Source organism: Enhydra lutris, unplaced genomic scaffold, assembly GCF_002288905.1.
Source record: "Enhydra lutris kenyoni isolate GAN:26980312 unplaced genomic scaffold, ASM228890v2 scaffoldscaffold45, whole genome shotgun sequence".
NCBI lineage: Eukaryota > Metazoa > Chordata > Mammalia > Carnivora > Mustelidae > Enhydra > Enhydra lutris.
Window position 1 is genome coordinate 8467852 of NW_019154129.1, and position 71855 is coordinate 8539706.

The 71855-nt window shown below is 46.1% G+C and overlaps 1 protein-coding gene across 2 annotated transcripts; it reads right to left on the reverse strand.

Moving 5' to 3' along the window:
• Nucleotides 1-8112: 8112 nt before the first annotated feature.
• Nucleotides 8113-37183, reverse strand: LOC111156015 (chromosome unknown C16orf72 homolog). 2 transcript variants are annotated; one of them, XM_022516546.1, is made up of 4 exons: nucleotides 36549-37178; nucleotides 35791-35871; nucleotides 24194-24469; nucleotides 8113-11264 (listed from the first exon to the last, which is right to left on the reverse strand). In XM_022516546.1, the coding sequence occupies exons 1-4, from the start codon at nucleotides 36772-36774 to the stop codon at nucleotides 11020-11022; spliced, it is 828 nt and encodes a 275-aa protein (XP_022372254.1). In that variant the 5' UTR covers nucleotides 36775-37178; the 3' UTR covers nucleotides 8113-11019. The 2 variants fall into 2 exon arrangements, with proteins under 2 accessions (XP_022372254.1, XP_022372255.1); XM_022516547.1 differs by lacking the exon at nucleotides 8113-11264 and adding an exon at nucleotides 14466-16589 and having other exon boundaries at nucleotides 36549-37183.
• Nucleotides 37184-71855: the final 34672 nt, after the last annotated feature.

The following is a 71855-nucleotide window of genomic DNA, read 5'->3' on the forward strand; positions in this document are numbered from 1 at the left end:
GGGTCCATTCCTGTCTGTCTGGTCCCCAGCTAGCTGCACACTGAGAAGCCGGAGCCTGCTTTGTCCACAGCCGCAGACAGCTTCTACCAAAGGCTAGCAGAAGAACTACAGCCACAAGAACCAAGGACGGCCAGGCCAAGGGCACTGCCCGCACCCTATGTGGTATAGCCTAGGAGTGGGAGGGAGGTGGAGGTTGGGGGAGCAGGGTCTAAGCCCTGAGGACAAGTATCTGCAAATTACAGCCCACTGATTGCCGAGTGTCCCAGATCCCAAAGCCAGAACTGGGGAGAGGGTCCATTTTACAAGTGGTCAAGGTGAGGCCCAGAGATCTGGACAGGGGCTTCTTAAGGAGCCTAGGAAAGCATCCACCCAGGCATTCTCCTGAGGTCCTGACCCAAGGAAGGCCAAGGTCAGCCCCTCCCCCAGGTGCTCTGTTGGACCAAACACATGAATTTGAGCACAGGCACTGAAGGGGACATGCGCTCTGCAATCCACTGTTGTCTCTGGGCTGCCAGCCCCACTCCTATCTGTCCCCATCAGCATCTGTGTGTGCCGTCCCCGGCAAACAGGATCTCATGAAATTTTCACCATCAGTCTGGGATATGGTTACCCAGCTTGATAGGACGTACAACAAAGGACAAGACAGGAGCTTGACAAGATCAGACAGTAAGGTGTTGGCAGTGTGGGTCCTTCCAAACTGGCGTGACAACTGGATTGGGCATGGCACAAGTGGGGCGGGGAGGTTCCTTAGGGGAAAAGGTGGGGGCTGTGGGATCAGGCAGCAGACCCCCTGGGTTCACATCCTAACTTCGGCAACATGCCACCCCCCCACTACCGGGGGACCACCCCTACCCCCACAAGGCCTGGCCTGGGACAGCTGTCCCTTTAAGGCTCTGGTGGGCAGGCCCAGCCGTTTCCATGGAGCTCTCTGAGCTCTTTCTCCGCTTCCAAATTCCTGGCCCAAACAGGAAGTGAGTCACAGCAGGAGAATGCAGGGCTCCCGGCCTTAGGGAGACATTCAAGGGCAACCACAGGTTCCCCAGTGGGGGTCGGGCCTTCGTGGGGTGCTGGGCTCCCAGGGAAGTGGGACAAGATTTCGGCATCTGCTTGTATCCCTGGCTGGTGCACAAGTGACAAAAGGTCTCTGAGTTCATCCGAGTTGACTGGGGTCAGGCAGGAGGTCCCAGAGCCATCTCTTTCGGTCACTAGCCAGAACCCCAACACCAGGGTTTGTGGAACCCATACCAAGAGCACACAAAAGGATTTATAGATGTTCACAACACTGCAAGGCGGTCACCTTTGTCATCTCTACTTTCCAGGAGAGCAAACTGAGGCTCAGGTTAAGGAACCTGCCCCACACTCCCCAGTCCTTGTGAATTTGAACCCAGTGCCTCCTACAGGACGGGGCGGGAGGGCAGGGGATACAGATCTGGATTAGGATCCTGGCTTGACCACTCCCTGACCCTTTCGGCGTAGAGGCCCTCATCCTTCCAACCACTACATACTGTCTGCTCCTGTGAGGGAGAAAGGGACAGGCTCAAGTGAATGCACACAGCCTCCAGGGAAGGCAGGTAGATGCCAAACAAAAGCTGACATGATGAGAAACAAGGAGCAGAGAGAACAGTGCAGGAGTGGAGGGTCAGAAGGGCTCTCCCAGGAGGGGACACAGATGATGAACAGAAAAGAAGGGGACAGACAGGAGCGCCTGGGTGGCTCAGTGGGTTAAAGCCTCTGCCTTCGGCTCAGGTCATGATCCCAGAGTCCTGGGATCGAACCCCACGTCGGGCTCTCTGCTCAGCGGGGAGCCTGCTTCTCCCTCTACCTCTGCCTGCCTCTCTGCCTACTTGTGATCTCTGTCAAATAAATAAACAAAATCTTAAAATAAGGGGATAGACGGCCTTTTCAAAAAGTGGGCAGAAGGGCAGTTCGGGGGCTGACGTAAATCAGAGAACTGTATCTGATAGAGCCCCTGAATCGAGTAAATTTTAAAAGGAGGGAGAGGCCTCTACGGGAGAAGGTTCCAGTGGGGTGGACACTGGGCCCTGCCAGGTCACGCCCAGGACGGGAAATCCTTGCTGCTGGTACCCACTGAGAACACCAGCAGGAATGCCAGGGCCTGTGGCCCAAACTTGGTCCCTCCTCCCTGGCCTCAGAAATGGCCAGTCAGCACCCTGGAAACAACTGACCGCCTCCCCGCCCCCCTCCTGTCTCTTTGGGGCCTCCCAGCCTCCCGGGCTAGGAACCGTGCAGGACTGCAGTCACTGGTCTGGTGACCCCGCAGGCCAGTTACCCGTGCCGTTGGAACATCTGGCAGCTCTCTGGCTTCCACCGCTGGAGTGAAACCCACGTGGTAGACGGAGGGAGGCAGCCCTGCCTGGGAGCTAACTTAACATGGGATTTCTTTGGGCTGTCAGGTCCCAGGCAGCTCCTCAGGAGCCCACCTGCTCCTGTGTTGAGGTCGAGGTCGAGGTCAAGGCCATGGCCACAGTTCCTGCCCTTGGGAGGTGGGTCCGGACTGAACCCGGGAGGGTCACCTAAACAGTTCCTTATGACACTTGCTGCACCTAACCTGTCCACTGACCTCAGTGCACCCCACTCCTCCCCCAGAGTGCTCTCCCCTCGCTGGGGACAGCTTCCAGCCCACCACTTACCAGCCTTGAGAGATCGCTTCACCTCCCCCGTGGAGGAACAGAGAGCACACTCATGGCCACAGTGCCGGGGACCCTCCCATTTTAGGCACTACCTCAGTTCATCCTCACAACCCTCTTTACAGATGGGGAAACTGAGGCAGGGGGAGCTCACGAACTAGCCAAGACGGGTGACACAGTAAGCATGAGGCTCCAGACCCCGCATGGGTCAGCGGCCACAAAGCCAGTCACCGAAGCCTCAGCTCTTGATCTGGGAAATGGGGAGAAGGGTGATGTTCCCCGAGCAACAGTCAGGGCACAACGTCAGGGCACACCTGCACGGGCTGGAAAGAGGTACCAAGTGCGGTCTGGGGCGTCTCAGAGCCCTTCCGTATACTGTTTTTCAGGTATACATATACACAGGCACACAGAGAGCCATGTTTTATAAAAGAAAAGGCGGGGAGACTTGGGGTGTGATGGGCGCACCCCACCCGGCGATCCTGGGGCAGGGACTGGTCCCTGGGACGCCAGGGACCCCAGCTCCCCACTCTACTGCAGGCCACATGCGGGCACCCAGGAAGCCACTCAGGAGAGGAAGACTCCTCACCTGGGACCTTCCTGTGTGACCTCCCCCCCCACGCACTATCAATGTCATCTTTAAAATGTAAACAGACGTAACCAGGTGGCAGGACTTAGGATCCATTTTTGTGTTCTTCTACAGATACCCTGTCCCTACTTCCAACCTTGGCATTGGCATATGTGGGTAGAGAGCCCAGGAATCTGTATTAAACCCCTCCCGAGGTGACCTATTCCTAAGCAGGTGCAGGAGAGGTGTCCTGGGGGCACACCTGCTGGGTCACTCCTGGTGAGCCATGATTCACCACACCCTGAAGGCTTGTGGGTGCAAACTTCCCCCTGCCAAGCCCAGGAAAGCACCCTGCCCCGGAGGAACCCGCTCAAGTCCAGACTTCCTCCAAGCCTGCAGGACTGAAGGTGGACGGGCAGGCAGCGCCCGAGGGGAGGGCCAGAGTGCTCCGACGGCGCCAGCTGCCCTCAGCCTCAGGGATGGCAAGTCCAATGCCACTGGCCACCTGCCCAGAAAACAGTCTGGAAAGGGCCAAAGCAACATTCCCTTCTACATTTTCTGCAGGACGCACCTAGGCGCTTACACAGGGATCCTCAGCTGGAGGAGCTTAGAAAATGCTGGCGCCTGCGGCCCACCCCAGGAAGAACCACCTAGCTTGCCTGAGCATGGCTGACTCTGACGTGCAGGCAGCCCGAGAACTGTGCAATCTGAGGGAAGAGAGGAAACGGGGGGACACAGAGGCTGCAGGCTCATGGAGAACCCCGGGGCAATCCCTCCTAGACTCTGACGAGGGAACAGAGGATGGTGACACTTAGCGGCTAACAGGCATGTGCTCACCAGCTGCCACGGGAGGCACCGTCCCTCCCACCCCACACCCCCTCCCCGCAGACCCATGGCGGGGCCGCCTCCACCTCACAGACCCCCAGGGTCGAGCTCTTCACCACCACACCCTGCTTCTCGACACACTGTGAAAGCCCAAGAGGAGAAATGAGGGACTTTTCATGAAAACCTAGGAAATTTCAAGCCACCTTTTACGCACTCGTTCCTTCAAGAACTGGCCGGGTACCCACTCTGTGCCAGCCACGGATGCCCAAGGAGCCTGGGTTTCCGATCTGGTGGTGAAATCGATGTCGCAGGACCACAAACAGCAATTTCTCTCGTGAGCAGCAAGAGACCGGAGTGGCGTGCAGACACAGAGGGAGGAACTGCTCAGCTCTTAGTACAGTGAGTACGCGTTTATCTCCGCACTCAGTCTCGGTGGCCACAGGTCATTCTTACTGTGGCTTGCAGTCCAGCACATCTGACAAACACTGAGATGGGCAAGAATCGAGCCTTAATATGCCAGATCCAAGTGTACACAAACACGATGCCCTATGTTCAGGTTCCCCTGAGCCTCAAACAGTACATCACAACTTCCTGGTAGTTACCAATTTCTAGATTCACCTTGAAACCATCTCTGCCACGGTGGTTACAAGACTGGCTTTTGGGGAGAGCTGGGGGAAGCCATCAACCTCCTCCCCCGGCACCCAGGGACCACTGGTAGGGGCTCCCCTGTCCCCCGAAGGTATCTCAGCGCTGGCATCCATACCCCTAAGGAGCTATCAACGGTCTAAGACTCTCCTCTCAAATCTCAAAGCTAGTGTGGCACATACCTTGGTGGTTTCTGGAGGACATCAGGGTGAGGCGTCCACTGGCCCAGATGGCTGAGAGCAGCCCAGAGAACGGTGGCGGCGGGCTGCCCCGAGGACCGGAGCCTTCTTTCTCTGTCAGCTGCGGGACTGCTCTCAGCCTCCTGAGCCTGCCCGCTGCGGAAGCTGGATCCAACCTAAGACTCCTTTAAGCTCTAAGAGGCAGGTCTGTACATGATCGGGAGCCCTAAACACTGCTGGCAACTCACAGTGGCACAACCCCAACCTAAAACGAAGGAAAGCCACAGCCCTCACCAACAGGTACACCCGTGGTATGCCAGAGGTCTGCACCAAAAGCCTTTGCAAAGCAAACACCCCCTCAACCTGGGTTCAAAGGGTGTGCTGCGGGCCCCAATCCCACCACCCGAGGATTCAGACCCAGTGAGGCGAGGCCTCCTGTACTTGCGGCCTGTGGCATCTCCTAGGGTAGGCACTCAAGTCTGTCTGAAAATAGGGTCACGCTCGCATGTGGACAACTTCTGCCTTGAAAACTAACCACCTCACTGCACAAAAGCTTCACTGTGTGCTGAATACCGATCCTTCTGGCTTTAAACTGTGCTGGGACACGGTGCAATCAGTCCGTCTCCAACACTGGACACTCGAAGCTCATCTCCCACAATGACTTATGTCCCCCCGCCAAGCATATTACCCCACACTAATTCATAAATACCCATCAATCAACCTGCATATTTTCTAATGGCTGTATACATGAAAGATAATTATTAGGAGGGTTGCTCTTCAAAACTATTCAGTTTTGGGGCGCCTGGGTGGCTCAGTGGGTTAAGCCTCTGCCTTCGGCTCTGGTCATGATCTCAGGGTGCTGGGATCGATCCCCATTTCGGGCTCACTGCTCAGCGGGGAGCCTGCTCCCCCCTGACCCCCGCCTGCCCCCCCCAACCCCCGCCTACCTCTCTGCCTACTTGTGATCTCTCCCTCTCTGTCAAATAAATAAAATCTTAAAAAAAAAACCAAACCATTAAGTTTTTACCTTTGAGGAGGACAAATTACACAGGCCTTCATATTAATGTCTAACATTTTTTTTTAAAGATTTTATTTATTTATTTGACCGGCAGAGATCACAAGTAGGCAGAGGCAGGCAGAGAGAGGAGGAAGCAGGCTCCCTGCTGAGCAGAGAGCCCGATGCAGGACTCGATCCCAGGACTCTGAGATCATGACCTGAGCCGAAGGCAGAGGCTTTAACCCACTGAGCCACCCAGGCGCCCATAATGTCTAACGTTTAAGTTACAAAAATGCATGTGTGTTAGTTTTTCTTAATGTGCCGTTGCAAAAATTATCAGTCACATCCCAGAGCGCTTCAAGGGCTCCCCTGACAGGGAGGCAGACTACAGATGTAGATGTAAATGCCCCCAAGGAATTCAGGTCATTGAGATTCACATCTTTATTTCCAATATACCTACTTCACAGACGATGAAACCGGCCCAAGGAGGCAAACTTACCCAGGTCCTCACACCCAGTTAAGTGGTGGAGTCAGCATTCAAATCCACAGGATTTCGAGCAAAGATTCTTCCTTCAGACAAGGGGGCAAAAAGCAAATGAAAATGGTAAGATCACCCCGCCTGCAATGGTACAGATTCCCGACACTGGCTCAGAAGTAGGGAGAACCCTGGGGATGCTTTCATTAACCGGTACGTTGCAGAAGGTCCTTTGCTTGGACCCATGAATGATTTACTTTAATATTTTAAATATTAATTCCTTTGAACAGACCACTTTTACCTGCAGAAATGGAGCCCACAGAAATGTAAAGAAACTGTATGCCACGTTCACTACTGCACCACTGCTAATTACGAGAAGCTAAAGGCCCATCCATACAAGGGAGGGCCATCCGGTCCTAAAGTACAGCATATATATTCTGATGTGGAAAAGTTACAGCCGTGTGGCCAGATTTCGGGGAATTTTCAGTGTTTCTTCAGGGCATTAATGCCATACACACACAACAGAGAGGTCCTCGGGAACGCAGAAGATCATCAGTGAGACTTCCAAGTTTTCCCCAAGGACCACCCAATCCGTGTTGCACCCTCCAAACCCATCGGGTGTCCTACCTAGGCTGCCGTCTGCCGAACTTCACAGAGAACGAGCGGTGTGTGGCAGGAAGTTAAACCCTGGATCTCAGCGCGTCACATGCATCAGTGCAAACACAGAGTGAGAGGACGGCCAGCCTCGGGGTGCAGGCCTGCTGCTCGCCCAGATGTCGAACGGCACACCCCGTAGGAACACTGCGGTGAGGAGTCTGCGCGCTGGCCGTGGTGGGGTCGAGTCACCTAACACAGTGGTAACAGCTTTCAGGGAGGGGGAGCAGGTACTGCGGACATCTGACCACAACAACCGCCTTTAACTAAATTAAACGGATGAACCTTTGGTTTCTTGTAGCTTTATAAATAAACAACGCCTTCTTTGGCAGAATCTTTCAAGTCACCTCCCCAACCCCAGAGAGTCCAGAATGTATCTATGAAGACCCCCCCCACCCTGTAAGTAGACACACGTAGGTCGTGTATCTCAGGAAGCAGCAGGCTCTAACAAGCACTACGGAATCAAAGGCAATGGGTGAGGTCAATATAGTCACCGTGCCCCTCAAAAAATCATGCTGGGGGCGCCTGGGTGGCTCAGTCGTTAGGCATCTGCCTTCAGCTCAGGTCATGATCCCAGGGCCCTGGGGTCAAGCCCCACATCGGGCCCTCTGCTGGGCAGGAAGCCTGCTTCTCCCTCTCCCAGTCCCCCTGCTTGTGTTCCCTCTCTGGCTATCTCTGTCAAATAAATTAATAAAATCTTACCCAAAAATATCATGCCAAAAAATTAATGATTCACTCATAATACTCTTCCGAAAATTAACTCTGCAGCCCGTGTTCCCAACTAGGTCCCCAGCTCCCTTCACTTCCAAACCCTCCCATGGCATCCTGCACCTTCCCTGCGCTGGGGTTGTCTCCCCCTCTCTCAGGCCTTGGCCACCCCCTTGGACTCACACAAGCAGCAGCCAGCCCCACTTTCACGACTGGAGGGAACCCCTACGGCCCAAAGACACAGTTTGGCAAGTTTAATGTGTTCCAATAGCCTGGGGCGGAGGGGGTGACGGGGGGGGGGGTACGGAAAAAATTCAGAGGGCTGGTTCTTTTATTCTAAAAGTCTGGACTTGATTACATCAAAAAAGTTCATTCAGATGTGATGACCAAAACAAAACTGCAGACAAGCCCCGTAGTTTCTCGGTTTTTTAAAATTATTTATTCATTGAATGATTTAAGGTGTGTACCACTACTCCAGTTGGGTAAAACCACATTGAAGAATTTGACTGCGGGTCTTTAGATTCAGCCAAATGCTTTCCATTAACTTTGCTCTATAAAATACTAAACATTATAATTAAGTTTTTAATGCTTCAGCCATGCTCAGAACACTGCAGTATAAGGATGAGCTCAACCCACTCATGCCAAGTCAGGGTGACGGGGACAGATCTAACGAGCCATGATGTCTAATAAAAGAATCCGAGAATCTAGCTTAAAAGATAAAGGGAGGTTCTGTTGCCCCCAAAGTAAACTGTTAAGTTTTAAGATTCAGCCTATACTGCTCTCAAGAGACAGGGGGGTGGGGGGACGGGGGACGGGACGGAATCAATGTTATTAAAAAAAAAAGTACCACACAATACGCAATCTTCCATGATTTGTTTGCATCTAAAATGGCACAATCAAAGCCTTCAAAAATCTAGCAGTCAGAACTAAGTCTTCCTATGAGAAGAAATCACTTTCCTTTCTACTCCTAGATCTTAGGGTTATCTTGTGCTCAGGGGGGCGCAGGAGAGATCAATGAGACAGAGCAGGCAAACGGGTTACGGTGAGGTTGACAAACAGCATTTGAGATTAAATGCAGTGGAAAAAAGTAACGAGTGCTAAAGTTTTTAAAAAGTTTAATGGAGCCAATAAGGCATATAAATCGTGTTCTGGCAGACATAAGACCTGCTTTCTCTTACCAAAGAAAATGGCACATGTTTTATCAAAATTTGACAATCAAGAGTAAAGGGTACTGAGATTAAGCGTCAGAGCACCAACTAAAACAAAAACAACAAAAAATTTTTTTAAAAATTGTTTTTCAACTCGGAGGGAGGAACTAGAACCAAGGCATAAGGGGGAGGTTTTACAGCTGTTCCTCAATCTCAAAATCCTTTAGGAAGAGGAGTTCCGGCCACTTGTGGGCAACGCTTCACACCACCAAACGCCAATTCCAGAGTCTAAATTGGCGACGACAGAAAAACAAAGGTAACTCCAAATGCGTTTCTGGGCATATTCCAAAGGGAAGCTTAAAAGTATTCATAATACACAGGCTTGTCTGTTTCACGTAAAATGACAGATTGCTGTAATTCTTCCTGCTATTATATTCAAACAAAAACTGATCCACTTTTGCAAAAATTTGGAAACACCGCACTTTCGTTCCTAGTTTTAGTACTGAATTGACTTTTTTTTTTTTTTAAATAAGGGCTAAATCTATAATGAGTACAGAACTTCAGCTCACACATTCCATTCACCTCCCACCCAGTCAATGAATATTATGGTTAACTCAGCAAAGTTTCTTCACAGAAAGATTATTAAATGGCTGAAGGAATTGCAAACTTTAACAAAGTGCTGTGAGTAATTACTGGAAAAAACCCTTACACTGATCTGCAATGGTCTTTTCAGGATAAAAACAGGAAGTTAACTGATACTGGACTACAAGTTTGCAAGGAAACATTTTCACTGTCCTACTTGATATATAATATAATAATATGATAGAATAAATTACAGTACCTGGCAGGCTGACATCAGTTCTTCATCTAAAAAAGACTATCATTCAGTTCAAGATATTAAAAATGAAGAGGAAACAATCAAACATGCTCTAAAACATTGTGGCTACAAGAGGTCTTATAGGGACAGAGGATCTACTCGGAACCTTTATTTAGGTCTACCTAACATCTAGAGAGCCTCCATGCGATTCCATCTCTTCCAGAATGAGATTCCAAACTGCACTTGTTAGGGGAGAGGGACCGGAGACAGCTACTTAAGTTCTGACCACATTATTAGCAGATAAAAGACCTTTATCTTCCACCATTCCAGTGGAAACTGCACACAAAGTAGGGCATTCATGAAAAATGTACTACAGGACATAAGAGACTGGAATACCTACCCTCCCCCACCATCCGTCTCCCTCTCGCTAACACTGAACCCAAAAGGAAGCCCATCCTCCAATTTCATGACCTCTCTACTTCAGGTCCCCCTTGAATGCAGTCTATGTGTTTACATTTACCATAAGGAACAGTACCCTGCATGGGAAGTAGTACTCGTCTTAGAACGGGAGTATTTTAAGCCTACGGGGTCAGTCTGGGGGCAATTTAATAGTATTGCTACTTTTAGAGCGCTAACACACACAAAGTGAATCCGTTAAAGTTCTGTGTATTGATTCAATATTAAGTATTAATTGCATGACCATCATAGCACCTCTTTACATCACACAATCACCAGAATTAGAAACTGCTTGGAAAACGAAAAACAGGGCATAGTCCAATCGTCAGAGGTTGCACACTGTGACTCGAGAGCCCAGGTGCATGACAGAGTGCTGCACAAAAAAAAAAATAATAAAATAAAAAATAATTTTTTAAAAAAATGGAAGCCTGCAGATTTGACGAGGAAGCCAAATCGTGGGTTTGAGATAATTTTAGGAACCTGGCAATACTGTTGAAGCAAAATACTCAACACAGCAGGAAATGGACCAAGGAGTGGGGGGGGAGGGTGGCAGAACATTCTATAACCGAATAAACATCTGATATTTCCTTTCCCTTTGAGAATAAATACAGTTAAGGTCACTTTTAGCCTTGGAACGGATATATGTTTGCCTATGATGATCTTGCTAATGACTACACGATATCTGATGTCCTCTGCTAGGATTATAGTTTTAAGAAAGCCATAGTTACAAGAGGCATCTACTGTAAATACCTAGAACTTCCTTTTATGGCAACCACTATAGAATTCACTTGTCTTAAACAGTGAACAAGGGAAGATGGCCTCATGTTTCCTTTGCAATAATAGTATATGTTGAGGATCAAGTGGCTTTCAAGCAGCATGGTGGGTGTGAAAATGTTTGCAGTTTAGATCATTCTGTTGCGTTTATGGGTTGGTGAGTCTGTAATGACATCGCCACACTGGGCTGAGGTACGCTTTCTAGTTCCACCATTGTCCAAGTGGAGTGCCATTTCTTCTGATATGAAAGTGTTCAAATCGACATCATGGAGTCCATTTCTCCTTCGACTAGCATTCGATCCACTGCTTACATGTGTAGGAGAGCCTGGGGTACTCGAACGCACGCTTATACTAGCCATTGCACCACTAAGACCTAGGAAGAAGAAAAAAGGTTTTAGAGTTGCTCAATTATGGAACCCTCTCGAAAGCAACCCACTTTACGTTCAATGTCTCATAGGGTCAAAGGAGGTCTCCCTGTTTTCTTAAGGGGGTCACCAGGGAGCAGTTACGTTTTCTTCTGGAAAAAACAAACCGCTGGGCTTTTGACGTAGGAGAGGTTTCATTGGTAACACTACCAATATTTACAATATTGATAATTACCAATTACTAGAAGTGTATCAGGTTGCAAGCACCATGCCAGGTGTACACATTTATCACAAAACCCTCCCATCTACTCTACCAGTATGTATGTTACTTGTAGCTTATGGCTGAGGTCAGCAGCTGCTAGCTTTTAAACAGGACCATTTAGTTATGCAGTCACCATCCCCAACAGATCCTTCCAGTGTGTGTATGTGCACACAGGGGAGCAAGCAATCATCTCCAGGCCTGAGTGGGCTTCTTCCAACTATCCCTCCAGATGAGTTGACTTTATAATTTATCATCCAAAACAGTGCACTCTCGAGCCCAAAAAAGGGGTCACTATTAAAAACTATTCTGGGACATCAAGTACAAAGTCAGTCTGCCCTTGGACAAATCAAGCTATATCGTCACCCAAGGTCTGAACTGTATTTGGTAGACACTCCTTTGGACAGCCTAACTTATTACCATATATAATCCCTCAGAGAAGGGAACACAAAGATGGTATTAAAAAATCCTGCTGCTTTCAAGGTTGAATTAAATCCAGAACAGACCCAGCACTCATCGTTGGACACTCATTCCGTAGACTCTTGAATAGCTAAGGAGGCAAACATACGTTCCACTCTGAAATATACAGGATAAACCTGTGACAAGCCTAAGGGAGGCAGGAAACGTTAACCACAGCGTTGAATTTGAAAACTTCACATCACCAACAGTGGCTGTGCCTTATGAACTTCCCTTTGTTATTCCAGCCTCATACAGGGATTTTGTTATTGCTGGACTAAATTTATAGAATAGGATCTAGCATAATCCATGTTCCCAAAGAACAGAACTTAGATTTTAGAATAAGCTTACAGGTTGGCTTGGTAGGGGCCCATTCTTTCTAATTTTATATGCCCTGTAAATGTGATTGAAATTTGAACATTAAGCTGAGAAAAAATTCTCTACTTTCTACCACATCAAATCTATTAATAAACTCCCTTCCACACTATTCTTACGCTGCAGATACTCTGAACGTGCTCAGCCCAGTGGCTTCAACAGTCTCCCTTCATTAGGTTGATCCTATTCTGCAATCCAATTCCCTGCCTGGTACCCAGAAGCCCCCTCACTGTTCTCTCTGTGGAAGATGTGTCCTCCCGCCCCAGTGGTGACCAGAGGAAGGGTGATCACAAGCCCCTCTGTAGCTCCACACCGTTCCAAGGCTGGTGTCTATTTTAAAAACATTTATATAACAAAGGCACTAATCTTGGAGCACTTCCTGTGTTGGGCACTAGGTACTTTTAAATTTCATTCTCCAAATAATCCTACAACAGCTGGATTACCAGTTTTGCAGATGAGAAACCAAGGTTAAAAGGTTAAGCAAGCCACCCAAGGTCACACAGACAGTGAGCAAGAGCAGGGACTCAAACTCAAGCCCCAGCGAAGATTTCCCCTTCACTGTGACACTGCCCCTTCTTAAAGTCAACATTTCAGTAGGAAGTGGCCACAGCGTTTAAGGTCTGGCTTGCCTTAGGCTTCACTGAACAGTTAGTTCCTCCCTTCCTGCCCTCTGCGCTCCGCCTGGAGAGCGGATGTGCGCTGCCAGAGCAAAGGACCTGCGGTTCCTTCCGAGGGTTGGGCCTGCACCTCCCTTCCAACATTTGCTCCTGCCGATGAGGCCCCTAGTTCCTTCGGCAGCTCCTCCCAGCGGAGGCTTCTTTCCTGGTTCTCCTACCTCTCTCTTGCTGGCTCCTCTTCCCTCCTGTTTGAAACTCTCCGCTCCTTCCTGATCTCCAGCCTGCCAGCTCCCTCCTCAGTCAGTGGCCTCTGCAGGCTTCTCTTCTGCCCCTGATAGGCTGAGGTCACCCACAGTGGTGCCCTTGACCCCCCAGCTGACCTAGAGGCATCGTTTTCCACAGAAGCAGGCATTTCTCCTGAGCTCAAGGACCCATCCATATTTCTAACTGCCTGCTAGACATCTCCAGTGTTAACACCAAAAGGGTACTACACTCCCTCCTCAGCCGGTTTATTAAACATAAAGGAAAAGAAGGGAAAGAAACATCCCGGGCTCATCTTAATACAGCGCACTAGGATCCTTGGTCTCTTCCTATCGACAGGGTCATTTCCTATCTAACTAATGCACATGGTGCCTGGCACAAAGCAGTCACTGAATTCTGAAAACAGCAGAGTGCTTCCAAGTCCTGCCCATTTTGAAATCCACTGAAATCCAAAGCTGCTGAGGTTCATTCACCTCTCCAATGCCTGGAAACAAACCCAGGTGGCCCTCTTCTCTTAAATCTTTGCCATCAAGTTTTAAAAAACTCAAATACTCCGAAATTGCTGGCAATTTCTTCCCAGCTCTCCACCAGTTTGAGGGAAGAGCTGTGCTTTCTTTTTTCTAACCTAGCAGCCCATAACAAACTACTAAAAGGTGTCCATGAACTTAGACAATAATCTTTTCCTAGCTGTTTCATAATGCAGGAAGTCCTGAGGTAATTACACTGTAAAATGTGGGTCTTCAGCACGAAACTGGGCTACCTCAATAATTAAACTGAGGATCCCTTTATCATTTGAAACCACCAAAAGAAGTCCAACAATCCCCGCCCTTCCCGTCCCAGAAGCCCTCTTGTTAACATGGCAACATGTTTAACACCTAAGGACAAATACCCAAGGCTCACAGAATACTCCACCAGAAGAGAACAGGCACATCAAGCAAATACTTCTATTTTGTTTCCACTGCTATTCTCCATGAAAAAGAAGAGATATTAAGTTATCAATTTAGTCAATTTGAAAATTCCCCAGTAACTGCTAGAAAATAGCAATCTTTTCTCTGTTGGGTGTACGACTCAGGGCTTAGTTTGGAAGCTGAAGTCAAGTCACAATGGGCCACATTACCTGCTTCCTATCTACTCTCAGCAGTGAAAATTCTTTTCCAATTTTAGCGATCTAAAATCTTTCCCAAAAAGACTTCTCGCAAGTGTCAAAAAAAAAAAAAATTAAGATGAACAACCAAAAAATATATTATTTTAAACAGCCCAAATTTTATTTTATAAACCAATGACAGCTACTGGAAGATGCTTCAGGAAACCTTAGCTAAGCCACATGAACAATCAGGCCTATACAAGTACAGAGTCTGAACATGCTTCAGAACTAAAAAAACTAAGTTGTACGGCCCAAGGGCATACAACTTAATTTCTACCAAAACACACTTTTTCAAAAGGGCTATGGGAATATCAATTGACAAAAGCAGCAGAACAAGTAGTATGATTAGACAGAAAAGTCTCAATTGCTTAATACAAGATTAAACTCAATCAGTTTTAAAGTTTCTGCATCCATTTTAAATGATTAGTGTAGGAGTAGGGGTAAAAAAAAAAAAAGATTAGGATGATTTCATACTTTGAAAAGAAAGCTCCCACTGGAGCTAAAACAAAGGCACAGTCCAGGTTATAGGAATCTAGGTTACATGGTCAATTGTTAAAAGTAGCACATAACTATTATTTTCATACCAAGTTCATGCTTGAGATAGTTAAGAAAATCCTGTTTTCAGAATCAATTACATGTCATTCCAGTTTCCCAGCATGGAGTCAGGTCACAGGCACAGAAAGAGCAAGTGCAGAACCGGTTCACCTCCCTTCCTCCGTCGGCAGCCCGAGGCCTGGGGGCTGCATCTACACTGTCTACTCGCTCCCCAACCTCCTTCGGCCTGTGAGAGCAGAGGGCCAGCCCAGGAGGAGAAAATGCGGCTGTCATTACGGTTGATCCACTTAGCACAGGCTCAGGACCCTGGGCAGATCTGCTCCACCAGTTCTCCCATCTCCAGTATGAAAATGGGGGGTGGGGGAGAGGCCTGAAATCCCCACCATTTGAACAGAGTGATAACTTCCTGACTGGAATACCAGGACACTGGCATTCTTGCATTTCAAATGAATCGCACTATTCAGTAGGTAGCGTTCCCTCTGCAGTGGTGTTCTGAGGTTTTAAAAGCAAGCAAGCACTGTGTGTAAAATGTTGTGTTTTTAAAATGCACCAGGGAAGAAGTTCAAATCATTAAAAAAGGAATTCTACTAAGATTTTAGTAATTTGAAGTAGATACCACTCCCCACCCCAATATGTAAATTGTAATACTGAATTTTTATTGAAGTAAAGCACACTAAATCAAACCAGTTACAAAGATACATGTGTCACACCAAGAAAACATTTTCAGTTATGCTGACAGCCCAACGCTTTCAAATTTTTCAAAGACAGTTTTAATGCCATGGGAAAAATGCTCACGACGTTAAAATGAAAAAGGCAAGATACAGTACCATATATGCAGTATGATCTCAACTATGAAATAGTTTTAATATTTATACATTGAAAAAAAGACTGAAAGAAAATGCACCAAACATTTAACTGTAGTTATCTCTATATAGTGGGATAACAAGATATTGAGATTTTTTTACTTTTCGGAAATTTTCAAACTTTCCAAGAAACTGCTATTTATAAATCAGGAAACTAGTGGAAAAATTAAACTCAAATGTTAAAGTGCTTCGTAACTACCAGTACTACTAGGTGAGTAAACGGAATGAGGCATGGCTACATGGACTCCTTTTCACGTCAATGAAAAAATGTCCAACAAAATTGTACTGCAAGTTCAAAATCAATTTCGTATCACTGACGTTGGTAGCTTTACTTAAGTCCTACCCCAGAAACTTCAGCAGCTAATATCTAATCTTAATATACAGAAAATGCCACTTTTCATCAAAAATGTTAATGCTACGTTAACTGCCTTCATTGTTCTTGTTCTCAAAAGTTGGCTTGAACTAAGGCCATCATTTAGAAATTCCAGTCTGCAGAGGAATTTTAATTAAAGAAGAATCTCTGAAGTAATCAATTTTAAGCAATTAAGTGAGGAGATTGCTTTGGTGCATTAATCTCTTACATCTTAATTTCCACATAAGTTTTTAAAATATTTTACTGTTAAGTAACTATCAATGGTGCTGGTATTCAGGAAGACGCAGACTGCAACAGGCAACTGTCAGCAGGCATCTACGGAGTCCCTACTACTGCGTTCCACACGCTGTACCAGAAGTACAGCAAGAGAAGGAAGGACTTCGAAGACGGATGGATCAAAATACCCTACAGGTCAGTTCCAGTTAGTCCTCTGCAACAGAAAGTTACAAGGAGTTTCGTGTATAGCATGCCAACAGTTTAAAAATACTTAACCTAAACATCTGTGTTAGCTATCAAACATTTATTTCTAAATATTTAGCTCTATGGATGGAAGGGGACAAGAGTGATAGGGAAAGGGGAAGAAACAGAACCAAGCACAAATAAATTCCTCTTAAATGTACTGGATCTCAGGTGTCTAGCAAATTCTATCAAGAAGCCTTGTTCTCACCAAAATCTCCTCTTCGGTATCGCTCTAGTGCACACAGGTCCAAGAATGTTTTCCGACAAATTCACAAAAGCTACAAACACCTGTGTGCTCAGAGAACAAAAACCCTATTGGTTCAGGCTGTCTGGAATCCACAGGTTTCCATAAGCACTAGGAAAAGAATGTTTCAGTTTTATACATTGAGTATGACAAACTAGGAATTTGCTTTACATTTTTTCTAGGTAAAAGTTCCTATCTGACCTTTTATGATTTTCTGAAAAAGCCCTATACCCAGTTCCTCCAGATCCAAGAATCTTTCAAGCTATTTAATGATTTAAGAGACTAAGGATCACCATGTATGTAGCCCAGAGAAGACTTTGTTAGGTAAAAAAGGAGCCAGAAACAGAGTTTATTAAACTCCTAGAGCAATGGTACTGTGCCTCAATGTGACTGCCTGTGTTTATATACTTCAAATGCTCTAACAGAATTCTAACAGGCCAGAAAGCCCTCAAGGATATTATGTAACTCATCTTTGTATCACAGGCCCCTACCCCTAGCCTGTAATCAGCTGTGCTTAGTACTTAGTGTTCAGTAAATGCTGGGCAATGGAGAGGCTACAGAATGACAATACATACTTTATTTTTAAAGGACCACCACTTCCACAGAAAGATCTGAAATGCAGAAATCAGAACTCTTAATACCACATCCACCAAAAAGGGAGGGTTTCAAACCAGAAAAGGGTTCAGATGTCAGACTTCTATACTAAGGAGCTGCTGTCTTAACTGCTTTCTTTGAAACTACAAACTTCGTTTCTTTCCTTTGTTTGAAATTCTCCAGGACTACATTAAAGGCTAGCCTGCCTAAGCCCCTTTCAGTACTTAACACCAGGGAATGGGGCAGCCCACTGCCTTTTTAAAACTCACTAACTGAAACATGAAAGGAACTTAACACTTGGCAAGGTGAGATCCTAAAGCCAAATGCCAATGGCAGCAACTCCCAACAGCGCCTACGGTGACACGGACTGTACATGCCAGGGCCTCGGATATGAATGGATGGAATTTTACAGAAGAGACAACCCAGGCCTAGTAAGGTTGGTCCCTAAAACCTCGGTCAAGAATGTCATCAAAATGACATTTGGAAATAAAAACCAAGTGTTTCTGATCTGTACAGAAGAGTCTGAACCACAGCCAGGAGCCTACAAAGACCATCTATGAGATGACATCAATGAGGCGCCTTGAATAAGAGTGAAGTCTGCCTTGGCATCCACTGCTTCTCCCAGCCTGGTCTCTTTCTTCCCTTCCATGAACGCATGCCCCATTCCTCTCTGGACCCTTTTCACCTAACCCCCTCCCCAATAATGAATAAAACTCAGAACAAGGAAACCAGATTTCAATCTAAGGCTTTCCAGACACAACACTAGCTTGGGTAAGTCAACTGAGAATCTGTCCATCCAGTAGAAAGAGAAAAAGCACCAACTTCACTGGTTTGTATCATGGGGGGGGGGGGATCCTAGCAAGTGACATAGTAATTAACAGTAGATTTTACATTATCCTTCCCCTCTGGAGTGATATGTGCAATTTAGAAGGCCACCCTTACTGAAAGGGGGGGCTCCCCTCCTCAGAAGCTGTCCAAACTCTAGGTCTACTTTTGCACTGAAATCCACCAAGAAGCAAACAGGGTGCTCACAGAACCAAGCAGAAGTCCCCCTTCTCTCAGGGTAAGAAACAGTACAGTGAAAGAGTAGGTAGGTACTTTGCTTAGTTTCTCATTCAATCTAACACCTTACGAAGAGGAGGAGAGTGCCTTGCGAAAGGTAACCATCAGGGTGCCTGGGTGGCTCAGTCCTTAAGCGTCTACCTTCAGCTCAAGTCATGGCTCCAGGGTCCTGGGATGGAGCCCCATATCGGGCTCCCTGCTCAGCAGGATGCCTGTTTCTCCCTCTCCCACTCCCCCTGCTTGTGTTCCCTCTCTCGCTGTGTCTCTATCAAATAAATAAATAAAATCTTAAAAATAAAAAGTTAACCATCTTGCCCAAGGTCATAGTGAGAATGTAGCCTACCTACAAGAAAGCGTAACTATTCTTCCTACTAAAGTGAACCAGAAATACAGGTCATGAACAATTCATCCTCAATCCTACTTAACGAGATTTACTTATGGTGAAAATGCCAAAGACAGAAAATTCAAGTATGGACTAATATCTTTAGAGAAGAAAATTCTTCTTTCCCACCCCACCCCCGGGCCCATGGGGGAGGGACCACAATATAAAAATGTGTAGGAAGCACAATGGTTAAGAGCATGCACTTTGGAGACAGGCAGATCTGGAATATCTATTCTACCACTTATGAAGCCAAATAAGCCCGCTCTCTTCAACAAAACTGCAGTAACTCAAGGCAAGTGAGAATTAAATGACAACCTCCTCAGCAGAATGCGGGCATAAAGTAAACACTAACATAGCTGTAATGGTGCATCATCTTCAAGCCCGGTTCAAAATATCAGTTGTTCTAATTTAAGTAAGGAGTTTCCTTTGTAGCTCTCCTAACATACACACCATTCCTTGTACCCTCACTGCAATCATCCTGGGATCTGTTGCTCCTCAATTCTTCCTAAAGGTTCTCTACCCCCACTGTGTTTTATCCATCCACGTAACAGACCTCTGAACTCTGTTCAACTCAGAATGCACCTATGCCAGTTTCTTCGCCAGATTCTGTTAAAGCCAGGAGCTTTAAGACAAGGCCCTGCCCTCAGGTAGTCCCAGTCTATTGGGAGGGACAGCCAGAGAAGCAAATCCAAACGAGAGAAGACTAAAAGCTCAAGGAAGGCTTCAGAAAGGAGAACTACAAGAAAGCTTAATTTTAGAAGCTTAATTTTAGAAGAGGCGCTTGATCTATCTTTAAGTATAAGCAGGCAGACAGAAAGATCTGGAAAAGGGCATGGAGATATTCCATAGATGAGGCGATATGGCTAAGATATCTGACCCAAGGTCAAGACCCACCCAAGGTCAAGACCCAATCAGAAGGACCTTATAATGCCATGCTGAGTTCTGACTTCAACCTATTAGCCATAAACAAAAGCTGTTTTTCACTGAAGTGACAAGATCAAAAACACTACTCCAGTGGCCCCAGGAAACATGGACAGGCGACTGGGTCATCTCAGGGCCGGGAAGCAAGAGCAGGAAGGAGATTATTCCAGAGCCCAGGGCTCAACTCCTCCAAAGACTCTTCTCTTAACGCACAACCAAGCCACAAAGTAAAATGTCCCTTTCTGCCTCTGGAATTTTTTTTTTTTTTTAAAGATTTTATTTATTTATTTGTCAGAGAGAGAGAGGGAGAGAGAGCGAGCACAGGCAGACAGAATGGCAGGCAGAGGCAGAGGGAGAAGCAGGCTCCCTGCCAAGCAAGGAGCCCGATGTGGGACTCGATCCCAGGACGCTGGGATCATGACCTGAGCCACCCAGGCGTCCCTGGAATATCTTTTTTTTTTTTTTTTTAAGATTTTGTTTATTTATTTGAGAGAGAGAGATCACAAGCAGGCAGAGAGAGAGAGGAGGAAGCAGGCTCCCCACTGAGCAGAGAGCCTGATGTGGGGCTCGATCCCAGTACCCTGGGATCATGACCTGAGCCGAAGGCAGAGGCTTTAACCCACTGAGCTACCCAGGTGCCCCTGCCTCTGGAATATCTTTACACATACCACATCCCTGCCATTAAATTACCCAAGTATGTGTTGGCCTCAACAGACAAGTACTCGTTCTTCATTTATACATTCCCAGAGATAGCAGAGAATCTGCCATGTGTGCATCTGAACGGCTCAATGAGGACAAGACAGGTATTTGCTAACGGGCTGGAACTACTCTATGTGAAAGAGGTCTGCAGGGATGCTGTGGTGTGGACATCCACCAGAGGACAACGGTGCACACACACCAGGCAGTCAGGAATAGGCTAAACTACAAGTACAGGGCCTTGTGGGAGGTGGTTAGGGCTTAAGATCTGGGGAGTGTAGGGGACACCTGGATGGCTCAGTCAGTTAAGCAGCTGCCTTCGAGTCAGGTCATGATCCCACGCTCCTGGGATAGAGTTCCACGATGGGCTCCTTGCTCAGTGGGGAGCCTGCTTCTCCCTCTGCCTGCTCTGCCTGCTGCTCCTCCTCCTTATTTATACTGACAAATAAATAAAATCTTTAAAAAAAAAAAAAAAAAGTCGTGGGGAGTGTAAGCTAAATCAGTGGAAGAGCCTCGGGGGGAGGGGGGGGAATCGAAGCTGAAAGAACATACGAAGAAAAGGAAAAACAAAAGGAAAATTCCACATGAGAAAGAAAGGATGCCTAAGAGGTAGAATCAGAAAGGGAGATGGAGAACCACAAAACAGTCGAGAGGATTTTAGGTCCATCTGAAATTGTCTATTACATTAAAAAAAAGGTAGCAGGTATATTCAGCACCTGGTAACTTTCTGATGTTCTTATTTTAAGACAAGGATTAAAAAGGCAACGACAAAAATCAGTTTATAGCACATGCTTATGTATTCTAGATCTCATGGTACACAGGAAAAAAAGCAACCCATATTGGAGACGAGTGCCAAAATAAAGTGGATTATAGTCTTTAAACCTCAGGAACCAGAAGATTTGACTGTAACTGATAACCACTGATATATGTATGACTGAAACTGCGTTAACTCAAAATTAACTCCTAGGCTGACAAGGTACTAATCAGATCTTACTCATTACCACACCCTCAGTGTCTACAGGAAATAAATGCTCTGTAAGTATCTTACACCTTTGTCATATTTCTTCAAATAAAATGTGTAATTTAGGTGTACGTAGGTGTGTTTGGTACAGGAGAGTACTTAGGAGAGCCAATTAAGAAAAACTATGGGGGTGGGCGCCTGAGTGGCTCAGTCAGTCGGGCGGCTGCCTTCAGCTCAGGTCATGATCTCAGGGTCCTGGGATGGAGCCCCTCATCAGGCTCTCCTGCTTCTCCCTCTGCCTCTGCCTACTTGTGCTCTCTCTGTCAAAATAAATAAATAAAACCTTTAAAAAGAAAAGAAAAGAAAAACTATGGGGGAAAACTGTCCGCTCATAAAGAGGAACAGGATGATATGACCTCCTACACTCGTGTTTGCTGTTTAAAAACTTAGTAAGTATACTTCAATATGCAACTCTTTTCCTAAGTCCCCCTTCCTTGTAGGCCAAAATCTCATGAATTTAGACTCTCCTTCCAATGCAGATCCCTAAAAACTTCAATATGACTTCAACTACATTTCACAGATCTGGCTAAGCAATTATATGCAAAACTAAACTGACAAGAATGTACTCCACTGAAGATGTCTCCAAATACATTTTAGGAGATCTGGACAGCTTTCACTTCAATTTAGACTATCCAATAATTCAGATCACAAGGACACCTGGTTACAAAGTTGGTCATTAATCTGCCTTACAATTTAGTCAACAATGCCCTATCATGAGAAATCATTCAAATCACTTTAAACACTCAAACCAGACTAGCATTCTCCTCAATAGACTGATGTTCTCTAAAACCACTAAGCGCAAAACTTGGGTGTAATTTATGTTTCTGTATACTCTTCCAAGGGGCCGTATTACCTGACCACTACAGGAATTCAGTGTAGGAACCTTAGGACTAGAGTACACAGAGTCTCCAGTATATGGTACTTGAAGTCTATTAAAGGGAAAGGTTATTTTCCTACACAGCTTTATTGTTAAACTTTCTCGAACCTCACAATTTAAATGCAAGTCAAGGTCATGAAGTCTCTTCTTAAAACTACATTGTTTTAGTAAATCCAAAAATTCACAAAATGACAAATTACAAGCTGAATAGTCAAAAAAAAGGCGGGGGGAGGGGGGTGCCGGGGCAAGGGAGACCTGGCACTTTTTACAAGGTATACAACAGCACTAAGATTTTATAACAGCAGTGGCATTTGTGTGTCTTAAAACTATTTTCTCAAGTATAGTATAATACAGAAGAAAGAAACTTAAACGAGAGAGGTATGGAATGAATCATAAATACACCTGATGATAAAATCAGAATGCTTAGAGACAAACACATCCAGCCCTACTGTGTGCGGACAGGCCAGTCACCTGATACTATATACACTTCCAGTCATTTGTTCCAAACTTAATGGTAAAAGAGGTGAACTCTGGAACTGATTAAGAACAGATCGAACTCATTTTTGCCTGAGTTTGAGAAGTTCTAATGGCATGACTATTCCCCTATATTAGAAACAGCCACCAATCCTAAGTACTGCATCCACACATCAGGGACTTTCCTGCAATAAATGTTTTGTGTTTTTAACTTAAACTATCAGGAGGAAAAAACATTTCTTTCCAACCCCATGATCTGAATAGGGTTTTAGGTAAAGAATCAGGGTCCGCCAAAGAGAACAAGAAATCTGTACAAGCCTTAAAGCTTCAAGGATATAAAAACCCTCTGCATTTATATCCCACCCTTTTTAATACCAGGTTACTTAGTTTTAGATGACCTATACTATGGCCCAGAAATGTTCACTTTCAACAGGCCTCCTGACCTCACTCACTAATTACTTCTCTCCTGTAAGTTATGTGCATCACGCATGTTTCCTGTTCAGTTCCAACTAAGTCTCAATACTTCATTGTTCTTTTATTAAACGTATAAATACACTGAATGTCAAGTAAGTACCTCATCCAGGTCTACCTGCAAATCTGTATGAGAGGATCAAACAGCAGCAGCCTTGTTGACTACTCCCCCCAGGCTTCTCTCTCCAGTAATACTTAAAGCCCTTAGCCAAGAAGGCCTTCTTATGGCCTGGGGAGATGGTGATTTATTAAGACTGTCCTGACAGTCCTATCAAAGCAAGGACCTAAGGGACAACAGATGTCAAGGAAAGTCACTTATTCTTACATCTGTCCATTCCCACTTGGGTCATCAGCTCTCATCCTTTTAGGCACACTCAATAACTCAGAGGGTCAAAGGGAATTCCCACAAGAACAGCCCAACAATTACCTGCCTCATTTGCCTGCCACTGACCAGACTCTCATGGCAGTCAGAAATGTACTAGAATCTTAAGACACAAGAACTTCCTCTTTGACTCAGAATAGTAAGAAAACATGTACAACAATAAGTATAAAGCAGTAAGGTCTAATTAACGTTGCAAAAGATTCTGTTATTGTGACACTGATAAGCTCAAACTAGCTTTCTAAAAACATTTTTTAGGACAGGCTAACTAACATTCAAAAATTGCCCACGTTATGTTCTTAGCTTACATTCTACTTAAACATTTCTAGAGCACGTAGTTACTATAATAGACAAAACACAGACAATATATCTGGACCTAAACCTAAATGTGAAAATGGGTCCACAGGCACACTCTTAACCATTTTTCCAAAGAAATATGTTTAAACGGCTTTACCATGCAGAGCTATGGCTTCCCGGAAGGGTTGCAAATCAGTCTCTACAGATGAGCTAGTTTCCGTTGAAGTAGCTCGGTTAGGGGACACTACAGTCAGTCTTGGGGGAGCTCTAGAGTTTCGTGGTGGAGGAACTTTTCCACACAGGAAGCTGATCAAATCTTCTCTACGAATAGTTCTTCTGCGCTTTTTAACCCAAGCCAACACATCCTTATTGCGTCGCTGATAGCCAATCTGAATTCCAATATCAAAACTTCGCTGATGAGTATCCACGCTTTCTGTTAGAGAAAAAAAGAACAAGAAAAAAAGACACATAATGATCAGTAGAGCCAGGATCCATTCTTTTCTAAAACAAAACCACATGACAAGTTAAACAAAATGAGTATCATGAAGTATATGGGGTTCTCAAATCTTAACGGTAATCCATTAAACCAAACTGTATTTCATCCCTGTTTGAAGTGTTACACATGGTTATTTAATCTCAATGGTCAAAATTCAGAGTTAAAACACCATGAAGTCCTACAGCTTCTGCCTTATTCTTTAAAAAACAAATAAAAATTAACTTTTTAAGGTTTATTTAAGTGATCACTACACCCAATATGGGATTTCAACTTACAACCCCGAGATCAAAAGTGGCATGCTCTTCTGACTGAGCCAGCCAGGTGCCCCCCAAAAACATTGATTTTAAATAGAAAGGAGGGCTATTTCTTGTTAGCCGAGTTACCATTTTTAAAATGCTATTCCCTTTAAAATCTTGCTAAGCTTAATCGAATTAAGCTAGCTTGTTTAATAATACTAATGATGGGCAAATGATTAAATGTCTATTAGTACTATATGCTGCTTCACCTGAGAAAAAAGGTAGTAAGAAGACCTGGAGGGGGACACCTAGATGGCTCAGCAGTAGAGCATGCAGCTGTTTACTTTGGGGTCATGAGTTCGAGATTGACACTGGGTGTAAAGACTGCTCAAATTAAAAAAACAAACAAACAAACAAACAAACAACTTTGAAAGTGGTACAAGGGTTCCCCTATTGCAAAAATTGCAAAAAAGGAACAGCTACTGAGCAACTCTAGCAAGGTCAAAGAATATACACAAGACCTAAAATTGTACTCCAGACTCTGTGGTTATTAACCACTAAGCTCTACTCGCCTGCAGAAATGAGAATTCTCACAATTAATCCTAAGGAGGAGCATCACATCATTCAACAGATGACTACATACTACATACACATCACTCAGGCCACCTGCATTTACCATATCATTTTGGGGATGATGCACTCCTACTGATAGGTTCAGCACCAAGAACTGGGAACACACTGAAGGCAGCAGCCAACATTTTAGAAATCAAAAGGAAAAATTAATTCTGACAACTCAACACCAAAAGCAAACAGCACAGTGGAAACAAGTCATTCATTTCCCTTCATATACTTTCTTTGTGCTTCCAGTTGCCAACAGTTTCCCGTAAGTCAATCACTCCTGAAAGACCTGCCTTAAAAATTTCTCAGACTGGCCTCCCAGTCTCCCTGTAAATAAATACTACCCCTGTATATATGGAACCCACATTTTCAGTAAATGATTCCTGACCTACTGGGAAATTTAAGTCACTGCCATTTATTTTTAGTTGAACTGCTAAGCTCACAGAAACTCAAAAGTATACCTTTAATGACATTAAAGACAACGGTTCTATCTATCCCTGGGCCTTTTGTAAGAGCAAGAATTTTTCTGTAGCACAAAGAATCACTCCTCTATTACTTTTCTGGGCCATGATTTTTTTTTAATTCCTTGTCTGAAACATATAACTCAGAAAGGGAAAGGAATAACCAACAGAGTTGTGTTCCAAAAGCACAATAATCCAGTACAGAGGATCCCAAGATGCATGAATTTGCATTATTAAGCAAAAGTGCAGGAGGGCAACACAAGCAGAACTTTATCAGGAGGCCTATTCCTTAGACGATCAGTCCTTATTGCTGAGAACTTTTCCAAACCAAAAAAAATGGAAAACGTTGTCTATGGGAGCACAGTTAAGATTTTTTTTTTTAATTTGAGAGAGAGAGAGAGATCACAAGCAGGCAGAGAGGCAGGCAGGCAGGCAGAGAGGGGGAAGCAGGCTCCCCACTGAGCAGAGAGCCTGATGCAGGGCTTGATCCCAGGACCCTGAGATCATGACCTGAGCCAAAGGCAGAGGCTTAACTCACTGAGCCACCCAGACGCCCCTGGGAGCACTCTTAAAAACAGTGAACTTCGTACAACTTTGAGAACTGGATTATTCTTATTCTGAAGACATAAAAGCACATGTGGAATGAAGTAATTTCTCTACTTTCTCATTACTAGCGTAATGGTCAAATTACAATGTGAACCAATGGCTTCTGATTTATCAGTTCATCATAAACAAAGCAAGCATAAACTCCATTTTAAAACAGTGGCAGCCTGAGTGGCTCAGTCATTAAGCGTGTGCCTTAGGCTTAGATCATGATCCCAGGGTCCTGTGATGGAGCCCCTCATCAGCCTCCCTGCTTAGCAGGAAGCCTGCTTCTCTCTCTCCCATTTCCCCTGCTTGTGTACCCTCTCTCAGTGTGTCTCTCCCTATCAAATAAATAAAATATTAAAAAAATCGGGAGGGGGGGGTAAATAACATTGGGGCACCTGGGTGGCTCAGTCAGTGAGGCCACCTTCTGCCTTCAGCTCAGGTCATGATGTCAGGGTCCCTGCTCAGTGGGGAGTCTACTTCTCCTTTGCCCTCTACCCCTCCCTCCCCCCAACTTGTGCTCTCCATGTCTAATAAATAATTTTTTTAAAAAAAGGTAAATAAGGGGCGCCTGGGTGGCTCAGTGGGTTCAGGCCTCTGCCTTCGGCTCCGGTCATGATCCCAGGGTCCTGGGATCGAGCCCTGCATCGGGCTCTCTGCTCAGCAGGGAGCCTGCTTCCTGCCCCCCTCTCTGCCTGCTTGTAATCTGTCAAATAAATAAATAAATCTTTTTTTAAAAAAAAAGGGTAGGGATGCCTGGGTGGCTCAGTTGGTTGAGCAGCTGCCTTCGGCTCAGGTCATGATCCTGGCGTCCTGGGATCGAGTCCCACATCGGGCTCCTTGCTCGGCGGGGAGCCTGTTTCTCCCTCTGCCTCTGCCTGCCATTCTGTCTGCCTGTGCTCGCTCGCTCTCTCTCCCTCTCTGACAAATAAATAAAATCTAAAACCCCCCCCCCAAAAAAAGGGTAAATAATATTTAAGAGTGTAATATAGCATTTTCCAATCTCTTAAAAGACTTAGATAAAGGCAACCTTAGGAGTAGATAAGCTCAACATGACCTTGGTAAAGCTGTATCTAGAAGAGTGATTTTGAAAGAGCTTGAAGCATTTGAAGAGAAATCAAAACTGTGAGCAAAACCCACAGCACCAGAGAAAGGAGAAATGTGAAGTGCGAACCCTGAAGCAACGAGGATTCAACAAAACTGCCCCACGTGAAAGAACTGTTACCCTCAAACCTGTAAGCGGAAAAGCAGGTTCCAAACAGAATGACCAAGGAAACTGTTTTTCAAGAACCGGATGGAAGGAGGCCCAGAACTGTAAGCAGAGAGGGAAACACTGGAGGTACAGAAGGACTACAAGGAACAGGTCAGAAGCAGGTCTGCGCGGTGTAACGCCAAGACGAAGCGGGCATAGAGACACACAGCTGCCAACCCAGACGACAAAACCTCCTCCCTCCACTGCGTGCAGCCCTGGAGAGCCAAAGGGAGAGGAGAGGCCGCCTGAGGCAGTTATTTAAAGAACTGACAATCCAGGGAAGAAAGTTGCTACATTTTGGTTTGAGGACAAAAGAAGTTCCAAAAAATCAGATCTGCAAGGGCCTGAGGCTTTTTTTTTTTTTAAAGCAGGCTCCACACCCCAAAGTGGGGTTTGAACTCATGACCTGAAATCAAGAGTCACATGGTCTACTGACTGAGCCAGCCAGGCACCCCAAGGGAGGGCCTGATGCTTCAATCACAGATTTGAACAAAGCTGGAAAATGCAATATTCAGTGGTTTACATGAAAGACCGTTATCTAAGTAACCTGTGATGCTCTTTTACTAAAATTTACACAACTTGGGCGCCCCGTGGCTCAGATGGTTAAGCAACTGCCTTCAGCTCAGGTCATGATCCTGGAGTCCCAGATCAGATAGAGTCCCGCATGGGGCTCCCAGCTCCATGGGGAGTCTGCTTCTCCCTCTGACCTTCTCCCCTCTCAGGCTCTCTCTCTCAAATATATAAAATCTTTAAAAAATAAAATTTACGCAACTAAAAAAAATTTATGTGACTGACCAGTCATTTCATCTCAGAAATTCTGAGCAAGTCTCAACATCAGAACCAACCAAGAACAAACTAAGGATCGGGTATTCCACAAACACTGACTTTTACAGATTAGAAAGTACAGAAGAGAAAAGCAGACAGGACATTTAAAGGTCTTCAGGTACCTACTTCGGCACTGCCTGGGCAAGATTTGGTTTTATACCATTCACAGCATATCCTGAAAGCCAAATCAATAACCTTACCACCCCCATTAATCCAATTTCAGTTACTTCCCTATAGAGAAAATCTCATGTTGACACAAAAGCATTTCAAACACAGTCCTTACATTTAGGACTTTAAACAGTTAAGTGGTTGAAAATAAAACCCTCCTATCGAACAGGAGAGATGTGAATGCGTACTGGAGAATCTTGGGCATGACTGTGCTAGATTTTAATGTAATCACAGGCTGATTAAGTGTACAGCAGCACAATAAACACAAACAAGGATGGCTTTCTCAAAGCTCTCTGCCAAAAACTACCCGGAATACATGTGAACCTTGACAAATAGACATCCAAATTCTAGACATGCAGAGCACAGAAACTGTGGGGACAGTCTTATGTCCAAAATTATTTTACTGAACCCTAAGCCATTGTGAAACAGGGCCGTAAGTTTGAAGGTTAGGCAAACCCCAAGGGCATCAAAATGTCAATCTGACCTTTAAGCACAACAGTCCCTTCCCTATTCAGGAAACAAACTGACGCAGACAAGTCACAGTAGATGTCCCATGTTTCTTGTGTTTTTAAAAAACTGTTTTTGCAGGGCACTTGGGTGGCTCAGTCGTTAAGCGTCTGCCTTTGGCTCAGGTCTTGATCCCAGGGTCCTGGGATCGAGCCCCACTCAGGGCTCCCTGCTAGGCAAGAAGTCTGTTTCTCCCTCTCTCAGTCCCTCTGTTTGTGTTCCCTCTCTCACTGTGTCTCTCTCTGTCAAATAAATAAATAAAAACCTTAAAAAAACAAACAAACAAAAAACTGTTTTTGTATAAGCAGCTGAAATGGAATTCCAGATTTTTAGAAGTCTAATCCTCTAACCACTGGCAGGGGACAACAGGCACAGAATCACCTAATTTCTGAGACGGAAACCAAATGTACAGCTTTCTTACGTGATATACAGACAAGATTAATCCAATGTCACTATTTATAGCTTCTGATACAATCCTTTTAAGCTGGCCAGAGCAGACATCCCAATTTCTTAAACAAGGAACTGGAACTGAGAGGCTCAAATGGCCTTGCCCAAAGTTAGGTAAGTGACAGAGTTCCTTCTATAAGGTAGTTCTTCCCCAAAACAAGAGAAAATATCCCCCATCCTCCTTAGAGGACCTATAAACTATAAGGGCACACTGCTAGATCAAAGCAACATTTCAAAAAAATACTAATGACAAAATATTTGAACTTAGAAATTCAATTTGCATTAACTAGTCATCCAGTCTGCCACAGGGGGAAAAAGTATTAAAAGTGTTTCATTAGAAACAAAGATTTGAAAAAAAAAAAAAAAAAAAAAAAAACAAAGATTTGAATTACAGGCAAAATAAAACCATTTTCCAACTGTTTTGAGAAACAACTCATGCATTCCCCAGCAATGAAGTATCTGAAAACAGGCACCAACTTCCTATTTAGATAATTACTTAAGAGGGCGCCAGGGTGGCTTTCCTAAAGGTACTTCCAAATTTGTTTGGATAGCTCTGGGGTGAGCTTCCTCCACATTCAAAGGGTGGAACAAATGGTTTAGTCCGAATCTAATCTGCATAGCCCCAGACAGTAGCTAGGATACTGGTTCTGAGTAAGCATGTGACCCAATTCTGGCCAAGAGACTATAGAGCAGGACAGTTTGAGGCACTGACTGAAGCTAATCCTACCCTTGGCCTTCCGTCGGGAGAAGTCAATCCATGTTCACACCAATGAAGCCTGCCTGACTTGTACTTTCTGCTTACCTGCAATCAAAACATCCTTTTACAGAAAAGTTGTGCTGAAGACAATGTCTTCTACAAAAACTTACACACCATCTACAAATGATGTTATGAATGACTGAGGCCACTGCTCCTTATATAGCAAAAGTTAAAGAATAAAACTTAAGGGATGCCTGGGTGGCACAGTGGGTTAAGTGCCTGCCTTCAGCTCAGATCATGATCCAAGGGTTTTGGGATGGACTCCCGCATTGGGCTCCCTGCTCAGTGAGGAGCCTGCTTCTCGTCTCCCTTTGGGGCTCCCCCTGCTTGTGCTCTTTCTCCTTCTATCAAATAAATAAATAAAATCTTTTTAAAAAATCAGCTTGAGATTTAGAGTTTCTAATTATAATCCATACAAAGGTATTATGAACAAAGTCTCAAAGCTCAGTATTATTTTTTCTGCAAAAAGAAGGGTCACAAACCAGATCCACAAAGTCAAATTTTAAAAGAGATGCAATTCCAGGGTACCTGGGTGGCTCAGTAAGCCTCTGCCTTAGGCTCAGGTCATGATCTCAGGGTCCTGGGATCGAGCCCCACATCTGACCCTCTCCTCAGTGGGGAGCCTGCTTCCCCCTCCCTCTCTGCCTGCCTCACTGCCTACTTGTGATCTCTGTCAAATAAATAAAATCTTTAAAAAAAAAGAAAAAAAAAAAAAAAGATGAAATTCCACTATCTCCAGGTGGAACACGCTTTCTCTGACCATTTGTTTATATATGCCAATCACTCACCACCAAGCCCACAAATTTTCAGCACGTCCTGCTCAGTTTCACTTTACCTACAGTCTAAGATGGTCACGCTGAAGTAAGACAGCACGTTATAAAGGGATGTGGCATCAAGAGGCCTCAAAAACAAGGACTTAAATAAAAGGCATCATACCATTTTTCTCACCTGGCGATTCTATTTAACCTTTAGGGAAAGACGAATAAGGAAAGCACCACACCACAAAGCTTATACCAACACAAGAAGAAATGCAAAGACAAAATGCAAAGACAAAAAAATAACCTAGAATTTCTTCCTTTCATCTTCCTTTCATGCCAGAACCAGAACTCAAACTGTAGCAGGAGATACCCTTCTAACAATGCTGGGCTTCTTCAAGCACTGCTAGAGCACAGATGTTTCCTGGGCACATGCTGGTCAGAGAACCAGCAACATCTTTCGCACACACAGTATCAACAGATACTGTTGATACTGTGTGTGTATCACTCTCTCTCTCTCTGCCTCTCTCTCCCTGCCTCTCTACTTGTGATCTGTCAAATGAATAAATAAAATCTTAAAAAAAAAGAAAGAAAGAAAGAAAGAAAGAAAGAAAGAAAGCTCTCAACATATATCATAGTACTGCTCAACATGCAATGAAGGTCTCAAATGCAGTTATTAAAAGTGGAGACAAGGGCACCTGGCTGGTTCAGTCGGTAAAGCAGGTGACTCTCGATCTCAGAGTTGTGAGTTCAAGCCCCGCAATGGATGTAGAGCTTACTTAAAAAAAAAAAAAAAAAAATTTAAAAATATTTTTTAGTTTAAGTAGTTAATTAAAAGTGGAGGCAAAGAAATGGAGCTAACCATAAAACAAAAGTCAAAGAAGAAAAAAACATCAAAAACCTGAGAGAACAGGGGCACCTGGGTGGCTCAGTCCGTTGAGCGTCTGCCTTCGGCTCACGTCATGATCCCGGGGTCCTGGGATCAAGTCCCACATCAGACTCACTGCCCAGCAGGGAGTCTGCTTCTCCCTCTCCTTTTGCCCCTTTCCCTGCTCGTTCTCTCTCTCTCAAATAAATAAACTCTTAAACAACAACAACAACAACAACAACAACAAAGAAACCCTGAGAGAACAAACCATTAGGGACCTGCTGAGAAGTGGCCTTGGGGGATGTGATCAAACACTGGGTCAAGGACGCAGGGAAAGAGGTAAGGCACCAGCACCCACCTCAGGCAGACCACTGGGGCTCCCAAGATAGCCTCGTCCCAGAGGACAACCACCAGTCCAACCTCTCTTCTGAGCAAGGAACCCCAAAGAGAAGGAAGTTAGCATTAAACAAGGAGAACAATTTCCTAATGAGGAGTCTGGAGACAGAGATTACAAGTGGCACCCAGGAAAATGTAAGGAGGGGGCTTTAAAAGGCAAACCAGTAGGTGTGGTCAAGTATTTCCCAGGTAAGCATGAATCTGGGCTAAATTAAAACCAACTCAGTAACTTTTCACTCCCCTCTTCTGTTGCAGATATCAAAAAATGTACTAGGCCAGGAACAGAACGTAACTGAAAACTAAACAATCACCCTTTTTAGATCTACCAAATCAAGGCAGAAACAAGAACCAGCAACAAGACTTTTTCCTCCCCTTTCCAAAAGGGGATACCAAAGTCTTGCCCTCCAACACGAGTAGCAAGAACCACACACTCCATATTTTGCTGAATTCTGTCCACACTGAGAGACAACTCACTCTCCTCCACATCCTCCCAGCCAAACCAAAATGACTGAGCCTTAGACTTTTCAAAAGCACAAGAGCAATCAAAAGGGGCCCTCAGCTAGGCTTTTACCTCCAATCTGAACTATCAAAAACCTGGTAGAAGTGCCAACCTCTCCCCAGTCTGCAGAACAAGCCATTTTTAGCTTGCCGGTTAAGTGTATAATCAGACAAAAATACAGAAGCACTGCCCTTTAAAGAGATCCCATCCCCTCCGAATCTCCCCCCTTGTAAATTCTATCTAAATATTCAATCGGAGCTATGAACAATTACTTCGATTTACCACTACACGTAGTGCGGCACGCACTGGTGACACTACCTTGCTAACTACACCGGTTCTATTTAAGGTATCTAATTAATCCTACAGCTGCAGTCCTGTTCTCCAAAGACTTCACCCTGAAAAAGAGGAAGGTGAGTATCTCCACAGAAAATTACCTCTTTTCTTTCAATCAGGTAAGAATATGTTGCTACACTACCAAATTCCACAAACCACAACTCACCTTTCCTACCAGTAAAAAAGGATGCATTTACTTTAACAAAAACAGGATATAAAACAAAACCAGTTCTAACAGTCTAACACATTTGCAGTAACAAGAACATTTATTTCCATTTTTTAAAAAATGAATGTCTCAGGGTGTCTGGGTAGCTCAGTTGTTGGGCGTCTGCCTTAGGCTCTGGTCATGACCCCCCAGGGTCCTGGGTTAGAACCCAAGATCATCCTGCTCAGCGGGAGGCCTGTTTCTCCCTCTCCCACTTCCCCTGCCTGTGTTCCCTCTCGTGCTGTGTCTCCCTCTGTCAAATGAATGGACAGAATCTTTAAATAAAAAAACATTGAATGTCTCTCCCATTAAATCTTCTGAACAAAAGAAAACTAATAAATTATAAAAAGCAATTTCAAATCAAGCAATCCATTTTGGGAATTATTTCAGAGTTCAGCTTCTAAACCCATCTTCTATTTTGAAGCACTGTCAGCTTTAGTCCTAAAAAGATAACATAAAACAGCACACAACAGCACCAAAATTAAACAGAAAATCTAAAGGATGTTCATGTTTTTGTATGGCCTAGGCAAAGAGAGGCATACAAAAGCCACCAAAAATGGTGCCATCCCCACCTTCAAGAAAAATCAATTGCAACAAACAAATGGATAAACTGTAGCACCACACACAGAACAGAATGCTACTCAGACCAAACACACAAACAAACAAACAACGCTGGGGTCGGGGAGAGGGCCAAAATGGACACTGAACTACTTATTAACACCTGCAGCATGAACTCCATGGATCAATCTCAGAAACTCGGGAAGTTCATGAAGCCAGGCACAAAAGACTGTGCCATAAGGCTCTATTCATGACTTGATGGAAACAGGAAACCATACATACAACAGTCACATCAGTAGTGCCAGGGGCTTGGGTTGGAGATGGATGCTCTATGCCGTCACACTATATGTTGTCTGTCAAATTCAAGCTATGATTCTTAAAAGGGTGATCATACGGTATCCAAATTATACTCCAAGAAATGAGTCCCTAAAACAAGTTTTAAGTATTGCTCCAAATTCTCTGGATGAAACCAAGAGACAATCCAGACAATGCTGAAGACCCTCTAGAACTGATGGATGTTAATTTACTCAAGAGTCAAAATTTAAGGAACTCAGCTACATAAAATCAAAGTTGACCACTGGGGCACCATCTGTGTTTCCTGTTTCTCGCAGGCCTAGACTATGAGTTCCTCCTTCCCTAAAATCAACATTCTATTCACCAGTTTCACTTTATGTTTTCAAATTACTAACCCAAAAAACTGCAAATTCCACCCACGATGTCTCACAATAATGTATTTTTCCTATAGAATGCCGCCATTATTTGCACACTCTTGGGCAAAATTAAGAATATGAGAAGGTGCTCCACAGCTTGTTTTAACCTGTTTTGATCATTTTGAAATGCATTAAGTCCATTACTGTTATATGCAGCTTCTCCCAAGTTTGAAAGCATTTAATTACATTTTTACTAAGATTAACAGTCAAATTCAAATCCTTTACCGACACCCTGTCCCGAAGAAGCATCAGATCCAAATTTCCAAATCTTCAAAATCATTTGAGACACAAAATCTAAAGCCATGGTTACCGAGAGCACAATAAACAAGAACACTTACTTACATATCTTCACGTCATGGGGAGGGGTGAGGATTAGCTCCAGAAAAAACACTACCATAAAACAAATCTATCAACGCAAACTCTGATCACGCATTTCCTGCCGACAATATACAATCAGATATGAGGTAGTTTTGAAAGCAAACACTTGACGTTGCTAGGAAGAGCAGTATGTTAATATGCACAGATTATTCCCATCAGCTCGTTTTCAGCGCACTTAAATGCTACGAAAATACCTCGGTCTAAGCTGCCTAACTCGAGACTCTTTTCCGGGAAGTGCTCACCTCCCTGTGGCACCATAAACTCCCTTCTTCCCTGGGTGCCCTCGCCAGTGAGAAGCAGCAGGCCTCGCTGGTCTCAGCTTCGCTGAGAAGCTCAGGGCTTCTCAACCCCGCACTACCGACACTTGGGGTGGGGGAGCCTGTCCTGTGCCAGGCAGGATACTCAGCAGCCCCCTCTTAGGGATGACATTCAAAACTGCCCCCACTGTCAAACACGCCCAGAGGGAGGACCGGAGTGGGTCAAACGCCCCGGCTGAGATGCAGGGATATAGGAAACCATCCCGGGAGTTCTCAACCTACAAAGTACTCGGGGCACTTGGTGGCTGGACTCCGCAGCAGCAAAGACTTCGGCAGTCTGGATCCGGGGAAGGGTGTCCAATACCCTCGCAGCGCAGGGCTCAAACCCTGACGCAGGCTGCCCTTCCCCTTAGCCGGCAATGCAGCAAGGTTATCTTTACCTTTATAGAGGTTGGTGACGGCGGTGGCTGCGTTTTGGAAGGGGACCCAGAGAGAAAGTCCTGGCTGCTGACACACTCGGTCTGAAAAAGCGGAGGAAAGAGAAAAAACAAAACAAAACAAAAAAAAACAAACAAACACAAAAGACACAGAAAGAGAGAGAGACACAGAGAGAGAAGATGTTATTTGGGCGTCAATCACTCCGGAACGGCCATATTAGGTTTCGCCATTTTGTTCCAGGGCTTCAGGATCCCACACTCAACTGCGAGGACGGCAGGAAAGGGGTCGCGGCGGGAGCAAGGGCGAGCCGCGGGGCCCAGAGGCGCAACCCCGGGACCGACCGCGGCCGAGGGAGGCGCCCCCTCCCAGTCCCCGCCCCGAGGCCGGCTTCGGGCACAATGGTCCGGCCCCGCCGCCTCCCTTCGCCATTTTGTGACCCGGGGCCCCTCCCCTCCCCGCCGGGGGGCGCCAGCAGCCGGGCCTCAGCCGCGGGCCTGCCCCCGGGAGCGGCCCCAAACGGGGGCCCCCCCCCGCGCCGGCCCCCCGCTCGGCCGCGGCCGCCCGCCGGGCCCGCCCCCCGCGCCGCCATCTTGTGGGGAGGGGGCGACCGGGCGGCGGGGGCGCGGAGGCCCGGCCCGGCCGGCGGGTGGGCGGCCGCCCTCGGGGTTCTCCACCGACCCGCGGACCCCGAGGCGCGTCGGCGGCGGCGGCGGCGGCGGCGGGGCGGCGGCAGCGGCAAGATGGCGGCGGCGGGCCTCACCTTTGTAGAGCTGGGCCACGGCGGTGGCCGAGTTCTGGAAGAGGTGCCACAGCTTCTGCTGCTTGTGCTCGGGTTGCGCGGCGGCCGCCGCCTCCTCTTGCAGCTCGGGGGGCAGCTGCTCGTCCTGCTCGGCCTCAGCCAGGCACTGCCGCTCCCACTTAGAGAACCAGTGCTCCGGCCCGTGCTCCTGGATCTCGGCCTCGCCCTCCTCCTTCCGCTCCTCCATCCTCCGCGGCCTCCCGCGGCCTCGCCGCCGCCGCCGCCGCGTCCTCCTCAGGCGGGGCCCCCGCGGGAGCGTCGTCGTCGAGCGGCCCGGCGGCGGGGCCCAGCGGCCGGCGGCGGCTCCTCGAGGCGGCCCAGGCCTCCTGCACCCCGACGGCTTGCGAGACCCGCCCCGCGACCCCGCGCTGTCCGGGACGAACCCCGCCCCGGGCCTCCCCCCCCCCGGGTCCCGCCGAAGGTCGCCGCGGCCTGGACGACCGCCGCCGCCCCTCGCCTTGCCGGCCTGAGCCTGTCTACCGCCCACCCATGGCGCCGCGGCCCCACTAGGGCCGCCGCCGCTGACCGCCGAACCCTCCGCAAAGCCCGGCCTGCGCCGCCGAGCCCACCCCGAAGACTGAGGAACGTCGTCGTCGCCGCCGCCGTCGACGCCTCTGCGGCTGCTGGTCCCCGCCCTCCCCCGCCCACATGCTGACTGGGGAAGCACCGCCCACTCGGCCTCGGCTCCCCTGCCCGGTTGGGGCGCGCCCGCTCCGAGCGCCCTCATTGGTCGGATCCGACCGGTTCCGCGTGCCGGCCTCTGAACACAGCACCGTGATTGGCTTACCGTGCTGTCTGCCTGACGTAACCAATGGGCGGGGGGAAGGGAGCGTGTGTCAGGAAGGATGGAAAAGGAGGGGGTGGAGCTGACAGTGGTTGCGTCCAAGCCAACCAAAGGGGAAAAAAAAAAAAAAAAGATAAAGATAAAAGGTACGCATGCGCCGTGGTTGCTTCCCCACCCCGCGGGCGTCGAGTGACAGTCACGTGACCCGGCCCAGCGACCGCGCCCCGCGGGGTCTTTTCAGGCGCTTCCCGGCAACAGGGGCCCCAGAATTAAGTCGGGCCACGGCGCCCTGGTGTCTGGGGTGGCAGTCCGTTTGCCCCAGTTCCTTGGGCTCCAAAACGGCTAGGGGCGTAGAGAAAGAATAAAACGTCCAAGTTGGCAGAGTGCGTCCTCCATCTGTTTATCTTAGAGTCCCATTTCTCGGATGGGCAAGTTGGGCTTCCGAGCCCCAAGAAAAACTTTCAAGTGGCAAGTCTAGCGGCCTTTCCTGCGGCCCGCTGCCCTTTGGGGAGTGCGTCCCGTGACGCGGCCATCCGCCCGATCCGGAGGCCGCCAGCCAAGCGGAGCGCAGGACGGGACGCCCCAGCTAGGGTGGCGACCCCGAAGCTGTCCGGAGGAGCACACTCAGGGGCCACGTGTGCCCGTCTGCATCACGCGCCAGCCCCCGCCTCCCCCAGCCGGAACCCGCGTGGCCATGCGGGGTGGACTGCCCGGCCTCCCGTTAACCCGTGCCGCGCGGTGGCCCCGTCACCCCTGCGGCTCTGGGGCTCCCGGAAGAAGCCGCCACGCAAACGAGTGATGACCGCACAGAGGCAAAACCGGCCCTCCAGCTGCTGGCGGCGAGAGCAGGAGCCACCCAGGGACTGCAGAAGCTGGCCGGGGTACCACCTCCCAAGAGCTACCACAGCGAGCTCCTGCAAAGTAAGATGGCTTTAAAGCTGTCACTTCTGGACTCAAATGTGACCTCCTCGTTAAGGCCTACGAGTCCCTGTGGGACCTGGGCCCGCCTCCTCCGTGTTCATCTCACGCCATCCTCTTCTTGGCTCGTGCTGCCCAGTCACACTGGCCTTCTTTCTGTTTCCCCAGGACACCAAGCTCTTCTCTGCCTCAAGGCCTTTGCTCTCAGGATACACACTCTCCCTCTAGAATCTTCCCCCTCAAATCTCAAGGCTCTGCTCAAATGACCTATAAGCCCTTGTCATACCAGCCTTATTAAAGTAGAGCGTTCCACACTCCTGTTGCCTGGTTTTATTTTTTCATACCCTGAATCACTACCTGAAATGACCCTACTATTGATGTGTTTACTTAAAACTCTCTTGTCATTAAAAAGTAACTTATCCGACGGCAGAACCTTGGCAGTCTTGTTACTGGCTAAATCTTAAAAAGATTGGTAAAGGTGCGCCTGAGTGGCTCAGTGGGTTAAAGCCTCTGCCTTCGGGTCAGGTCGTGATCGGGCTCTCTGCTCAGCAGGGAGCCTGCTTCCTCCTCTCTCTCTGCCTGCCCCTCTGCCTGTCAAATAAATAAATAAAATCTTAAAAAAAAAAAAGATTGGTAAATAGGATGTAGGAAGAAATGGGGTTAGAGGCCACCCCAGAAAGGACATGCCAGGCAATAGTAGGAGTTATGGGGGAACCCCCAGTTCTTCAGACAACCAGAGTGGGAGCTGCGGGCTGTGCACTTTGTCCATCCAGTATCAGAGGCACACAGCCTAGGCTTTACCGATTTTGTAAAAACACAATCTGTTGACTCTATAATATGAAAAGAAATATTTTTTTCAGGAGTGTGTGGATGGCTTAGTCCATTAAGTGTCTGCATGTTGCTCAGCCCGTGATCTCCAGGGCCTGGGATCAGCCCTGCATTGGGCTCCCTGCTCAGCGGGGAGCCTGCTTCTCTCTCTCTCTCTCTCTCTTTCTCTCTCTCTCTCTCTCCCTCTGCTCCTCTGCCCTGCTTGTGCGCTCGCTCTCTCTCAAATAAATAAATCTGTAAAATCTAAAAATCTTTTTCAAAAAAAAAGTTTTTTCAATAATTATTACAATAGAAAAACATCTGAAAATCTGTCACTTTTATGGAAAAAAAAGTTTAATCTGAGTGCATTTTCACAGAGATTTTTCTGAGAACTGCCATGGTCTTAAATGAGTCTCTCTCCTTCTTCCTCCCTCTCGCTTTCTCTCCCTCTCTCCCCTACCCCGAGAAACGCACATACACACAGAGATGACTCTGGACACCAGTCTACAGGTCAGTTTCATTCTAAACTGCCGTTTATAAAACCTAAACGACACTATGAGACATCAATGCCTGGTGGGTGCTCATGGTCAGGCTGCAACAGCTGAAGGATGAGGCTTATCAGTGGCCAATGTGAAAAGCAGCCTGTGTCCAAATGCCATGAGGACAGAAAGTAAGATGTGTAAGGGGTATAAAAGGGTACTTCCCACTGGTGGGAATCACAGAGGACCTCCTGGGGTAGGAAGCATTTTTGCTAGGCCATGAAGCATAGACAAGTTTCCTGAAAGGGAGAGGCCCCTCAGAGCAGAGGGACACATGGATTCAAAGGCACAGAGGTGGAAAAGGCTTAAAGAACCAGGAATAGAGGGGTGCCTGGGTGGCTCAGTGGGTTAAAGGCTCTGCCTTTGGCTCATGTCCTGATCCCAGGCTGCTGGGATCAAGCCCCACATCAGGCTCTCTGCTTGGCAGGGAGCCTGCTTCCCCTCTCTCTCTGCCTGCCTCTCTGCTTACTTGTGATTTCTGTCTGTCAAATAAATAAATAAAATCTTAAAAAAAAAAAAAAAAACAGGAAGAGGGAGTGCCTGGGTGGCTCAGTGGGTTAAGCCTCTGCCTTAGGCTCAGGTCATGATCTCAGGATCCCGGGATCGAGCCCCGCATCAGGCTCTCTGCTCAGTGGGGAGCCTGCTTCCCCCTCTCTCTCTCTGCCTGCTTGTGATTTCTCTGTCAAATAAATAAATACAATCTTTAAAAAAAAGAAAAAAAGAACCAGGAATAGGCTGCTCTTTCTGCTCATGGGTCCTGCCCCCGTGCTATAATAAAACCAACATTTTTGCATCCAAAAAAAAAAAAAAGAGAGAGAGAGAACCAGGAATAATCTGATTTGCATTTTCTTTCTTTCTCTCGATGAGATAGTACTGCCTTGTTTGGCTTTCTAAATTTAATAAGTACTTACTATCTGAGTGACCTTGGGCAAATTACTAAGACTCTGAGCATCATAAATGGAGTTGGTAATAGAAACTCCTCAGGTTTGCTTTCAGGATTAAATGTGAATAAATGAGAAAAGGACTGAGTGCCATACCAGTCCACAAAATCATTCAATAAAAACTAGCACTCTGGGGGCCAGAGAAAGTGCTCCTACATTAGCCTCTAACCTTGGAATTGGGAGGTCTGGACGAGCCACAATGCATATGACATCTCTCAGCTAAACTCTGGAAACTTCACATCCATTTGAAGTAATTAGCTTTTAATGACTTGAGAAAATGTGGATTGGTGTATACTTTCTTTTTTCTTTTTTTTTTTTAAATAGGCTCCACACCCAACGTGGGTCTGGAACTCACAACCCCAAGATGGAGAAGCGCATGCTCCGCTGCCTGAGGCAGGCCAGCACCCCTGTACTTTCATTTTTAATATCTTTCCAGATGTTTAAGTATGTATATGTAAATACTTTTTTGCTGTTGTTAAAGATTTGAGAGAGACAGAGAGAGAGACAGTGTACGCCTGCAGGGGGAGGAGCAGAGGGAGAGGGAGAGAGAGAATCCTCAAGCATGCTCTCCACTGAGTGCAGAGCCCAATGCAGGCGAATTCCAGAACCCCGAGATCATAACCCCAGCTGAAATCAACAGCTGGACGCCCAACCAACAGAGCCACCCAGGTGCCCCACATAAACACTTTTAAACATAAAAGATGTATTACAGAGCGTGTTAGAAAACTGAGCTTTTATTTTCAATTTTATAATAGATCTTGGACATCTTTTCTATTTCAACAAGACACAGGTGACCCTCGAATGATGCAGGGATTAAGTGTATGACCCTATGCACAGTTGAAAATCCATAGGTGACTTTTTTTTTTTAAAGATTTTTATTCATTTATTTGACAGAGATGGAGAGAGGGAACACAAGCAGGGGGAGTGGTAGAGGGAGAAGCAGGCTTACTGCTAAGCAGGGAGCCCCATGCGGGGCTCAATCCCAGGGCCCTAGGATCATGACCTGAGCTGAAGGCAGACATTTAATGACTGAGCCACCCAGGCACCCCCCATGTGTGACTTTTGACACCCCCAAAACGTACTGCTAATAGTCTCCTGATGACTGGAAGCCTTATCCATAATATACAGTTGATTAACACAGATCATGTATGTTGTATGTACTATCTATCTACTATACTCTTACAATAAAGTAAGCTAGAGGAAAGAAAATATGATTAAGAAAATCATAACGAGGGGCACCTGGGTGGCTCGGTGGGTTAAGGCCTTTGGCTCGGGTCATGATCCCGGGGTCCTGGGATCGAGCCCCGCATCGGGCTCTCTGCTCAGCGGGGAGCCTGCTTCCTCCTCTCTCTCTGCCTGCTTCTCTGCCTACTTGTGATCTCTATCTGTCAAATGAATAAATAAAATCTTTAAAGAAAATCATAACGAAGAATAAATACTTTTATAGTACTGTAGCTATTGAAAAAGTCCACATATAAGTGGACCCACACAGTTCAAACCCATGCTGCTCAAAGGTCAAGTATAGTGGGCTCTTTCCTCATTAGCAGTCACATTGTACCCCATGGTGTAGGCACGTGATAATGTATTTAGCAGTTCACCACAAAAGAGCATTTGGCTGTGTTCAGGAACTTAGGACTACAGCAATATGTACTCAGCGTTCCCATACATTCATCTTTCCTTCCTTCAGTAACTTCTTTTCGTATGCATTCCATGATGTAGAATCACTTGGTAAAGGCACTGTATTCTGTAGTCCCTGGTCCTGTTATTATTAGTACCACAGAAGTACTCCATGTTTCAATTGAACAACTCCAATTACACAGAAGAGAAAGTAAAAACGGGAAGTCATTCCACCTCCTCAATTCCAAACTCCAGAAGTAACCTGTAACCTTTGGAAATGATGTCCACGTTTATGTGTAACTATATACATGTGTGTCTGTCTTTAAGGGAAAAAAGGTGATCGTTTTAAGAGTACTATCAAAACATTTTTCTCTTGCGGCACCTGGGTGGCTCAGTGGGTTAAAGCCTCTGCCTTCGGCTCAGGTCATGATCCCGGAGTCCTGGGATCGAGCTTCCTCCTCTCTCTCTGCCTGCTTCTCCGCCTACCTGTGATCTCCGTCTGTCAAATAAATAAATAAAATCTTAAAAAATTTTTCTCTTAACATAATTTGAACATTGTTCCATGTCAGTACAAAAATTCTTTTAAAATACTGTAAAATATTTCATTGTCTTGATTAAGTATTTAAGATTCCCTATGGATGGAAATGTAGGGTCTTTGGCGATTATAAATAATGCTGTAATGACCATCCTTGTATAAATGTGCTGTACTGAATATCCTTGCAAATGTGTACCCCCCAGAAATAGTATTTTGCAGTCAAAAGGTAAAATAATTAAATATTTTATGAGAGACTTCAAAAATGTCCTTCAGAAGGCAGAGTAATTGTCACTGCCTCCAAGAAGTACATAAATGCATTGTTTTTCCCATCTTGCTAATAGTATTAAAAAAAAAAAACCCTCTGCACTTTGCTGATCAAATAAGCAAAAAATCGGTATCTCCTTATGGTTGTACTTTGATCTGTCCAGTTTCCCAGGCTGTCATTGGTTTTTTAATTTTGTTTATCCTTTTCCATCTTTCTCGCCCTGGAAATGTTTTAAATTGTTAAATCTTTGACTTTCTAGCTTCTGAGTTTTGCATCAGGCTTAGGAAGGCTTTCCACACTCAGAGATTATCTGTTAACATGATTGAATCAAAACTGAAATGGCAGCCCATCTTTTGCCTCCCCTACCGGACTACTGAGCATAAACGTCAAAAGAATGCACCAGCTTCTCGTGTTATATAATGCGTGCATTCATCACAGTAAGCAGTATTAAGTGGCCTCGTAGATTAATTGCTGCCAGAAAAGGTCAAAGTTAGGCTCAAGGACTTGAGTCAAAAGACATGAGAAAAGTGAAATAACACTGTGAGCACAAAGGACCAATCAAAATAAGATAAAATCAAACGCCTTTTATTTAACACTTAACAGCATATCCCTTATACAAGAGCAGTGTTTTTGTGTGTTTTAATATATACCCTGTTCCTGTTTGGGACAATGTTGACATACTAAATACACCCCCCCCCCCATGCTGCATTCAGCTCCCTACGGAGGATGAGATTCTTCGTCCGAGTACATCTAGACGCTAAAGGTGGCCTGGCCTGTGCCGTTGAGGGTGGACCCACCACAGCATCTCACAGTCCGCATGCGCAGAAACAACCTTCCACCTCTTCAGGGAGGTGGAGGAAGGAGAGCGGGACAGATGTATCTGATCCTTTTTTCATAGCTTTCCTGGGGTACAAAAGGCAAGCTCATGATCAAATCTGCTCACAGCTTACCTCATTCGGTAAATTGAAGGGAGGCGTTTCTCCCTAAACTCTTTGTTTTCAATACAAACCCAGAAAACAAAGTTGAGTTTTGAAAAAGATTCTTAACAAAAATTGGAAGCCTTGTATGTTCTTCTTGCCTTGCTATGAAATGCAGTTTATCTCAGACAAGCAAATGCTATGCCTCTTAAAAAAGCAATAGAAAATACTGCTGGTCTGTTGTCTGTAACACGGAAAAAGTGTCCAAGAATTTCAGACCTCGTGCAGGAAATATTGGATTCTCCAAAGGGTCTCTCCAAACTGAACATAGAATGGGATAGTATAAACATAACACGGCCGGCTAGCTCCCTTCCCAATATCCATTCCACAGGTATTTTTTGCTAACAGAGCCTAAATTGTATTCCAGTGGGCAGTGTGCCCAGCTCAAGGACTACATTTCCCAGCCTCCTTTGTGACAAAGGGAGGATGATGAAATAAGAGGGAGTCATAGGGTGGGGCTTCCAGGAAAGCCATTTAAAAGGAAGTGACTTAGCTTGGTCTCTTCCTCTCACTACTTCCTCCTTCCTGGGGCTTGGAATTCAAATGAGATAGGCTGGGCTGCGGCAGCCATCTTTGACCAAGGGGGTAACCTTAAAGAAGGAAGCCATATGCAGAGAATGGTGGAGCAGAAAGGAGGAAGTCTGATGAACTTGTGGATGTCCTCAGACTACCTCTAAACTTTTTTTTTTTTTTTTTGGTAAGCTAGTTCGTATAAGCATCTGTGGTCAGGTTTCCGCACCAACAGTGAAACACAATTCATTACTCATTATAGTACATAAAGCTCATGTAATCTGGACGGTGCCAAATAAAGATAATATTCTGTAGTTTGGGGAGTTTTGAGGTTGCTGTTTGTGCTTTATCTTTGCTCTTACCCACTTTTTATGTAACATTTCCCTATTACAACAGTGTGTTCCTTGCATGGCTGGTGCTCAGTCTGAAACCAAAGTTACAGTTTGCTTCCAGTTATAAAATAGTAGGTTAAGAATGATCTCTCTTAACTGCTATCTGAAGGGTGAATCGTAGGCAGCTAAAGGTATTTTCAGAAAGACTGCCCATGGACTTCCCAACTTGCCACAGCTTGGCAGGTAGTGCCCAGGGCTGGGGCTGGAGGCACGCTTCAGCACTGCAGTGATGTCACCATGAAAAGAGCCTCATGACAGAGTTTCCCAGGCCTCCGGTTTCTAGCTGCTAAGTGATTCCTTGATTTTCCCAAAATCTGTTTTAAGATGGCACAGCTCTAAAGAAAAAAAGTCTCAGGTCCATTTGCCAAGATGGGCGTCAAGAGAGAACCAGCTTCTCACTGGACAAGATGTCCACACGACGGAGTCCCAGTGTCTGGCCATAGCCAGCATCCTGAAATAGTAATTCAGGCTCTGGAATTCAGTCCACAGCTCTGCGCGCCTCACGCAAATCCCGTTTGATCTCGCTCAAATGCAGAAGTCTGTTTCTGTGCGGCTGGGATGGGCCCTGAGTGGGTGCATTTCTAACAAGCTCCCAATGATGCTGGTGCTCCTGGGGCACAGACTGCATCTTAAGTGGGAAGGCACTTGCTGGCTCTTCTCACAATACAGTCCCAGTCTCTGTTGGGCACCTTTTTGTCATTCAGATCTCTGTTCATATGCTACTTCCTCTGAGCAGCTCTCCTTGACCAGCCAGCCCGTCCTAGTCTCCTGGCCCCCATGCTTTTCTACTTCACCCAAATTTCACCTGTATCACGTGGGGCCTCCCCACCCCCAACGCCCACCACAATTTTCATAAGATCAGGTCAACTGAGTGTCTAAATCACAAATTTAGAGTTTGGGTTGAAACCAGAAATTGGGAGTGGAGTCATATTAATGCTTCGGTTGTTCTATTCCTCCTTGAAGGACATAACCCCAGCCCAGGAATCATGCCCTCAAATTCATTTCCAGGCAGGCTGGAGCTTCTTGGTTTCTAATATATGCATGATCCCAGGGCATTAGCCTTTTAGCATTTTTCCTTCCAGTCTTTCGTGTTAATATAATTATTTTCAGTGGTGTGCTGGAGCTGGCTCCTGCAACTTTAGCAAGCCAGTTGCTTCCATCTATCCAACTCCTCTTCTGATGACATCATGAGGTACCTTGAAATCAGCCACAGTGGACACGTTTATACCATGGAAATGCTACAAATGAGAGATTTTTCAGTTTCAGAGTGTCAGGGATTTTTTTTTTTTTTAAGATTTAATTTGAGAGAGAGGGAGAGAGGAAGAGAGACCATGGAGGGGGAAGGACAAGCAGACTCTCTGCTGAGCAGGGAGCCTGATGTGGGGGTCAATCCCAGGACACCAAGATCATGACCTGAGCTGAAGGCAGACACTTAACCGACTGAGCCACCCAGGCACACCTCCAGAGAGTCTATTGTTAGCAATCTACCAGGACATCACTGATTTAACTTACATGACATCAGTTTTCCCCAGTTACGTATCCTAACTAGTTAACGCCCCTCCTAAAGTGCACCAGGAGCTTGTCCCAGTAAATGGGGACAGATGATACATAACTAAACACACAAACAAGAAAATTCTAGGAAGCAGTACAGTATGAAGAAAACGAACAAAACCACTGTTATGTTCAATGAAGTCCTTTTATCCACCCCTTCACATATCATAAACAGTTGCCCAAGTTTTAAAAAGGTTTAAGGAGCATTCTTCTTATGCATAATATTTACTCCTCATGATAATAATCTTCTAATTTATTTATGCAATCCTCGACAGTTGAGGGCTTTTTAGCCTTGGCACTGTAGATATTCTGGATCAAATAATTCTTGGGTGGGGGCACTGTCTCATGCATTGTGCGATGTTGAGCTGCATCTCTGGCTTTTTCCCACCAGATGCCAGTAGCAGCAGTGCCCACTATCCCAGTTAGGGCAACAAAAAATGTCTCTGGATTTTGTCCCCTGGTGAGCAAAATCACCCCAGTTGAAGATCACAGCCTTAGCTGGATATTACATCGACAAACGAAGGCTTCTAAGAAGGAAGGGGGTCTCAGAGAGTGGCTCCAGTAGCAGCCGTGCCCACTGGGAACTTGTTAGAAATGACGATTCCCAGCCATCAGAATCTCCGGGGTGGGACCAGGCAGTCTGTGCTCTAACAAGCCCTCCCGGGGATTCTGATGCACAGTCTGGTTTGATTGGGGGCCAGGGATGAAGGTTTTTAGGAACCACAACAGTGTTTGGTAGCTTTGTATTGCAATGCGTGGTTGTGGTTGCATCATAATGATGTGTGTGTGTGTGTGTGTGTGTGTGTGTCCCACCTACACATCTCTGGCTAGTATAGGTGATTAGAGCAAATTAGCTGAGTTCAGGTGTACTTTGGACTTAAGTACCACCTTTTAGCTCAGGATTACCCAACACCACTTATTTTTACCCCAGGGAGGCTCTGGGAAGCTCTGGGACATGCAGTGGGATGAAGGATGTGAGGGGCGGTGCCCTGCATCGTCTAAACACATTGTCTGGGTTATTGACTGGAAGCATTCAGATGTGTTACAATAGTCAGGAAGGGGCGCCTGGGTGGCTCAGTCGTTAAGCATCCACCTTTGGCTCATGTCATGATCCCAGGCTCCTGGGATCAAGCCCCGGGTTGGGCTCCCTGTTTGGTGAGAAGCCTGCTTCTCCCTCTCCCACTCTCCCTGCTTGTGTTCCCTCTCTCACTGTCTCTCTCTCTGTCAAACAAATACATAAAATCTTTAAAAATAATACTACTAATAATAGTCAGGATAGGTTATGCCGTTGTCAATGACCAAACAACAAAAAAAAAGATCTACAGTGAAGACTGGAAAGCAAATGGGTCCTGACTCTACCTTCCAGCGGCCACGTGGCGATTCTCCACGTGTAAACCCTGGTTCTCTAATAACGAGCAGTTTGGTCTTTTCAGAAGCCAAAGAACCACAAAACGCAAAGTCAAGGCAAGATGTGCCACCAGCAGCTACCTCCTGCTCTTGCCACCATCTTCTACCTCAGGAGGCCATGAACTCTGCTCAGAAATACGGGTTCACAAGGCTTCTTTCATCGTTTGTCAATGGGGGTTCCTACCGTGGGAACAAAAATGCTTCTGGTCCTGCTGTTCTCAAATGTGGCGGTATTGTCCCATTCCAAAGAGCATTTTTGGAGATGGGGGTGGTGGGAGTTAGGGTGTTACAGTGACTGGGTCTCCTGGTATTTACTGGGTTAGTGCCAGGGTCATTAAAACATCCTACAGAGTGCTCGTGGGATTGTAAAATGGTACCATCCATCCCTTTGAAAAATAAGTCAAGAGTTCCTTCGAAAATTCACCATACAGGGGCCCCTGGCTGGCTCCCTCAGTACAGCACCTATCCGACTCTTGATCTGTGGGTCATGAATTCGAGATTTAAGTTATCTCTACCCACGCAGGTCACTTTAAAAATAAATAAATAAATGTCACAAAATAAAATTCAACAGACACTTCCAATAAGACCCCCACCATTCACCTAGGTATTTACCAAAGAGAAAAGAAAGCCTATGCCCACACCGTACATACAAGTTCATATCCACCCTGTGTGCAAGAAGCAAAAACTGAAAGTCATGGGAGGGTCCCTCAACAGGTGGAAGGAGAAACAGACCTCGGGGCATCCATGCAACCGACAGATGTATAACAATAAGAAGGGATGAACTCTTGGTACACGAGATACAGTATGGATGGATCTCAAAATAATTATGCTGAGTGAAAGAATCCAGATCAAAGAAAGAAAGAAAGGAAAGGAAAGGAAAAGAAAGTTCATGCTTTATGATTCATTCCCTTTATGGAAAATGCAAACATATCTATAGGCACAGAAAACAGACCAAAGGTTGCTGGAGATGAAGGGGAGGACAGGGAAAGACCAGAAGGAGGGATTACAAGGGGAGTCTATTGTAATCCCCTTTGGGAAAGGAAACCGTTTGGATGATAGTTATGTTAAGTAAGTCTCCATGGGGCAGCTCGAGACCTGGCAGCTGGTTTCTTTGGGCAGAGGAAGAGAGAGAACAAGAAGGTGCCCTAAGCAGAAGTGACAGTTTTTAATAACCTACTCCTGGATGTGACATCCGTCACTTCTGCGGTATTCCGTTCATCGGAGGCCCGTCAGGGAATCCGTCAGGAGGAAAGGGAATTACACAAGGGCATGAATACGGAGAGAGTCATGGATCTTTGGGGACCCCCCTCAGAGGTTGTCCACCCCAAGGAACAGGTGCAAAGGAACCTACAGATTCTTCGGCTCCCAAATGAGGGGATTCCCTAAATGAGAGGATGTTAACGATGGCCTGGCAGGTCAGAATCACCTCACAAGGACATTTTCTTTCCTTCTTAAAAAAAGGGGGGGGGCGCCTGGGTGGCTCAGTGGGTTAAGCCCCTGCTTTCAGCTCAGGTCATGATCTCAGGGTCCCGGGATCGAGCCCCACATCGGGCTCTCTGCTCAGCAGGGAGCCCGCTTCCTCCTCTCTCTCTCTCTCTTTCTGCCTGCCTCTCTGCCTACTTGTGATCTGTCTGTCAAATAAAAAAAAAAAAGAGTAAATCTTTAAAAGTTCTATTTATAAGGAAAAAATCTGTCATGACGTGATGATGGGTGTTCACTAAATTTACTGTGGGGATCATTTAACAACATACGCACTTACTGAATTACTACGTCATACCCCTGAAACTATTACAACATTTGATGCCAAACACCAGTTTTGTCTCAATTAAAAAAATTTAGCCCAGTGGTATCTGCCCAGGGGGTCCTAAGAGCCAAAGGCAGCAGTACCACCGGCAACAGCGTGTGTTTCTGACGTGTGGTGGGAGGAAGGACATGAGGGGCAGTGCCCGGCTTCGTCTAAACATATTGTCTGGGATACTGTCTGGAAGCATTCAGATGTGTTCTAAGAGTCGGGATAGGTTATGCTGTTGTCAGTGCCCAACAACCACAGAAAGATCTCCGCTAATCCCACCAACATCTGTGTCTTACTCGGGCGTAGCCTGCTCTGGGTCCAGGCAACAATCCGGGGCTGCTGCCCTTCACGGGTGATGCGCCGTGACTCAGGGATGCAGGCGGCTTCCGTCTCGGGACCCCAACCTCCACAAAAGGGAAGATGAAGACTGGACAGTCTTGCAGAGACTTTGTGCTGCCTCAGATAGGAAGTGACACATCACTTCTGATCATAATCTGTTGGCCAGAGCTGGTCATATGGCCCTGCCTAACACGAGAGGAGGACAGTGACTGGTATCTCCTTACACCCGAGAGCAAGTTAACGTTAATACTAACCTTTTTCATAGATGGCCCCCCTGCCACATATGTGCTCAGATGCCCTGAGGTTTGTATTTTTATTCCCATTTTAAAGATGAGGAATTGAGGGGGCACCTGGGTAGATCAGTTGGTCAAGCCTCTGCCTTCAACTCAGGTCATGATCCCAGGGTCCTGGGATAGAGCCCCATATCAGGCTCCCTGAGGGGGTCTGCTTCTCCCTCTCCCTCTCCCTCTGCCCCTCTTCCCCACTTGTGTTCTTTCTCTCTCTTTCGAATAAATAAATAATCTTTAAAAAAAAAATAAAGATGAGGAATTGAGGTGCAAAGAGGTTCCTAAGATATGTTTCTATCCACAGAATACTTCTTTTTGTTTATATATTTTTTAACTGAAGTATAGTTGATGTTACCCACAGAACGGTTCTGACACCAGATGCCATTGGATGGTAGGGTTGTATCATTTCTAAAACTAATTTCCTATTTGGGGCACTTAGCTTATTTTCAGTTTTTGGTTCCTACAAATAATACTATAATGAGCTAGGCTGGGTTTTCTGTTGCCCCAATCTTTGCATACATACTTGTTTTCTTCATATAAATTTCTAAACATAGAGTGGAAGGGTTAGGGTAGCCTATTTCAAGCGTACAGAGGTGAATTGCTGAATGTCCTCCCCATCTCCACCCCCCACCCCAGACGGTGCCCGTTTCTCTATATACCCACCCACACTGGATATTAAATATTTGTTTAAAAATCTGTGCAGATTGCTTCAATGTGATATTTTTAATGCAATTCAATGTCTTCTATCTGAAAAAATAAAAGGTCTTTATTTAAAGTGCGAATCCAAGGGGGCCTGGCTGGCCAGTCCATGGAGCATACAACTCTTGATTTCAGAGTTGTGCGTTCCAGCCCCATGCTGGGTATAGAGATTACTAAAAAAATAAATGAGTAAATAAAAGTTAAAAAATCGAGAATGGCATGTTCTTCTGACTGAGCCAGCCAGGCGCCCCCCACACCAAAATTTTGGAAGTGTGAGTCCAAATGAAGTATTTTAAAACTAGCCTTCCTTTGAATAGATCTATGCTATAAACACTAATATTAGATCTGTAACCATGAGACTAAGGAGGAAATCAATGCAACTGGCTATTAAAATCAGGCATTCAGGGCACCTGGATGGCTCAGTCATTGGGCCTCTGCCTTTGGCTCAGGTCATGATCCTGGGTTCCTGGGATCTAGCCCTACATCGGCCTCCCTGCTTGGTGGAAAGCCTGCTTCTCCCTCTCTTTCTCCCCCTGCTTGTGTTCTCTCTCTCTTTCTCTTGCTGTGTCTCTGTCAAACAAATAAATAAACTCTTTTAAAAAAAATCAGGCACGGGCCCCTGGGTGGCTCAGTGGGTTAAAGCCTCTGCCTTCGGCTCAGGTCATGATCCCAGAGTCCTGGAATCGAGCCCCGCATCGGGCTCTCCGCTCAGCGGGGAGCCTGCTTCCTCCTCTCTCTCTGCCTACTTGTGATCTCTGTCTCTCAAATAAATAAATAAAATCTTTAAATAAAACGTTTATTTAAAAAAAAAATCAGGGGTGGGATTATGGACATTGGGGAGGGTATGTGCTATGATGAGTGCTGTGAAGTGTGTAAACCTGGCGATTCACAGACCTGTACCCCTGGGGATAAAAATACATGTTTATAAAAAATAAAATTAAAATTAAAAAAAAAATCAGGCACGCTACAGTGGAGAAATCTGGCAGACACTGTGTCCACCAGGTGACCAAAGTTCACATCAAGAGTGAGAAATCAGGACACCTGGGTGGCTCAGTCGGTTAAGTATCTGCCTTCAGCTCAGGTCATGATCTCAGGGTCCTGGGATCGAGCCCCGCATCTGGTTCCTTCGTCAGTGGGGAGCCCACTTCTTCCTCTGCCTCCTGCTTACGCCCTCTCTCTCTCTCATAAATGAATAAAATGTTAAAAACAAAAGTGGGGGGGGTCATGAGAAATCCTAATGGTAGTACATACCCTTAACATAAGTGGTGAGGAAGGCACTTTATCTCAGTGGTTTTACTTCCCAAAATCCATAACCCCAGCATAATCATGAGAAACACATCAGACAAATCCCAATTGAAGGGCATTCTACATTTATTTATTTTTAAATCATCTCTATACCCAACGTGGGGCTCGAACTTACAACCCTGAGACGAAGGGTCACATGCTCTACCGACTAGGCCAGCCAGGCATCCCTGTATCCATCCATGTATATGAAATACGCTTAATAAGCAAATCCATAGACAAAAAAAAATAGATCAGCTGTTGCCAGGGGCTGGGGTCCGCAGGAATGGGGAGTGACTGCTACATGGGTATATGGTTTCTTATAGAGGTGAAGAAAATGTTCTAGAATCGGCACAATTTTTGAATATACTAAAACCCAGTGAATTGGGCACTTTTTTAAAAAATAAGATTTTATTTATTTATTTGACAGAGGGAGACACAGTGAGAGAAGGAACTGAGCAGGAGGAGTGTGAGAGGGAGAAACAGGCTTCCCACTGATCAGGGAGCCCAATATGGGCTTGATCCCAGGCCCCCAGGCCCCTGGGATTATGACCTGAGCCGAAGGCAGACACTTAACAACTGAGCTGCCCAGGCACCCCTGAACTGGGCACTTTAAAATGAAGTGTGTTATAGCATACAAATTAAATCCTAATTTAAAAAAAACAAAGTCTGAGAAACCTTCATGATCTAAAGGAGTCTAAGGAGATAGGACACCAAATGTAATGTGGAATTCTGGATGGGATTCTGGAACATTAAAAGTGCACTCAGTGAAACTTAAGGAAATCTGAACAAAGTACAGACTTTAGTTAATAATCGTGTATCAGCATTTGTTGTTTAATTGTGACAAATATACGATAATCATGTAAGATGTTCATACAGGAAAATCAGGGGAAAGTGAGTATGCAGTATATGGGAAATCTCTGTACTATCTTTGCAGCTCTTCTGTAAATCCAAAACTGTTGTAAAAATTTATTTTTAGAGGCTCCTGGGTGGCTTAGTCAGTTGAGCCTCCAACTCTTGGTTTTGGCTCAGGTCATGATCTCACAGTTGTGGGATTGATCCCTGCATCAGGCTCTGTGCTCACCATGGAGTCTACTTCAGATTCTTTTTCCTTCTCCCTCTTATTCTCTCTCTCTCTCAAATAAATAAGATAAATCTTTTTTTAAAGTTTACTTAAAAAAAAAAAAAAAAAAAAACCACACCCAATTGCAATCATTTGGGCCACTTTAAAAAAATATATAGCCTCTAGCTCTAAGGACACAAGGCTATTCCGATTTTGTCATCAGGAAAACTGCCCCTTTGGAAACAGAGCCCTGATGTGGGCATTTGGGATCACCAGGGAAGCTGTTGGCTGAGCTGAGGATAAACACCAGCAATTCTATTCTCAGGAAGTGGTGTTCACTGCTAACAATACTTCCTTACCCTTCAGTGTGTATCATGTCTGGGCCTGAATTATCCCATCTGGCTAAGTCCTGATTCTGGGAGATTTTGTTGTTGGAAAACATTGGGAAATTTCAGTGGATTTGCCTGGAAAGAGAAAAATCTTACTTTTTTTTTTTTTTTTTTTAAAACAGGTGACTAACTTCAACATAAATTCCAATGCTTGAGACGGGAAATCAGATGATGCAAGGTGAAGCAGGAGTGTCAGACTTTGAAATGACATGGGGCTTTAGGGGATAGCCAGGCCCGCCGGTTTGCAAGCACACACTGGTCCAGCCCTGAGAAGCCGCTCTTGCAGAAACACCTAGGATGCTGACCTATTCCATAGAAAATAACCACCGCAGAGGTGGGAGTTAGGCTCTTGTGAAAGTTTAAATTAGGAGAAATTGTCGTTGAAGAACTTAAAACCAGAGGGAAAAACAGGGGAATGGACAGCACATCTGTAAGCATTCCGAGAAATCATTTAGCTTCACTAAAATTATTCTAACAGCAACAGAAATAGCAATGAGTAGCATTTTCTGCACACGCAGCAATGCTATGTTTGTTCCCTTTTTAAAAGGAATCCTGTGACCCCGCTCCCCACAAAACCCCATTTTGAGGTCAAGGCCTGAATCACTCTGGATACATACCCCTTGGAGAGGCTTGACCCAAACCAATTAAAAAAAAAGAAAGTCCAGAAGAGCCAAATTCTTGGCTTTCACCAATTTCTAAACAGGCTTTTGAAATTCATGGCAGAGATAATAATCTTGATAGCCAACGCTTTTGGTTTGCAAGATTCGCAAAAGAGGCTCTTTTTTCAAACGTCTCTGAACTGGTTTTGAGTAGCAAGACTTTGGATTCAAAGCAAATCCCTGAAGGAATCTTGGAATAAAGTTTCTGCCACAACAAACAGTACATGGTGAGGGGGGGTAGATGAAAAGTCAGATTATCCCATGCCTGAGGGTGAAAATGTCCAAAATAAAACAAAAAAACAAAACAACAACAACAAAAAAACCTTGGGGAAGAGGAATTACAAATTCCAGGGCCCTAAAGAGGGGGTAAAACAAGTTTGGCCACGAGCTGAGGAGCTAATCATTATTGAAACTGCCTTCGTTATTCTATTCCCTCTATTTCTGTTTTTCTTTTTCTTTTCTTTTCTTTTCCTTTAAGTAAGCTTTACACGGAACCTGGGGCTTGAACTCATGACCATGCTCCGTTGCATGGTCCACCGACTGAGCCAGCCAGGCGCCCTTATTCTACCTTTTTTGAAAATTTTCATATTAAAAATTCTGCTATTGTTAGTTTTAACAGGGAAGCTGGGAGACCAGTTATCATGATTGTGCAGGCAAGAAGTGGTGGTTGTGTGTGCCAGGGTAGCTGAGATGGGGAGGATGCGTGAAGCTGGAGTGAGGCAGATGGATGTCTGGGAGGCACTGGGTTAAATCCCCATGCATTTCCCCTCCTTTTTCACCTAGGGAGTTTAGTGGACCCTGCCCGCCTGCAGGGGGCACTCCGGGAAGTGGGGGGGGGGGGGGAGGAAGGATAGGTTGGGAGAAGAGTGATCCTAGATTAGCCACCGCAGTGGTTCTGGAGAAGGGTCCCTGCCCCGTGGCGCCACCTACAGCCCGGGGATATTAGGTATATCCTAACATCAGATGCTTCTGGGTTTCAGTCTAAGGAGCCTTGGAACCTCAAAGGATTTTCAGTAGGCAGTGGCCTGAACTGGTTTTCCAAAGTCCCTTCTACCCCACCTACCGCATGGAGCAGTTCAGAATGCGGCAAGGATGAGCTCCGGTTCATCTCCATATCTCTGCTCTTTGCTTCACTGGGGCTTTGCCAACAACCAGAGTCCCCAGCAGTCGTTGGTTGTGTGGATAGAGAAGTGGGTGTGCCATGTCAGAGAATTTGGGGGCCTTTCTGGACAATCCAAAATGTTGGTACAGTGAGTCCAGTCATTGGGTAAGAACGTCCATTCTGAGAGCTGGGTTCATATCCTGCCACCGTCACTCACCTACCAGCTGTGTGACTGCAGGCAAGTCATTTAAGCCTCAGTTTTCCCATCTGTAAAGTGAGGGTGGTAATACTAGCACTAATAACAGTACCTTCCTCATAGGTCTGTTTTGAGTAAACTCACCCAATGACATGCTTTATATACAGAAAGGTTACAGGAAAGGCTGGCTGTGATGAGAGGTGAAGAGTAAGATAAAGAAACCATTAAAATGTTGCAAACCCTCCTTGCGCAGCCAGGAATGCCCAGAAAGTTTCCCTCCTCCCTCACCCGGCCGGGTAGGGGGTGCAGTTGTTTTATTCCCCATTGGCTCTAGCGTGATGCATAGAGCTCTGCTCCCGGTAGGGGGCGCAGTAAATATTGACTCAAAAAGCCAACGAGCCAGGAGAGGAGTTTCTCAGGGACCAGAATCCACCTCTTAACTTAAAGAATCCCACAAAAGCAAAAACTGTGTCAGAGGGAAATTATTTGAGGAACGACTCCTGAATGTGACAGTGGGTGAGGAAAAGCATCTCCTATTGAAAAAATTGTGTGTGTGTGTGTGTGTGTGTGTGTGTGTGTTTTAAGATTTTTTTTTTCAAAAGGATTCTCTACACCCAACTTGGGGCTCGAACTCACAACCCCGCAACCAAGAGACACACGCTCTCCCGACTAAACCAGCCAGATGCCCCCAAAAGACTGTGCTTTGAGACAACTGTTTGCTTGTTCAGAAGCAGCAGAAAAGGTTTGGGGGCGGCAAGCCACAACAAATACTGTCATTAAAGCAAAATTAGTACAGGTCTTAAATTCCCGAGGTTACAAAACAGCCTGGCTGAGGTCATTTGTGCCTAATTATTGTGCCTAATAATTACCTTGACTAATTAGAGCAAAGGTTTTGGAGTGTGTTTCTATTCCCAGACACTGAGTCATCAGTGACCCAGAATAAATCATTTCACTCTATTTGTGTCTTGGATCTTCGGCATGGAAGCACCCTTGGCCAACACCTCCGGGAAATTCCAAAGGCTTCATTAATTAATATTTGGAAAACAATGTAATTTGTATACGTCGGGCCTATAGAAACATGACATCAGTATGTTTTGTATGTTGGGTTCACTTATTTAATTATTCACCTACTCCCCAGGTGCACTTAATATTTATTAATATTTATTAAGGACCTCTTCCTAGCCAGGCCCTGAGATAAGAAGTGGGAGTACAACATGAACAACACAGATGGTCCCCTGTCCTCATGAAGCTTATAGTCTAGGGGTGGAGGCAGATGGTAAGTAGGTAAAGCAACAAACAAAATAATTACAAACTGTGAAGTGCTACAAGGAAAATTACTCTGCTACAGGTACTAGCAGAAGAGGTGATCACGGAGGGCTTCTTAGAGGAGGTGGCCCCCAAGCTGAGTCCTGAAGGAAATAGCCGGTAGAATCGGCATTCTATATGAATGGAAGGCATGACAGGAAGCAAGACATGACACGCGGGCAAGAGTGGTAAGTGGTCATGACAAGCACAGCCTTTCTGGGTTTAAAGCCTGCTCTGTCCCTGCCACTGACTAGTGGTCGTGGGCGACAGGGGAGATCTGGGAACAGGAAGTGACTGCTTGGTGGGCACAGGATTTCCTTTTGGAGTGATGAAAATAGCTTGGAAGAGGACGGAGATGATGGTTGCACAACAGTGTGAACATACTAAACATCACTGAATTGTTCACTAGAAAGTGACTAAGGTGTGGGGTGCCTGAGTGGCTCAGTGGGTTAGAACCTCTGCCTTCGGCTCAGGTCATGATCCCAGGGTCCTGGGATCAAGCCCCGCATCAGGCTCTCTGTTCAGCAGGGAGCCTGCTTCCTCCTCTCTCTCTGCCTGCCTCTCTGCCTGCCTCTCTGCCTACTTGTGATCTCTGTCTGTCAAATAAACAAAATCTTAAAAAAAAAAGAGAAATTAAGGTGAATTTTATGCTATGTGAATTTCACCTCAATTAAAAAATATCTTAAACACACATATGCACACGCACACACACACACACACACACACACGTGCACGCACACTGAGCAAGCTTTCCTCCCCCACAGCTGGGAATCCTCAGCCCAGCCCAGGAACCCCATTTGGGAATGACCTTCCATCCCCTCCAGGGAGTGGAGGCCTGTTCAGTCCTGCAGACCGAACAGGTCTTACTCCCTAAACTACAAGAAGGGGAATTCAGATTTCGTTGTGGAGGCCTTACTATGTGCCAGGCCCTGTGCCAGACAGTTTATAGGAGCTGTCTCTGTCAATCCTCCTGACCCTCTGTCCTACCCCACTGTTGGATTCTTCACGGAGCTTATCACCAGCTGACATTTCAATGTATATACATTATTTGATCATTGTTGTTTTTTTCTCCCCGGAATGTAAGCTTCGTGGGGGTAGGAATTTTGTCTGTTTTGTTCACTACCACATTCCTCATGCCTGGCACATAGTAGGTCCTCAATAAATTAATTAGGTGGAATAACCTAGCAAGAGAGGACTTAGCATCTGCAGTTTACAGGTGGGGAAAGGTGGGCTCAATGATTTCCTAAGTTCCCATGATTGGTAAGGAACAGAGACAGAATGTGAACTAAGGCCATCTGGGGGCAGAGCCTACGGTGCAGGGAGCTTTCCTTCATCAGCTTCCTAGTCCCTGCTGGAACTATGAATTGAAGTCTGAAAATTAAAGGCATATAGGCCATGACTCATCTCTTAGGCAAAGAGGAGGGAAATCATGACCCAGAGCTGAGTCATCGTTTCTGCTTCCCTCTGTGCTGACTCGTTCATTCTCCAGTTCTTGGCCTCCCCAAGCTCTGTGCTGGGGTAAGGCCAGGGGCTCAACATAGTCCAAGGCTCCTTTCTCATCTTGACTCTGCCCTCTTGGCTGGGACATTCTGACCCAGACGAAACCACAGATGTTGGTCCAGGCCAGCCATGCCCGGAGGGCCACGCAGATCTGGACACAAGAATCTGAGGCCATGGAGATGTCTGAATGCTGGCAGTGTGAGGCCTCAGAATGCCTCCCACTTTTAGGTTTTCTTGGATGGAGGGTGCCAGGAGTAACTTATTTAAAACACGAATTAAATCTAACTTCTAAAAAAAGACACAAGCCTTAACACCAGAAAGAGTTGGGTTGGAAACGCAGCTCTGCTGCTTATGAGCTGTGTGCCCTTGGGCATGCTACTTGACTATTCTGTTCAGGTTCCTCCTCCGGAAAACGAGGACATATTATCTGCTTCTGAGAGTTGGCAAGAGGACAGAAGAGGACATTTTGAGTGGGGGCCATTTGCACAGCCTGAAGTAGGAGGAAAACATGCCCTAAGACAGTGGAATGCTGAGGACTGAACTCTGGGGCAGAGATGGTGCTGGGGTAACAAGATTCTGGGTGTGGGCCCCAGGCTGGCCGGTGAATCAAAGCATGAGGCTGGACTTGTAGCTTAACCTCTGGCAGCTCCCCTTTCTCCCACTGCGTAAGAGTGGAGGTTGGACCTTGCCAGACCCTGCCCTGTCCCTCACGGAATGAGAATATTCCACAAAAGGAAGCCTGCTAATGGACATCAGAGTGAGAGATTGGAAGGTGGGGGCTTTGAAACAATTCCCCTAGTGATACACAAATTATTTTTTGTGAGATTCTAAAAATTCAAATCTACATAGAGCAAAATATGAAGTTCCTCTTCATTAGCTTCTACCATCAACAGTTTGGAGCACATCCTTACAGCCTCTTTGCTTTGTGTTTATGCCAATATGTGCGCAGGGCTCCTAGCTAACTGGGAACTTACTACCTGTCAGGCAGTGCTCCAAGGAATTTACATAGGTTAATTTTTTGATCTCTGCAACAATGGCATGAGGCAAATCCTATGACCTCATTTATGTATTTATTTATTTATTTTAAACATTTTATTTATTTATATGAGAGAGAACATGAGCAGGAGGAGGGGCAGAAGGAGAGAGAGGAAGAAGCAGACTCCCTGCTGAGAGGAGCCCCGACGTAAGGCTCCATCCCAGGACCCTGAGATCATGACCTGAGCTGAAGGCAGATGCTCAACCTACTGAGCGACCCAGGTGCCGCTCTATTATCTCTTTTACAGAGAAGGAAACACAGGTCCAGAGAGGTGAAGTAACCTCCCCAAAGCCACACAGCTTCAGAGAGGAGAAGCTGGCATTCAAACCCATATAGCCTGGCCCCAGATTCTATATACATAGCCACTGCATTCTACTCTTTTAAGTAGTTTTTCTCTTCCATACGGGACATCATAGCTGGTGTATCCCTGGCATGTTGCTGTTTGCATTCAATAGCCTCTTGAGAACATCCCGTGTCAGTTCATAAGGGTCTTCTTCCCTCCCTCCGAGGACAGCACAGCACTGTACGGTGTCCCAGCACAAAGATGCTGTAATGTATCTGTCCATTTCTTGCAGACAGACCATCAAGGGGTTTCTACCCTTTCAATTTGACAAGCAATCCTTTGGCCCTCACCACTTGTCCATACGTCTCTGGGCACTCACAGAGATTTCCAGTTTACACCCCACTATCAGCGTATAAGCACCCGATCCCCACTCTCTTGCCCACGCTGGCTGGGTACAGCTTCTGCTTATGCCCCTGGATGGGGGAGGTGGGAGAGTTATATCTCGTTTGATGTTTTGCTTCTCATTTCCCCAGATTACTGGTAAGCTCAGGCATCTTTCAAGTGTTTATAGGGATCAATTCTGGATTATCTTCTGTGAGTGGATATCTTCTTTTTTTTTTTTTTTAAGATTTTATTTCTCTTTTGACAGAGAGGGAGTGAGAGAGCACAAACAGGGAGAGCAGCAGAGGGAGAGGGAGAAGCAGGCTCCCCACTGTACAGGGAGCCCAATGAGGGGCTTGATCCCAGGAGCCCAGGATCATGACCTGAGCCGAAGGCAGATGCTTAACCGAATAAGCCACTCAGATGCCCCTGGATATCTTCTTAGAGGCTCTGAATATTTGATATTTCTTTCTCAGCACATCCCAATTCAATTTAATTGTGGCCACATATGTTCTGCTGTCCAAAGCCCCTCCCTTTTCCTGGGATAACAGGTCCTCTGTCCACGACCCTTTACACCAGTCCCCCATGAGGTCAAACCCACAGTCTTTGACCTAAAGGGAGCCAACAGGTGCACTTCAGTCTCTGGGCCATGTTGATTGGTTTAGGGCAGTGCTCAGGACCCAAGAAGAGCTAGCCAGAGAAAACAAGTCTTTGATCCTTGACATCTTTTTAAGCCATTGGACAGAGGAACTCTGCCTTCCTCTGCTTTGGGTTCAGTGATAGAAAAAACCTGAAGTGGGGATGCATGGGTGGCTCAGTGGGTTAAAGCCTCTGCTTTCAGCTCAGGTCATGATCCCAGGGTCCTGGAATCGAGCCAGCATCGGGCTCTCTGCTCAGCAGGGAGCCTGCCTCCCCCTGCCTCTCTCTAACTGCCTCTCTGACGACATGTGATCTCTGTCAAATAAATAAATAAAATCTTAAAAAAAAAAAACAAAACCTGAAGTGGTCTTGGATCCCCAAAAAGAGCCAGGAAGTGAAGACATCACAGAGAAGACAAAGCCAAGGGATGCAGAGATTCTGAGTCTAGACGGTGTTGTCTGAGCTGCTGGGTCCCGCCTCATCTAAAGTCAAACTATGCTTGAACGTCCCAGTGGTATATCAATGAATGCATCTCTTTGTTTTAATTATCATTATTTTTAAAGAGCTTGAGTTGAGATGGTTGGGTTTTCGTTTTTGTTTGTTTGTTTTTCCGTTTCCCACCATGCAATGCAGCCTAATCCATCCTTGTGCCCAGAGGAAGAAAACAGATTTGTTCACATTCAACCAAACTTGGTCCTCCAGCCTGAAGGTGCACAGATGTGCTTCTAGGTATGCCCAGAAAAAGTCAACTTTTTTTTTTTAATACTAAACCACATAGAAGGAATGAGCCCCACTGTTTTTTTTTTGGGGGGGGGAGTTAAGGTAGGCATAAAAAAGAGAATCCTTACCTTGGCAGATGCTTGAAGACTTCATTAAAAAAAAAAAAGAATAAATAGCATGGAGCCTTTGTGATCTGAGCAAACAGCAGGGGCGGTAGGAATGAACAGCTGTTCTCATCACTTTTTGTTTGACTCAGGTTTTCTGGCGTAGGGGTGGGTGATCTGTGGGCTGGAGGCTCTCCTTTGTGGAAGGAACCACAGTTCTCACCAAGAGAGCCTCTTACACATTCTGTGAACAATCATCTTTGAATTCTGGATTTTCTTTTCCAGATACAAATGACTGCTCTTGAGATCAGTCCGAGGTCCCTGGGCTCGGAGAGGGGAGGCTGCTGACTGCTGATAACATGAACTGTTCACCAGGTAGCATGGGCAGGGAAAGGATGGAAGGACAGTGGAAAGAGTTGGGGACTCCCAATTTCAGACCCTAACTCCCCCACCTGCTAGCTGTTCCAGGCATTATGATCAAAAGGTACCCCCAAACTTAGTGCCACAGAGCAACCAGTAATCATGCTTACAGATGCTGTAGTTCAGGAATTCAGACAGAGCCACAGATGGGGGCTTGTCTCTGATGTACCTTATTTGCAGGGCTGCAGCTGGAAGACAGTGGGAGCCTCCCTTACTCGCACAGGTGATCGCTAAGGCTGCTTGTTGGCTAGGCCTCAGACTCTCTCCACATGGCTCTCTCTGCAAGGTTGGTTTGGGCCTTCATATAGCATGGTGCATGGGTTCCAGGGCCGAACATCTTGAGAGAGAGAGAGGAGGCTGGAAGTTGTATCACCTTTCATGACCTAGTGTTGCAAGTTACGTACCATCACTTCCCCATGTTTTATTTAATTTTATTGCATTGTATTGGATTGTATTTTTGAAGCATTTATTTATTTATTTGAGGGAGAGAGAGAGAGAGAGAGAGAGAGTATAAGCTGAAGGAGCAGAGGGAGAAAAAGAGAGAATCTTAAGCAGATTCTGTGCTGAGCATGAAGCCCGATGCAAGGCTCGATCCCAGGACCCTGAGTTCATGACCTGAGGCAAAACCAAGAGTCAGATGCCCAACCAACTGCCCTACCCAGCACCCTCCCACACCACATTTTATTAATTGAGGCAGTTCCAAGGTCCTGCCCAAGGTCAGATGGAGAGGAAGTAGATTCTGTTTCTTGACCGGAGTCACAAGGTTCTGGAAAGGCATGTGGGACCAGAAATATTGCTGTGAATATTTTTGGAAATGATAATCTGCCACACTAACTGTATGAGATACCAGGCACTTTCCTTCACCTCTCTGGTCTCAGTTTTCTCATCAGTAAAATGGGGATAATAGCGTCTACCATGTGAAGAAAAAATCACATAAAATAATGTATTTAGAGTACTTAGCACTATCCCTATGATGTACCAAGTGGTCAGTGAAAATTGGAATTTATTGTTTATAATAGCTATTGTTGAACAATGAGGCATCTTGGTGTGGCTGAAACAGGGTGTTGTGAGTTGAACTATGTCTCCTAAAAAGATAGGTTCACGTGTTGAGCCCTGGCCCGATGAACTGTGACCTTGTTTGAAAATCGGGTCTTTTGCAGATGTAAATTAAGATGCGGTCAAATGCCACGTGACAACGGAAGAAACCAATGGGATGAAAAGAACTCCATGGATCGATTGCAGCCCCTAGAAGGAGCAGAGGGAGAGGGAATCTTAAACAGCATGGAGCCCAACTTGGGGCTTGATCCCATGACCCTGAGATGAACACCTGAACCCAAATCAAGAGTCAGATGCTTAACTGATGGAGCTACCCAGGTGCCCCACCAATCCCACTTAAATGTGACAAACACCATTAACAGTTTGAAATATATCATACATATTTCTTTTTCTTTTCTTTTTTTTTTTAAGATTTGATTTTTAAGTAAGCTCTACACCCAACATGGGGCTCAGAATCACTACCCCGAGATCAAGAGTCGCAAGCTCTTCCGACTGAGTCAGGCAGACGCCCCTCCTTTTACATATTTCTACACACATGTTCGATTTGTTCCCAATGTGCATATGGTGTGTTTTTCAACAGTGAGATCAATCGGTATTTGTTCTTTTCCTACACGTTAACATATGTGGGAAGTCAGGCCCAGGGCCACTGAGTTACCCCACTCCAGAGGGCATCTTGGCAAAGAACACAAAGTGAATGGGTTGGAGAGGAAGCATCACAGGAATGACCCACTCCGTGAAGATTCAGCACTGTGGACAGGGGCAGCCTCACTCTTCCACTCCTACTCCTGGTAGTGGGTTTATTATGGCAGACATGGGTGACTAAGATGTCCCATTGCCCTTGGGGAGCTCACAGTCCTATGGGAGAAACAGCTATGTGGTTGAACAATGACTTAATAATAACATATGTGGATTACATTCTTATTCAAGAAAAAAAACAATACCAGTAATGATAATTATTATCATTTCTTGAGTGCACTGGACTAAGCACTTTGGTGCATCAGCTCAGCAAATCCTCATAACCACACTATGGTGGAAATTGTGATCTTATTTTGCGGATAAAGAAACTAAAGCTCTGAAAGGTGAACTAACAGGAGGGAATGGTCTTGATCTTACAAGTACACATCATACTGCCTTCCAGGAACAGCTCTAGACACGGTATTCGGGACGCAAATGTCGGTGGCTGGGTAGGACGTTCAGTCAACTGGCCTTGGGGCGTTAAGCACATTCCCCCAGCACATTTGCCTGTAGTGTGGCTATTTATTTATTCATGCTGCAGTAAGAACTCCGCTGAAACCCACTCATCTTTTACTTATTTTGGCACAGGGACAATGGACACGTATCTCCGTGGCCACGTCTTGCATGGGCTTTTGACTGTGGAGGCATCCAGAGCAGGACGCCCTTATTCGGGGTGTCCCCAGGCCTGCAGGTGGATGTCCCAGGATGACCTCTGCTGGCCTCCTCTCGCCCCCTGTTGTCTGCTTTCCATACTGCAGCCTGCATCATCTTGCTACCGAACAGCTTACCTGACCCTCCTCACGCCGCCCACCAGACTTGGGGTGCAGTCAAAGCTCCCCGCCCCCGCCCCCAACCGGGCTGCCATTGTGCACTGACCCTGCCCACCACTCCTGTTCTGCTCTCACAACATGCCCCTGAGAGTGTGGCGATGTGAAGCTGCCGAGGGCACCCACACCCAGTCACTGGTCAGCCTCATCCAGCTACCCTGTCTCCTGGGGGGACGCCTCCTCCACAGGAAAGAGTCTGCTCTCTATGGCTCCTGGCAGGCATCCTGGCTATTCACCAAGTGAGCACATTTTGTCATCATCCCCATGCCCATCAATGGCAGGAGGACATTACTTTGTGGATGCCTTCCCAGAGCTGCACATCATTCCTCAGGAGGTGCTGAAACAGCCTCGCTTCCTTCGCTGGGTCAGTTCCTTGGGCGACCTGGGAGGGCCTCGGGGCTCTGGTGGCCACAGCCCCTCCCCCAGCCCCGACCCCCTGCATGATTCTTCCTTTCTTCTCCACCTTGTTAAAGGGTCTCCCAGCCTGCCTCTACAGATAAACCAAATCCTCAGAGAATTCAGGTCCCAAGGGGCACAGCAGCAAAGATAAGCCTCTCCTTATCTAATTGAGAAATCAAGTGGAACAGAATCAGAACCGTAAGTACTGTCTCAGTCCGACGGGCGAAGTCTACGTCTAAGCCTACTGTGTATAAGTCTGTATAGTCCAGGCTATAACAACAATACCACAGATGGGGGCTGAAAACACACATTTATTTCTCACAGTTCTGGAGCCGGGGAAGTTCAAGACCAAGGTGTCAGGAGATCCTGAATCTGGTGGGGGGGCTCTTCCCGGTTCACAGAACTCTTCCTGGTTCCTGCTGTGTCCTCACGTGGTGGGGAGAGAGCTCTCACAGTCTCCTTTATAAGGACACGAATGCGGGTCACCGGATCTCCACCCTCATGAACGCTCACATCCCAAAGACCCCACCTCCTAAAACCATCACATCATGGGGCAAGATTTCAACATAGGAACTTGAGGAGGACACAAACATTATCTTTTTTCTCATACTGAGTTTTGAAATCCTGTGTGGTCTTTTTATACATCAGCATCATTGCAAAGGCTCAGGGTGGCTGGTGGCTCCCACATGGGAAAGCACAGCTCTAGAACACTGGTTCTCAACCAGAAGGGATCACCCCTCCCAGGGGAATGTTTGGGGAAACTTGGGGGGGCTCTTTTTTTGTTTGCAGTTATTGAGGAGCTACTAGCATTGAGTGGGCCACAGTTGGGGATGCTCAGTGTTCTATAACACATCAGTACTACAAAATGAAGAACTGTCCTGCATCCCCTATGTGACTTCGGAGTATCCCACTGAACATTCATTAAAAAAACAAACAGGGGCACCTGCGTGGCTCAGTGGGTTAAAGCCTCTGCCTTCCGCGCAGGTCATGATCTCAGGGTCCCGGGATCGAGCCCGCATCCGGCTCTATGCTCAGCAGGAAGCCTGCTTCCTCCTCTCTCTCTGCCTGCCTCTCTGCCTACTTGTGATCTCTGTCTGTCAAATGAATAAATAAAATCTTAAAAAACAAACAAACAAACAGAAAACCCTATAAGCTTTGAACATACCTCTGTTTTACGTATAATCAAAAGTACCTTTTGTACTGTTTCATTATACATGGAATATTCCAGGAAGTTAACTATCAATAAATTCTGGAAAGATCATGTTTTGTTTTTGTTTTTGTTTTGTTTTGTTTTTTGAATTTTACTAAGAGTCCTCCACCATTTATCCACCATTTGGAAACTCACATCCCCAAACCTTATGTATATATGTACATATGTGTGTGTATAAATATATACACATTTTTTTCCCAGATGTGCTCTATGAGTGGCTATAAGACATACCCACATCACTTGAAGAGTCTGACTGCTTTTTTAAGTCTTACAGAGTAGTTGTGCCTAAGCATTAACTTCTAGGGGCACCTGGCTGGGTCAGTCAGTGAAGTGTCTGACTTCAGTTCAGGTCACGATCCCAACATCCTGGGATTGAACCCCACAATGGGCTCCTTGCTCAGTGGGGAGCCTGCTTCTCCTCTGCCTACCACTCCCCCTGCTCATGCTCTCTCTCTTGCTCACTCTCAAAGAAATAAAAATCTTTAAAAAAATAAATAAACTTGAAACATTTACTTATAAAAATGCATGCTCTTTTTATTAGAGATGGCTTTCTTTTATTTTTTATTTTTCAAATGGCTTTCTTCTGATTTTTCCTTTTTAGAATATAGTTGGGTCATCATCATGGGTTTTGCAGATTATGTGTAGAGAGAGGTTACCTTATTCATGAATTTTCTTTCAGCATAGTTAAGTGAGGTTATAAAATATTTGGGATAAAAGGGAGCTGTGGATCTAATGAGCTATCCGCACGACCCAGGTTCTGACCCCGCCCAGCTCTTTTGTTGACCTTGAGGAGCAAAATTGGTAATTGTCTTTCACATCTGGGTTTCTAGGCTGTTTGCTGATGACACACTTTGATTGTGTGTTCCAAACCCTAAATGATCTGGGAACAGTAGTCAGACCAGGAAGGACCTCGAATGCCTTCCCGAGGGCTTTGAACTTAATCCTGAAGACAGTAGGAAGCCACTGAAAGTTTGCTATTTTTTTCTCTGTTTTGTTTGTTTCTATCAAAAATGTCATGCCCAGGGCGCCTGGGTGGCTCAGTGGGTTAAGCCTCTGCCTTCGGCTCAGGTCATGATCTCAGGGTCCTAGGATCCAGGCCCGCATCGGGCTCTCTGCTCAGCAGGGAGCCTGCTTTCTCCTCTCTCTCTCTATGCCTGCCTCTCTGCATACTTGTGATCTCTCTCTCTCTGTTTCAAATAAATAAATAAAATCTTTAAAAAAAAATGTCATGCCCAAAGTAGCTCTTCAGTTCTTCCCATTTTTTTAAATAAAGATTTTATTTATTTACTTGACAGAGAGAGTGAGCACAAACAGGGGGAGCAGCAGGCAGAAGGAGAGGGAGAAGCAGACTTCCCACTGAGCAGGGAGCCCATGTGGGCTCTATCCCAGGACCCTGGGATCATGACCTGAGCCGAAGGCAGAGGCTTAACCCACTGAGCCACCCAGGCACCCTATGTTTTCACATTTTTAAAAAAGATTTTATTTATTTGACAGAGAGAGAGAGAGAGAGAGAGAGATCACAAGTAGGCAGGGAGGCAGGCAGAGAGAGAGGGGGAAGCAGTCTCCCCACCAAGCAGAGAGCCCAATGCAGGGCTCAGTCCTAGGACCCTGAGATCATGACCTGAGCCAAAGGCAGATGCTAAACAACTGAGCCACCCAGGCGCCCCTATTTTCACATTTTATGAAACTAAAGCCCCATTCACCGCTCAGTAATAATAACCTTGTTCCATCAAAGTTCCTTATCTTTATCAAAGGACTTCAAACTGGGAACCAAATTATGTGGGATGTCATGACACATCCCCCTGCTGTATCATTTTTAAAAGGAATCATAAGAATAACTACTGAAATAATTTTGATAATGATTCAGTAAAGTGAATCTCAGTCTTGACTGTACATTAGAAACATGACACTGAAAAGATTTTTAAAATATTTTTTTAAAGATTTCTTTATTTATTCGAGGGGGAAGCAGAAGGAGAGAGTCCTCAAACAGAATCCTTCCGAGCTTGGAGTCCGATGTAGGGCCCAAAACTATAACCCCAAGATCACTAGTCACATACTCTGAGTCGGCCAGGTGCCCCCCTAAAGATATTTACCTAACAGATTCACAGAGACACTTTAACACAGACAAACTGCCAATTACAAAGGTAGGCCAACCAGGAGTTTGGGACGACTGGGTAACCGCAGGCGAAAGAATGAAGCTGCATCCCTACTTCACACCATACACCCAAGATCGATTCAAAGGCTCAGTGACCGGGATCACTGTTCTTCCTTCCACACAGCTGGATCTCTCAGCACCCACTTCTCTATCAAAACCAGGAAAGTTAGATGACAAGGCTCCTTGGCATTTGAAAAAATAACCCCAAGAACTGTATTATGCAAAGTGAGATTACTCAAGGCTCCTTGGCATTTAGTTCCATGAACTTGCCTTTTTGAACTTCAGATTCTCACTAACACCTGTCAGAAGCTGTCAAGGTGAGGAGGGAGGGGCTGGGTGTTGGGGGGAGAATGGAGAGCATGGAGGAGTTCACAGGACTCAAATTCGTACTGTGGTGACAGAATCTAATGTTGGGGCATGAAATCCAGCTCTAGGAGGCTCTGAGGAACAGGAGATGGACAGACTGCTGTCTTCTTCGGCATCCAAACAGGGCCAGCACTTTGGGCAAGCACTGAATTCCATGAGATCAGAGAAGGCATTTCTCAGCAACGTGTGTTACATTGTTACTTCTGGATTCTCTGCATTTTTCCCCTCCTTGGTAAGAAGGAGTTGGGTTAATGCTGCTAAGAATCATCGAACTGAAAGGTATTGTTTTAAAGATGTGAGGAAAGAGCAAATACGAAGGATGAGATTAATTAATCATCTGATCACCTAGTTCCTGTGCTATGCACTTTATATACCCTGAGTTTTCTCCCTGGCTCTCACCCTTCCACTTCTCTGAATTCACACTTCTCTGAATTCACTGAATTCTCTGTGGTCCTGGGGTAGGTGAATTCAGAGATGGAACCTGGGGCTGACCACATCAGGGAGACAGATGTAGCAGGGGACAACGCAGAAGGAATCTTTGGGTCTTTCATTTTCCGAAGTCGAAAGCGCGAACTTGGCGTGATACCCAAGATTTACCGTGTTGCGAAGAAGATGCAGAACGGCTTGGTTAGTTTGCTAGAGTTCGTGCGTACAGAAAGAAGAGAGCTGCGTAACCCTAGCGGGCAGGTGGCTCCTTGGATAAATGGCTGTTTTTAGCCCTGGAGCAGGAAGTGTACAGGTTGAGCATGGCACTATTAAAGACTACTGGGGTCCTATCAAATCATCTCAGGTGCCAAGTTCAAGAGTCTCCCACAGGCCAAAGAGGGGATGATTAGAGTACTGATAAGGATAACTCAAACAGGCTGAAACGTAGCAAATATATTTGAGTCAATAAACTCGGGGTGCCTGGGAGGCTCGATGGGTGAAGCATCTGACTCTTTTTTTTTTTTAAGATTTTATTTATTTATTTGACAGACAGATCACAACTAGGCAGAGAGGCAGGCAGAGAGAGAGGAGGTAGCAGGCTCCCTGCTGAGCAGACAGTCTGATGCGGGGCTCCATCCCAGGACCCTGGGATCATGACCTGAGCTGAAGGCGGAGGCTTTAACCCACTGTGCCACCCAGGTGCCCCAAAGCATCTGACTTTTGATTTCCTCTCTGGTCAAGATCTCAGGGTCCTGGGATCGAGCCCTGTGATCAGTGGGGAGTCAGCTTCAGCTTCTCCCTCTTTCTCTGCCCCTCCCCCTCCTTGTACACTTGCTCTCTCTCTCAAATAAATAATCTTTAAAAAAATGAATAAATCTATAAAGTCATAATCATACTTTAAAAAAAAAGCCTCGCCGTGGCAGGTGCTAGTAAACAAACTCATTATTTTGAAAACAGGTAAATAAAAGGAAAGAAACGAGCATTTGTTCTGCCTTCTGAGAACGGTACCTCAATAACCAAACAGTTAACCAAAGAGTTGATTAAGGGAAGATTCCACCTAATACAGGAAGAGGAATAGAGGCAGTCAGCATGTCACTGTTTTGCAACTTCTAATGAATTAGTAACAGATGGAGGCAGAGAGCACACAGGACAGCCGGTGTAACAGACAAGCTCTATACCCCACCCAGAGGAAGCAGTCTTGCCGGAAACTGGAATCTGATTCTGATGTAGCCATTAGACCTCTAGAACATGAGAGGGAGCCTGGCATGGATTACAATGCCCGGAGCCTTGTCACGCAGGTCAGGTCTTAAATGCCAGCTTAACGGCAGCACAGGGAATATGTGAAGCGACATAACCCAGCAAGCGATCGGCAAACTCTCACGAGGGAAAAAGGCAGAGATGGAGGGAACCAATATTAAAAGGGACTTAGCCCCATGGAGCAATTGGGACGTAGGCGCTTTATTTGTGTCTCGATCCAAAGAAAGAGTAAAACAATCTGGGACCTTTGAACACTGATGTTTTATTGCGTTGAGGAATTACTGTTAAAATTAGACAGATAATGATGCTATCCTGAGTGTGACCTCTAAAAGGAGTCCTTGTATATTTGAGGTCCATTCCGAAATATTTATGAGCGAAATACTAACGTGTCTAGGATTTGCTTCAAATTAATATAGTGGGTGGAGGTACAGATGACACAAGGCTGACCGTGGGTGGACAGTGGTTGCAACTGGGCAATGGGCACAGGGTAAGGTCATTATGCTGTCCACTAGACTTTGACATATGTTTAGAATTTCCCTCAAAAAATTCAAATAATGATGTGTATACAACAGAGAGGGAGGATATATGGAACTAGTTGCTAGGATCTGCATGGATTTTTCTCTGGAAGGACAAAAGGAGTTGGTAGCAAGGTTGGTATCTGGGGTCAGGAGTTGGAGGGAAATGCACAGGAGAAGGAAGAAGACTCTTCATTGTATCCTTTTATGTCTGTTGAGCATATAAAAGGCTTACCTAAAAAAGCAGAGTGGGTTTACTGGTCTAGTCAGACAGCCGAAGGCAGAGACGGAAAGAAGAGTGATGCTTCAGGGGCGCCTGGGTGGTTCAGCCAGTAAAGCGTTTGCCTTCGGCTCAGGTCATGGTCCCCGGGGCCCGCGATGAGATCTGCATCGGGCTCCCTGCTCAGCGGGAAGCCTGCTTCTCCCTCTCCCACTCCCCTCGCTTGTGTTCCCTCTCTAAATAAACAAAATCTTAAAAAAAGAAAAAAGGGTGGTGCTTCAATCCAGACCTCCTTTGGCTGAGGGCAGACGGAAGAGAAGTGGTGGGAACAGAGGTCTGTGGGTCTCAGAATCGGGGGCTCCGCCTTGGGCAGAGTTAGCGAATGGGATGCAAAGTGCTGGAGGGGGGATCGGTTGGGTGGTGCACCCCAGCTAAACGGACTGGAGAATCCTCCATCCCCATCTCACAGGTGAGGAAGCCAGAGCCTGGAGAGGTGACAGGACTTGCAAGTGGCAGAGGAACAGCTGAATCCAGACTTCCTAGAGGACCTGAACAGGATGTAGAGGCCGCAGGGAAGGCTGGAGCCTGAGACACCCCGTACACCAAGATGGCGGGTGTCTCCATGGCCATCTGTGTGGCTCGATGATAGAGGGCCACTTTGACA

Bases quoted from the DNA above. Each gene is read 5' to 3' on its own strand.
- LOC111156015 (XM_022516546.1), bottom strand. From the start codon at position 36,774: ATGGAGGAGCGGAAGGAGGAGGGCGAGGCCGAGATCCAGGAGCACGGG. The intron at 35,872-36,548 runs GTGAGGCCCGCC...CCGCTTTTTCAG, and splicing joins CGTGGCCCAGCTCTACAAAG to ACCGAGTGTGTCAGCAGCCA. The intron at 24,470-35,790 runs GTAAAGATAACC...TTTCTCTAACAG, and splicing joins CGTCACCAACCTCTATAAAG to AAAGCGTGGATACTCATCAG.